We start from the raw sequence: 71379 nt of genomic DNA, 5'->3' as shown, positions 1-71379 counted from the left end.
GTCTCCCTCCCACCAGGTCTTGTCCCTGCTACCAGTGGCAGCCACACTCACTCGCGCCTCTTGGCGAATGTCCTCAGCCCTGCCGTGCGCTGAAGATGGTCAGGTGTGGGTAGACTCACTCATTTCTCAACTCATCCAGCCTTGGGCACCATTAGTACCTTTACCCGGATCACTGAGTTCAGCACTAACATGTGTCGAGGAGTGAGGCCGTGCAGGCTAACAGGTAAAAGTACCACCTTTGCCCCAAAGATACAGATGTCATGGTCCGAAGGGACACCTGCACCCCAGTGTTCATAGCAGCGATGTCCACAGTAGCCAAACTGGGGAAAGAGCTGAGACGTCCATCGACAGATGAATGGGTAAAACTGTGGTTTTAGATACAGTGGAATATCACTCAGCCACCAGAAGGGGTGAAATCTTACCGTTTACATCAAGATGGATGGAACTGGAGGCTGTTATGCTGAGTAAAATAAGTCAATTGGAGAAGGACAATTATCATCATGTGGTGTCACTCATATGTGGAATATAAGAAATAGTGCCAGAAACCATGAGGGAAGGAGGGGAAACAGAGCGGGGACAAACCACGAGAGACTCAGCTCTGGGAAATAAACGGAGGGTCCCTGGAGGAGAGGTGGGTGGGGGGATGGGGTAACTGGGTGACGGCCTTTAAGCAGGGCACGTGGTGAGATGAGTGCTGGGTATTATACTCTATGTTGGCAAATTGAATTTAAATGTTAAAAAAGGTAACCCCTTTGCAGGCATGCGGTCTGTGTTCGCCCCCAGGGAGCCGCGGGGAGTCACCCCTGGCTCTCGGCCCCGTTCTCTTAGCTAAGACTAGTACTTGCCTCTTAGGACTTCTGTTGGAATCCAGGCAAGTCTTACTGGTGAAGCACATGGTAGCGTGTCTGGCCTCTCATAAGGACTCTTTTTACTAACCTATCGCGGGTGCCAATTTTGGCTTTCAACACAGGACAGGAGGCAGGGATCATACTTCATGCTTCTTATCTCCCACAAGCAAAAGCAATAGGGTCCCTTATAGGGCCTCAGGGTTACCCCTGGATAGGATCCTTATGCAGTGCTGCTTCAAGCGGGGGCGCAGACTGGCGTCGTCACCATCACCTGGGAGTTTGTTGGAAATGGGAGTTCTGCTCCCACCCCCTGGATCAGAATCCTGGGACCTAGGGTCCAAGAATCTGTGTTTTTAAGGACTCCTCAGGTGATAATGCATGCCATGGCTTTAGGGACTGCCTTTGTTTGCATCCCATTGGGTATAGCCTCACTTCTTTTTTTTTTTTTTTTTTTTTTTTTTTAGCTTTCTTAAGGTATGGTCACAAAATTGTAAGATATTTCAAGCATACAGTGGGATGACTCATTACACCTGTGCATGGTAGAAGACTTGCCCTGATGGAGTTAATGAGCACATCCATTCCTTCACATATTTACTCTTTGTTTGGTTTTGGTTTTGGGGAGAAAATGTCAGTTCTACTCTCTTAGCACATTTCAGTTACGTGATACCGTGTCATCAACTATAGTCACCGTGTTGTACATTAGATCCTCAGACTTTAGTCCACTTTATTCCTGAAAATTTGTACCCTTTTGCCAATTTCTCCCAGTGTCCCCCAACCGTCACTGCCAGCCCCTGACAACAACCACCATCCAACTCTCTGTTCCTGTGAGTCTGGCTTCTTCTTTTTTTTTTTTTTCAGATTGCACATACACGCGATCCCAGGGGATGGCCTCCCTCGACAGGGGGTTATGCTCCCATGGTTTTCTCCCTCCGCTGAAGCTGGTCCACACAGATTCCTTCACTGTTCTATGAATATGTTACTCCTCCATTTAGCATATTTGTTCATAAGAAAGAAGATAGTAGGGTATTAGAGCAACTTTGCCCAAAGTGTATTTATCCAGCAAGTGGCATCTGTTGCCTGTCCCCAAGAGTAGGGCTGGAACGCTTCTGCCATCTTGGTATGGGGAGTCAAGCACTGATGGGCTTTGTCACACAGAGAAGAGTCAGAGCAAGATCAGCTTCAGCAGTGGGCACCAGGCCCCCAAGGCCAGTGGGTCTCCCAGTGGCTGATGCAGGGCAGTTAACCTACACACACCCCTCCCGAGCTGCAGAACAGAGCACCCTGGCCCCTCCCCCAGAGGACAGAGAGAGCAGTGCAGCTGGCCAGGTGCCATATTACACATGTGCTGAAGCACAGCAAGTGTCCCCAAAACAGGGACAGATATTCCCACGTGGGGGGATAAGCCCAGTGCAAGCTATAAGGATGTTTCATCTCCCAGAAGGAGGTCTTCCAGGCCCATTCTTAGTGGCTGAATTGGGGTTAGAAGTCTGCATGTGGGACAGTGTCTTATTGAACTTTCTGTTCCACAGAACTATTTACTCATCTAATAAATTTGGAAATTTCTCCAAAATGTATTAGATACACTTGCAAATTTTCCACACTTCTTTGGCCACCCTTACTGTGTTCTAGATTATCAATTTCCAGGAGAGGGAATATGATTTGCAGTGTTTCCTGAACTTCTTTTATCACACAATCTTAGTTTGAGGGGAAGAATCTTAGAGTTCTTGGAACATATTTTCTGAAATACTGTCTTATAGGAATAATTCTCCTGGTGGAAGATTCAGAGGATATGACAAGAATGAGTTATGTTTGAAAAGGTCCTTAAATTTCACTTTCAAGATACTTGGTTCTCAGGAGAGGCCATTATAGTATGATCAAATGTGAATGCATTTAACAATGCCTGTAAAATTGGAAATAAAGATGTTCACCTGAGTACTCTTGTCCTTTCCTTCCATTTTACCCAAGATAAATTTTAGTAGAATATAATGGCTTTGATCAATGTAGATTGCATTTTATGTCGCCCCCTTGAAAGCTTTTAAATAATATCACAAACCTCAATGCGCATATAATGTAAAAAAAAAAATAGACAGGAATTTGAGTTCTCTTAAGGAAAGTGGCTTAATATTTCTATTAATATTTCTGAATCTAGATGGGAAGAAGAGCAAGGGAGTCAGAACTGGGATTGACACCCGTGTCTGCGCCTCGTAGACTTAGCTACTGAGCGAGATGGTCTTTGGTTAAGTATCCAAGAGTCTTTCAGTGGGATTCTGTTTTGACTTTTCCCTTTGCAAGACCAAAAAAAAAAAAAAAATACACCACCAAAATACAGTTATTTTAAACACCTTAGCTAAATTATAATCTAGAGATTTTAAATTGTTCCTTTTTGGAATAGGATGCACTCATCTTTTGTTGATGAAAACATTTTGCATAGGCAATTTTCTTTGCTGTGGTGCTGAGTCATATACAGTGATCGCAATTGCAATTCAAAATGTTACCTTTGATTGTTTCCCCCAATGTGTTCATGCTAAGATTTTTTTTTCCTCAAAACTAATCGTCTGAAGCTAGAGAATATGGTCCTTTTTCTTTTTTTCTTTTAAAAAGGACACTAAGTGACCACAGGCATTTCTTGTGAATTTCCTAAGTAAAGGTAGAGGTCGTTATTATATAGCCACCAATTCTGAGTAATTCATTTAAAAGAAAATATTGTGGCCGTCATGACTCTCTACAATCTCCTATGGTGCTTATGGGGATTTGACATCGCAAACTTGGAGGTCATTTATCATTCTTAGCTTTTGTCCAACTGAAGATATATTTTCAATTATTAAATTCTGTTATGAGAAGGCAGCACAATGGACAAAGTCAAATTAGATTGAGAAACTAAAGATCATTTTAAGGAGTTCCCCTCTAGACTTCTAACGCCATAGCCAGCCTGTGTCCTGCTAACTCTTCATTACAAGGGGGTTCCTAGAATAGCCCTACTCTAGCACCGCTGCTATTCTGTGTCAGTTGGCTCCATATCTTCTCTTTCTCAATGATTTTAATCTCAACTGTGGTTTGACCACCTCATCTATCTGCTTCTACAGCCCCCAGCTTCCTCCTCGTGTCTAACCCTCCCAGCTCTGCCTTGCCTGGAACCCTTGCTTCCTATAGGTAGAAGGTAGATTTTTTTTTCTGTACCTTCTTTCACTTATTCACCAAACATTTGTCAAGCACCTGCTCTAGGCTGGATGCTCTTCATCAGTGAATGAAACAAAGATCCCTGCTGTTTTAGAGTTTGCATTCTATAAGGAAGACAGATAGTGAATATAATGAAAACTGAACCACATGCTATGTTAGAAGTGAGTAAGTGCTGTGCCCTTTTATGTACAGAAGGGTAAAGGAGACTGGGAGAAGCTTGGAGCAAGGAGGAGGGTAGTCGTAGTACTGAATAGAGTGCTCAGGGCACTTCTTTGAGAGTAGTCCTTTGATTAAAATTTGAAGGTGGTGAGGAATTTTTCTAAGATCTGTCTAGAGGAAGAGTGTTCTAGGTCATGGGCATGGCCAGTGTGGCTGCAGCAGAGAGAAAAAGGGAAAAAGTAGTCAGAGATAAGGTCAGAAGTATAATGGGTACCACATCATTGAGGGCCTCAGGCCATGTAAGGACGGTAGCTCTGACTGTGAGTAAAATTGCAGGGTTCTGAGCGGAAGAGCCATGATGTGATTTACGGTTTAGATGGTGGGCGTGCTGAGAATAGACTGTAGGTGTTCAGCGTTAGGAGCAGGGAAGCCTCAGGAAGGATGATAGTTATCTAAGTGAGAGATGCTGGTGGCACAGACAGGGTGGGAGGAATGGAGGTGGTGAGGACTGCCAAATTCTAGATATTTTTTCAAAGAGAGAGTGAGACTTCCTGATAGTCTAGTGTGGAATGTAATATATTTTGAGGAGCCTGGATGGTTCCAAGAAGTAAGAATAGAGTTGTCATCAACTTAGGTAGGCATGATGAGTAGGATGGATTTTAAGAGAGGATAAGGAGTTCAGTTCTGAGTGACAAAACTGTTAGACAAACAGACATCTTGAGTAAGCAGTTGGGTATATGAGTCCGGAGCTTGGGAGAGACATCTAGGCTGGACATGTAGATTTGGATGTGGTAAACCGACAGATGGTACTGGTCTTAGTCTATTAATTAAGTTGCTGTAACAAAAATACCATAAACGAGATAGATTATAAACAACAGACATTTATTTCTCAGTTCTAGAGAACTGGAGGTCCAGATCAAGATACCAGCGGATTGGGTGTCTGGGGGAAAATCCTCCTCCTGGGTCTGACGGGCATCTTCTCTTTGAATCTTCACATGGCAGGAAGGGGCAAGGATACTCTTTGGAGTCTCTTTTATAAGAGCACTAATCACACCCATGAGCAGTCTCCTCCCAAAGGCCCTGCCTACTAAGCACCACCTTGGGGGATTAGGATTCAGCATATGCATCTGGGGAGACACAAACATTCAGACCATAGCAGAACTTACAGGTGTGACACTAGTGATCTCACCAACAGGGGGTAGTGAGTGTGGAGAGAGAGGAGAGCCAGAGCTGAGCACAGAGCCAGACCAGCACTAGAAGGTGGAGAAGGCTGGAGGAGGGAGAAATGTCTATTGGAAAGGAGCTGACCTGGAGTTAGGAAGGAAGTCAGGAGTGTGTGGGATCTGGGAAGCCAAATGAAGACAGTGTGTCAAGGAGGAGAAGTGATCACAAATAAACTGCAAGAGAATTGACCACTGGGTTTGGCCATGTGGACATCTTGACAAAGAACCATTTTGACTTGATTGGGCGGGGTTATGTACGAATAGGAGAGCAATTGGAGACACCTTATAACACATTTCGTCTGTGATGCATCTTATAATCAGTGATGTTTCACAGTTGCTGCCGGCCGGGCAGTAGTCATGCCGTGGTGGTAACTGCTGCCTGCACACGACCATGGCCACGGGTGTCCTGCATGTCAGTGTCACACGTGCATCAGTGATACTGTAGATGTTGAGTTAGCCACCATTTAAAATGCCTTCTTTGTTGCCATCTGAAAATCTTCCCTTAACACATTCTAGTATAAAAAAAAAAAAAAAGTGGGAGTTGAAGAACAGGTGTTGGTGACTTGGAAGAAAATCCTGGAAACACGTGTGTGAGTCTCCTGTAGAGTCTTCATCTGGTAACACTGAAACCTTATCTGCCAGACAACACTGTGCCTATAGTGAACAATATGGCATTGTGCACTTAAAAAAATCTATTGGCGGTAGACCTCATATTAAGCGTTCTTACTACAATAAAAATAAGTTGGTAAGTAAATAAATAAATAAAATTCAAAGACATAATTTTTGACAGGATTGAAGTCTAGGTTGCATGGAAGTTCTCAGTGATGAGAATAAATTAGGTCATTGTAATGGGCATTTTTTTAGTGGTCATAAATAGGAACGTGCCTTATAAGGTATAGAGTCTTAGGTAATACGAAGTATGGTGTATGAACTAGCTTGTATGTTTACAAAAATGTTACAATTTTATAATATGTGGACTCCTTTCATCAGCACACACATACTGAAAAATCATTGCTCAGTTGCATCTGCAAATTTCTGTTTACCTGGTATCCAATAAATTATGTTCTCTAAGGAGAGTCATTATCTCAGTAATGTTAGTGGGGACTAGCTGATTTAGCTGAAAGATTTACAAAAATCATATGTGTAAATTATTCCACTTATGGTAGCAGTAATTTATTCTAAACAAATTGGATCCATGGCCATCTGTTTTAGCTGCTAGGAGAGGAGAAGCCTGCTCCTCTCTATCTCCACAAACTTATGTTCAAGTCACAAATGGAGAACTATGCAAATTAGACAGTACATTCTGTTTGAAGTGAAGAAAAGTGTCCGTAGACACTGAGGCACTTCAGGCTCGGCATTCCTGCCGCTTCTAAGGGTTAGAGTGATTCTAACCCAGGGCCAGAGAGCTTGGGAGTTTTCATCTTGGACAAGAATTTGGAAATAACCAAGGATCAAAGAAAGACATGGCCACAGCCTTGGGCTTGACCCCATTCTTCCATTCTTATCCCATCCCTGCCTTCTTTCCCCCGTATCTCTGTCCCCCGTACCTAGAAGTCTTTAATGTCACATCAGTAAAGCCCACTGGGGCAGGAGCACAACCATTTCTGTCTTGAAATCTCATCATGAATTCTCTTTCAGACAGCTCTTGGATTTAAATCCGAACGTCACCTGGGTATGACTGGGCCCCATGGGAAGTTCCTGCTCTTATTTCTTGCCCAGTGTCAGGGAAGAACCCCACTTCGTAGAGGGTGAGAGAGAGTAACAAGGGTCCTAGGAGATAAATAAGCAATCAAGCAGGTCGGCTTGAGGCAGCTCCATCCGTGCTGGAAGTAGGTCATAGCACTCAATTGATCAGAGCTTGACAGTTTATCCCCACAGCACAGCAAGACTAGGAGCTTCAGATGGACCAGGAGCACCAGTCCTGCATCTCTGAGTCCCATGGGGTGATGGGATAGACCCAGATGGCCAATGTGCACACAGTAGATGGTGCCACAGTTGAAGTACCTAGGACCAGGGCCCAGCACCTTTTATAAAGCACTATACAGCTGCCTCAAGCCGACCTATTTGATTGCTTATTTGTCTCCTAGGAGTCTTGTTACTCTGTCACCCTCTACGAAGTGGGGTTCTTCCCTGACACTGGGCAAGATATAAGAGCAGGAACTTCCCACGGGGCCCAGTCATACCCAGGTGACGTTCAGATTTAAATCCAAGAGCTGTCTGAAAGAGAATTCATGATGAGATTTCAAGACAGAAATGGTTGTGCTCCTGCCCCAGTGGGCTTCACTGATGTGACATTAAAGACTTCTAGGCATGAGGGACAGAGATACGGGGGAAAGAAGCCAGGGATGGGATGAGAATGGAAGAATGGGGTCAAGCCCAAGGCAGTGGCCATGTCTTTCTTTGATCCTTGGTTATTTCCAAATTCTTGTCCAAGAATTCCAGTTCTCTCCCTTCGGCCTGACTGCCTCATCAGGGAGGAAGCAGTCATACATGTTACAGGTGCCTTAGCCTACTTAGTGCCTAGGTGACTAGCTCCAGAAATAGCTCAGGATCTGAGGACAGTGAGGCCTTGCAGATCTATATACTCAACAAGGATGTACAGGATGCTTAGGGTCCGTGGCAGACTGTCCCTCCAAGAAATCCACCCCTTGGCCCTAGAAGTCCTTGTTTGAACTCAGACAGTCACCTGAGAATGCCACCTGTCAGCAACTCCAATTAGGTGCATTGGCAGGGACTGCGACAATCTTTATCGCATGCAACACTTGATTATTTTGATAATATCAACCAGATTTTGGTCATTTGGATGAGGCCAGTTGGCAGTATTGACCTTAGCTATGCCCCTTATATCCTGGACATATCCAACTGAGCAAGTTTCACAGTGGACTGTGGGCCTTATTTTAGATGACCATTTAGCTGTTTATCTTAGGATGTATATGGACTGTCTCATCTGAGTAATGGTATTGATATCATCAGAACAGGAAATTTTGGTGACCATGTGCTACCTCCTCGTGCAGGCAGGGTGAGGTCTGAGGCCAGCCTGTTGCCCAGTGTGACCTGTCATCCATTAGGAATTTAGACCACCTGTTGAACTTCTAGGGCTTCTGCTGTCTCATTGGTTAAAGTAGCACAAGTCAAGGGTAAGCTCCATGCATTTTCTAGGATGTGGACTCTGAGGACAGGGAATAATGCTTGTACTACATTACGGAAGTAGGGGGGCTTTGTATCCCTTTTTTGCCCAGGGACCCAACAAGGAGAACATGGTGTCAATGCCAATAATTATAGGGGTCAAATGCCAAAAATAGATGGGCCAAGAAGCAACTCTCATTTCTAATGAAAGGACCTTCCATTCCCACTTTCTTAATATGCAATTTTATGGGTACAGGTCACCTATGCGGGATTTATCCTTAAAAGTAATCGGATTACCGCTGTATTATATTTGTTAAGCCATGTGGATAGCGCCAATAGTATTTGCCTGCTCAATAATCATACATGACTTTACCCAAGACCACTTGGGAATCAGAGAAAGCATATGGATTTGTGTGAGTTAGAATTAAATGAGTTTTGGGTGTTTTTAGATGTGTAAATTAGGGAGTGGTCAGGTTTGAGAATGGCTCATGGTGCATCGGGCATGGCAAAATAATTCAGAACTGGCCATGTCCCCATGCGTTTTTCTGTTTCTGTAGCAAGTAGACAGCAATGACAGATCCAGCAGTGGGTCACACCACCAGCCACTGCTGCATTATCAGACAGACCATGTGGTTGTTTGTCAGGTGGCATGCTGAATGGAGGGGACAGGATAAGCATTAATTATGTCCTCCTCCCTGCACCTCCTGCGGGCTCAGATGACCCTCTCCAGATGCTTGTGGCTCTTCTTCCTTCACAGCTAACTGGTCTGCTCACCCAATCTTGTAGCCACACCCTCTTACTTTGTGCAGCCATAAGAGGACATCTGTCAGCCTTCCTGGTGCTGGAGTCAAAGGACAAAAAAGAAAAGGAGTGGTCAGGACTGTCAGGGTGGGATCACAGATATGGAGATTCCAGTCTCCTTGTTCCTCCTCTCCTCTGCCCTTTCAAAGGGGACGTTCCCTGGCAGGGGACAGCCACCTCTAATGCTCACACAGCCTGGCTAAGAAGTATCATTCATACCGTTGATAATGAGATCGGTCCATTAATATTTATGAGTTGAGTCTTTAAAAAGTCCATTCAGGCTCTTGGTGATGATTGGAGAATGTCCATCACATGCCATGACATCAGTCATGGGTCTGGGTCTTTTTTTTTTTCCTTTTGGCCACAAACTATATGCCACTGTCTGGTTACACCTGTCTGGATAACCACAGACACGGGCCAGCTTAGACTCATGTGCTACAACTGTGTGGTTACAGTGTGCTACTGTCACAGAAATAGCAATTCTGCGATGGAGTTAAGTGTCAGTGCATATTGGATCCTGCCATGAGGTGGTAACAGAAAACCTATTTGTCTTTCTATTTGACAAGAAGGGGTAGGGTCCCTTTTGAATATATGTCCTAGCTCACTTGTAGGAAGTCACATCAACTGCTGTCAGGTAGGACAATCCTGGTAAGCCTAATGTGGCCTCCTTAGCATAGAGATGGAGGTCCATCCTTTGAGCCCATTGGGTTATGGCAGCAGGATTGAGAGGCCCAGTCCAGAGATGAATCCAGAGAGCAAAACTGGCCACCTGGGCTCTGCAGTTCTGCTCAGCTCCATTGTTCTCAATAGTATCTTCTGGATATTGATCCTTCCCGTGGTGAGATAGATGATGTCTCCATAGGTCATATAAACGTGTCATGGTATGATGGCAATGGCCTTGAGGTCCCACAGAGAGGTGTCTTTAATATTCCAGGCCATCATCACACTAGTATCTAACAGCCACAGTCCAACAATCCATGAAAACAGAAAATGCTGATCCCCAGGAGCATTGTCTAAGCAAGGGTAAAGGCTTTTAATTTGGGCCCTTGTACTGACTAACCAGTCATTCATCCGGACTTGTCCTCGAGATGGGATGCCTGATGCCACCCCGTGGACACCACTGTCTTTTAATTTGGGTAAAGCCTACATGAGCACACTCAGTGGCTGTCTGGAAGTGAGTCCCCTAGATAGCCAAACATGCTCCAGTCAGTGATCGGGGGGGAGGAACAGTTGGCCTCTAAAGCTGAGGTCACAAACTTTTATATAAAGAGGACCTACGGATAGGACTAGACTTGCTTTTCACTTGCGTATATCGTTTCCATTCAACGAGAGGAGACTTTTTGCCTTTTCAACCTGGTTGTTAGCCTCTGAATGGACCCAGACCAAGGGAGGAATGCCTGGGTGCATGACTACCTGGTGGAACTCTGTAAGGAACTACTTAGGTGCCCGCTAGCAGCTCAGTAGCTGTTCCTCAAAAGGACTTAGTGGGTAGGTGGCTACATTGGAGAGGCTGAGGGTGCATCTCAGAGTGCACCTGTACATGGTGGCTGCTCCCTTTGCTAGAGGCTCCAGTCATAGCTACCAGAGGTCCTTGGTGTGCAGGCCCCAGGGCTGTGATTGCTCAGACTGTGGAACTGCCTGCTACTAGGTTCTCAGCTAAATTTGGTAGATTTTCTTGTCGGGTTGTTCATAGGACTCAACAAAATGCTTACATGAGGCACATTTTGTCTCCAGTACTCAAATTATCCAATTACGTGCTGGGCTTCCTTTCTGTTAGCAGAGTATATTTTCCTTCATGGTTTTGGGGATCGACTTTTGTGCCTTACTTCCACTGTTTTCAAGAATCTGACTTGGGCTTTCTTTTTTTTTTTTTTTTAAATCTTATCAGGTTAGTGAGCCATGCATGGGGTCTTGTGTGAGTTAGTATTTGCTGCAAAACTACTACCATTTTTTTTTTCTTTTTGAGACCTATGAACTTGATGCCTTTGGGTTTAGTGGAACTAAATCTCTGGCTGTGTGTCTTTGCCAATCCACTGGTGGCATATAGCAGGGGGAAATATGGGTATGTTGTAGCAGCACAATGCATGTGTATCAGGGTCCCAGCTAAGTAAGGATTTTGATCTTCTGGTGTCAACAGGATCAAGAAAAAAGCATTAGCACTATTCGAGAAGGCATATTAGGTGCTATCTATTTGTGCATTTGATTCCGTTACAGTCACAATGGCTGGAACAGCTGGGGCTGTAGGAGTAGCCACTTAATTCAGTGGGCAGTAATCCACTGTAATCTTCTGGTCTCATTAGTTTTCTCGCTGGCTACACGGGCTATTGGATTGAGATATTGAATGTCTCAATACCTGCTGACATTAATCAGGCTGTGATTTCCTGGTCTCCTGAAGCTCTATATTGCTCTTGTTGTATAGACGGGAAGGCAGCCGAGTTGGCGGTCTGTTACGTCCTCTTCCTCCTATCATTTCTCAGCAAGTGGTATTTCTCAACTAGCAAACTCACCTTTGCACTTTATGAGCACGATGGTTAAACATGTAAAACATCCGCACCAGAGGTGCCTGGGTGGCTCCGTGGGTTAAGCATCTGTCTTCAGCTCAGTTCATGATCTTAGGGCCCTGGGTTCAAGCCCCGCATTGGGTTCCCTGCTCAGCGGGGAGCTTGCTTATCCCTCTGCCTCCCACCCCAGCTCTCTCTCTCCTCCACCTCTAAACAAACAAACAAACAAACAAACAAACAAATAAAAATCAATCTTCTTTGAGAAAACCATCCACCCCATTTACACATGTGGGAGTGCGTTATAGGGTTGTGAAAGACCTGCCAGATGGTTAAAGTTCCTTTCCTTCTCTATTTTTAACCATTTCCAAGTCTGTTCAATTAAGTGAATGGACCTTGTTCATTGAAAGAATCTGGTAAGCTAGTCATTTCAGCCCTTGTAGGCAAAGAAACCTCATCCTGTGCTCCAATAAAGGTGATTCTGCTTGGTGGTGGGCGGGGGGCGGGGGGGGGTGGAGAAACCTCACCACTATCCCAGTATCCCTTCATTGACGCTTAAGTTCTCTGTTCCCCCGGGGACAGGGAGGGCTTTGCCATATGCCACCTTCTTCTTAAAGGTCCTCAAATCAAGACGTGGAGTCAGACAGCAGACGAGGTGAAGGACTGCTCTGCCTTAAGGTAGCATCCTGACTGCTCAGCTCCTATAGTAGCAAGAGACTGGTATTCATGGAGGGACGTTCAGTTTCAACCAGGTAGCAAGCTTCCTGCCTGGGAGCCCCCATTGCTAGATGCATGGGCTGGATTTCTTCTGCTTGTTGATCCCTTCACTGAGAACCCCTGGATGGACAGTGTAGCTCATACCTTATGACAGGAGGAGCCCTGCTTTTATTACCAACCTTTTTGTTCCCCTTGGGTTGCAGAGACTTTGCTCATATAAGAAGGTCTCTTTCTGTCTTGGGCTTTTTTTTTTTTTTCTCCTAAATTATCACAGCCTCCTGCTCGGGCTGGTTGGCCCTAATGACCCACTTAGTGGAATTCTCCACATTTTGGGGGAGGAGGAGGCGTATCTTGAACATTTATCAATCTTCACTGTGTTCTCTGTTATTCTATCCATTATGTGGTGTCCAGGGTGTTTCACGGGGTGTTATTGGTCTCAAGGAAATCTCCCAGGTTAGCCATAGTGTGATTATTGGAATTGACATGTTGCAAGTGTTACATGATGCTGTCCCAACTGAATAGCCTCAATATTGGCTTGGAGCATGGAGTCAAATGTAGACAGCCTTATTGCTTTCTTTTGCCCCCGAGAACATAATTTTTTGTCCCTTCTCATCACACAGAGGCACCAGCTGTGCCTCTGACAGCTCCCCAGCCTCTTGACCAAAGAAGCCCTGGATTCCTCTTCTCTCGCTCGGACTACGATGTGCATCCCTCACCCTGTGTGAGGGCCTACTGCCCTCCAGGGATGGTGCTCGCTGAGGTTAACAAAGCACACTCGTGCTTCCCTCCCTGACGGGACTCGGATGCCTTCCTGGTTCCTGATCCCATAGGACAGCGGGCAAACAGTTATGACACCACTTTCATGGTTTGCTTCAACCCTTCTTGTTGCTCAGATTCTATCCATCGTCCCTAATGATTGTCATTAACAGGTGGCACATGGGTGGGCAATCATTTGGACAAGAGCGTTTACTAACAGCTTCCTCAAAACTTTGGAACTGTCCTTTGTTTTTGTTTTTGTTTTTGTTTTTGTTTTTTGTTGTTGTTGTTGTTTTGCCTTTTCTCATCCAAAAGCATAATTGCCTTTATTGCTCACTCGGCCAGTTTGTCACATAAGAACTTCAGCCTTGTAGAACAGGGGTTGGCAAATCTCGGCCCACAGGCTAAATTCTGCTCACCGCCTTTTTAAGTTCGGCCCCCAAGCTAAGAATGGTCTTCCCCATTTTAAAGGTTGAAAAAAAATCAGAAAGAGGAGTACTATTTTATGACACATGAAAATGGCGTGAAACACCAACCTCAGCGTGCATGGACACATCTTGGAACACAGCCGTGCCCGTTGGTTGACACGGCGTCTGTGGCAGCTTTAGTGCTGAATGGCAACAACAACAAAAACAAGAACAATAACAAACTTGAAGAACTAAAAAAATAAAAATAAAAAAAAAGGCTGCAGGTTAGCTTGCCATTGCTCCAGCGGGGCCAGTCATGGAGAAGGAGCCTAGTTGTGTTGGAACAGGACAGGTTGTGCTCCCAGGGTAGCAAACAGCAGGGACCTCAGCTTGGGAGGGTGGGTTCCACAGGCCTGGACCGTTCTTAACGATGCTTATTCTGCCGTTTAGCTCCCTTGTGTGTACAAACATCTTTTTCTTCCCCCTTAGGTAGGTAGTAAAATGCATGCATCTTGGATGTAGTTACATAATGAACCTTGCTCTCTTTCTGTATTTTCCGTCTTATGAAAATGATAATCAAAATTGTATCTATATTTCCATTTGAAAACCGTGTTTGGAGACGGTGTCAAAGCCAGACGTTAGCCCTCTCAGGGTGTTAGAAGTTGTTTGGAAGAAAGACTTCAAGGCTCCTTTGAATCCCGGGAGGCCCAGCACTTTGATCGTACCTCCTGGGCTCAGCCTACACTTTGCTGATGCGGCTCGCTCGCACCATGCCCGCTTCACCTCCACCTGCGCGCGTGGGCCGCCCCTTCAGGACTCAGAGCTGGGTCACCACCTCTCTGGGGCTCTCCGGGCTCTCACCCCGCTCAGGTGGGCTCACCTGTCCATTGTTTCTCTAGCATTCTGCACACTTTTGCTCACTTTTGCTACAGCACCTCCCCCCCTTCGCTGGAACGATCTGCGTGGGCATCTGCAGGGTTTGTGCCCAGAGAAATCAGCATCTCTTCCAGCAGAGACCAGGCACTTGGGGTGCTTGTTGGGCTGCGTGAAACCCCACATTCTTGGTCCCCAGAGCAGCTCTCGGGAGGGTCAGCGCATGGTGTATATCTACTGAGTGAACGAATGACGATTTCCCTGCCCAGGCTTGTAGGTACATACATTTTTTTTTTCCTGTGGGTTTTTTAAAATGAATGTTTTGATGGGTTTTCAATCTATAAAAATTTGGTCCAAGAAGGAACAAACTTAGATATAGTCAGTAACATATTAAACTTAGAATCCTTATAAATATAACTTCAAATGTATAAATACATCTGTTGATAAGTAGCATTCTATACAGCCAGGAAGTGATGACAGTGTGATATGAGGATAGAGTTCTTTATTTACACATGAAATGTATATCTTATGAGAAATTAGGCATTTTAAAGGTTTATAAACTTATGATGGATGTTGCAGATTTTTTGCTTCCCTTTTTTCCCTTTTATTAAAATGAATTTTTTTTTCTTTTGCAATACTTTGTGTGTGTGCGTGCATGGGATAAAAGAGAAGGATTTTATTGTATTTTTTAATTTAATTTTTAAAAAATTTTATTTATTTATTTGAGAGAGAGAGAGAGACAGAGAGACAGAGATAGCCACAGAGAGCAGGAGCAGGGAGGGCAGAGGGAGAAGCAGACTCCCCTCTAGGCAGGGAGTGCACGCAGGGCCCCATCCCAGCACCGTGGGATCATGACCCCAGCGGAAGACAGATGCTTAACCTGCTGAGCCACCCAGGCGCCCCTAAGGAGAAGAATTTTAAAATAAAAAAAATGAGCTTGAGTGGCCTCGTGGGAAATACTTTGGGAGAAGCACAGAGGAGTTGCTGAGAGAAGACTTGTGTCTGAGACGTGGTGTAGCCGCTGGTAGCTGACCAATATAGAAGAGACCCCCGGTTACTCCGGACTCAGTTTCTCCAGCTGGGAGGTAGGGCAGGGACTACTCGTAACAATAATATTTCATAAGCTATTTTTCATGCATAAGCAGAGATGACACGTGTACGACAGCTTATCAGTTATAGTAATGGAATTATAGCCAATTCCGCTCTTACGCTTGTTTTGAAAAATGCAGACTTTTTCCAATGCAGTTGCAACATTTGGATCCAATCTGAGCAAAATGCAATTTCAAATTGGCTTAGGAACGGTTTCACCCGCAGGACACGCAGCGCGACTGGCCGGCACCGTCGCGGCGTAGGACACGCGGGACACGCACCTCGGATGCTCCCGGCCGCTTCCAGGTGACAGCCCGTCGTGAGCCCCGCAGTCCCCACCTGCGTGGGCCCTGTCACACCTGGGGCTCCGGAGACCCGCCTCCCCGAGCAAACGCCAGGAGCCTGTTGTGGCACCGACGTATCTTGAACCATCGGGTGTTGCGCTGCCATTTTCATGGAGATTTCCCTCTTAAAAATGTGTCACCGACGAAGCGTTGGACCCTCGTCCTACTGCCCAGCTTGCTCTGCAACCGCGGGGTTCTCCTGTGCGGTTTTGCCTATTTCAGGAGCACTTGGGTTGTGTCAGAGCCCAACGGACTGCATTTGGAACACTACGCAGTGACACACGACCAGACGGGCCACCTGCTTCCCTGAGGTCGCCGTTAGCTCCCACGTGGCCTGCATGATACCGAAGTCGCCCGTGGTTGTATGATTAATGAATAGGGGGTGGAGGCTAAGCGGGAGGGTTCTGGGGAAAATGCACGGCCCCAGGGCCGAGTCTTCGGGCTCTCCCTGCCTCCACGACCTACTGCCTTTGTCACACGCATCCCGTGGCGCGTCGCAGCTCCACTCCTGGCTTCCACTCATTCTCCATATTTAGATTTTTCTTTTACTGTGACTTTTTCACTTTATGTATCCCCCTCCCAGTGTGTGTGTGTGTGTGTGTGTGTGTGTGTGTGTGGAGTTGCTGGGACAAAGTCCTTGGGAATCAGCAGAGAGATCCCAGTGACTTAGTGGCCTTACGCAGGTATCTCCTCCTCTGTTAACAGGGTATCAGGGTGGCTCAGTGGTTTAGTGCCACCTGCAGCCCAGGGCCTGATCCCAGATGCCGGGATCGAGTCCCACGTCGGGCTCCCTGCATGGAGCCTGCTTTTCCCTCTGCTTGTGTCTCTGCCTCTCTCTCTCTTGTGTGTCTCATGAACAGATAGATGAAATCTTTAAAAAAAATTAAAAAAAAATAAAAGGCAGTAACGACATGGCCAATGGAGGTGCTCAGGGGCACCATCATGGATAATCAAGCCCTCTCGGCCTTATCGGCCCTGCTTGAGCGCCCAGCCACATCTTTACGTCCCCCCAGGTGCCCTCCTCTGTGATTTCAGTGTTCACGCTTCACACTGACTTTTTTTTTTTTAAGATTTTATTTATTTATTTGTGAGAGAGAGAGAAAGAGAGAGAAGAGGAGCATGTACAGAGGGAGAGGGAGAGTCCCCGCTGAGCAGGGAGCCCCACGTGGGGCTCGATCCCAGGATCCCGAGATCATGACCTGAGCTGAAGGCAGACGCCCAGCCGACTGAGCCGCCCAGGCGCCCTCCCCCCAACCCCACACACTAATTTTTAATGCCGTTTCTTGCTTTTCCATCCCTCCTGCAGTTAATTGTGAATGAGTCTGCGTTTGCTGAAACTCGCACCTGTGGCATTGACTCCACCACATTCACGAAGCATCACGACATACTGGGTGCCCTGGACTTGGGGACGGATCAAACCGCTCCCTCCCTGGATGCTGTGTCTGGGGAGGGAGGCAGGAGGGCCTGTGGTTGCAGCGTAGTGTGTACATGATCCCCGCGGAGTGTGCATGGAGAGAGCGCTGACACGCACAGCGGAGGGCGACATCTGAAGGACGGTGGGGACGGTGGGTCGCTATGTCTTCCTAGAGGCCGCGGTTCTGGGGCTTCATTTAGAGGCTTGAGGAAGGTTTTGCCAGAACCTAAAAGCAGGGAAATCACTTTGCTTTTTCAGGTCCAAGAAGTTTATCTCATAAGACAGATCATTCCGCCTCTGAAATGCTCTACTCCATAGAAATCCTTCCTTTAAAAAAAAAAAAATTATTTGTTCATGAGAGACCCAGAGAGAGGCAGAGACACAGGCAGAGGGAGAAGCAGGCCCCCTGCAGGGAGCCCGATGTGGGATTCGATCTCCGGACCCCAGGGTCACACCCTGAGCCAAAGGCAGATGCTTAATCACTGAGCCACCCAGTGGCCCCGAAATTTCTTCCCTTTAAGGAGCCCCAATCCCACTCTTGTCTTGTAGTGTGTGGGGGCGTCACACAGGACCCTCCAGCTCGTGGGGGCAGAGGTAAAGGTCACGGCGGGCGTATCTGCAGAGCTCCCCATCCTTCACAGCGTCATCTGCTCCTTCTGCTCTCTCCTCACTGTGCCCTCACGCCTCTCGTCTGGCTCAGCTTTGTCAAAGGCCCAGTCACATTACCCCCCCGAGAATGGAGGATGATACCCTCGTGTGCTCTGTGGCCGGGAGCCCCTGGATGCCCCAGCCCTTGCCTGGCCCCATTGCATCTAACCTGAAATGACTTGGGTTTTTTGGCTTTTTTTTTTTTTTTTTCTGATGGGAGAGTGGATAGTTCTCGTACATTGTTATGCCATCACCCAGACCACGGTGCATTAGTCATTATGATAAGTAACCAGCTACCCTGGTCTATCCTAAGATCCCAGATTCACTAAATCAGATGACACAGCGATTTCTCTGTTGTTAGATTTGTATTTACCTCTATCTATTTCATCCCCACCCCCCACCCCCCATCAACCCACATGTGAGGAGCTTTGTGAGCACTGATGGAGCCCACCGGCGTATGGGGGCTACCCCCTAGCTTGGGTTTTCCACAATGAGATAGTGGCAAATCGGGGGTCGGACTGGGAAGGAAAATGGCATCAGGAGGCTTGCCACTTGAGGTGGTCATCAGAATTTGACTCCGTCCGTGGACACTGGGGAGTTAGGACTACCTGACCAGCCTCGGACTTCCTGATTCCTCTCCCATTTATCCCAATACTTTCTGTTTTACACAGAACGATGTCATGGGAGGCTTGGTCAAACGTTCCTGGAATCCAGCTGTGTTATGCTGATGAAATCCTCTTGATCCATTTGTTCTGGTACAAAGAGGAGAGGATTAATTTTGGCTTCACTTGTTTTTAGTACAAGCATGTTGGTTCCTACCGATCATTGTAACCTCGTGCGAGGTTATGGCCAACCGTCCATTTAGCAATCAGTCATCTCTTTAGTATCATCCATATAATACGCTGTACTAGCGTGTTGCCAGGACTGGAACCTGTATTGCTCGATGTAGTTGCCAGAATTTTCTTTTCTCATTTTAGACGATTCAGGGATTGCTAATTTCCAGGCTGATTACATCCTTTTGTTTCATTTGATTCACAGAGACTCAACTGAGATTTTTTAAAGAAGATCTTATAAGGAAAAAAAAAAATCTCAAAAATCTAAAAACAAAACAAAACAAAACAAAAAACCCAAACCACTGTATTTTGAAATGCTTCATAATGTAGAGGAATCGCCCTCCATACCATTAACCAGTAATGACACCGAATATCAGAATAGGTCCTGGTTCATGATCTTGCGTTCTTGGACGACGCTACTGCCCTTTGCTTCACCCCTTGCTCTGTTTTCCTGCCGCCTCTGATTTTCAGTTCTGAGAGCTTGTTCTACGGTCGACCCCGCCCCCCCCGTCTTGTGCCTTCCGTCCACCGACCGTAGAACCCCGAACCCCGAGAGAATGTCACGCACTTTCTCCGCAGCTGGTGGAAGCCTCCGTGTAGGTCCTGCCCGTGGAAGTACCCTTGTCTCACTCCCGAGTCTAACCTAGTCCTGATTTTATGAGCCTGTACGTAGAAGCATTTGACTGTAAATTAAAGACTAGCATGGAAGGTTAGGGGAGTCGTTTGTGAAGCTGCATCTTGCAATGGTAGGCAAATATTTGTTTCAGTAAAAAAAAAGCTGAGTGAGCCAAAAAAGAAGGTGATAGCCCCTTTAAAGTAAATCCATCTTTACGAGGTAATAGCCGTACGATCTGAGACATTGCTGACCGCCGAATATACTTTCAGGACGTGTTAGTTAGTACATGTTTGTGGAATGAACCAGTAAGCTAGATTTCCATTTTTTTGGGATGTTTGTATATGCGTGTGCGTGTGTGTATACATTTGTGTATACACAGACTCTGCATCTTAAAATCCTTCCGGGGGGGGGGGGGGCGTGCTTGCCATAATTCTCTTTTCTTCTTCTAAAGTTCACCGGAATGTTAAGCCACACAAGAGGGATTTGATTATCTTATGAGAGCATGGAATTTAAAGAAAATTGGGCAAATAGGATCACTATACATCCAGCTGTTCAATTGATTTCATGTTCATCTCAGAATGTAATTGAATTTGAAGCTCCAGAAGAAGTAAATGGAGACTAACAATAACCGAGCACGTTACTTTTGTTCCTAATACCATGATTGAAATGCGCTCTACATCAAGATAGATAGAAACGTGGCAATACCAGTTATTTATGTAAAGCCCCTTTGTGTAAAGACCTCAATTCACCATACACACGGTGCACGTGATCCTACGGTGACCAAATAAATAACTTGCTTCGCTGGAGGAGGTGCCACGTCGGAGGTGAAATGATCTGATCAACCTGAGTCGCTTGGAAGGCAGCGGGCCCCGATCCAGAGGATTTACGTCCCAATTACCCTTTGTCAGTGGTACGTCCAGAGTGGAAGAGAGTGTGGCTTTGGCAGGCGGGTCTTTAAGATCTCAAAGGAAAGCATTTTCCTCCTGTTGGAGATCCAGTCTTTCTTCCTACAGGAAACCTGGAAAGGTTACCAGGGCTTTTATGCACATTTCGGAGAATTTGCAAGCTGCCTTGGAAGAAAGGCCACTGTACTCACCTTCCACCCTGTGAGCAAGAGTAGAATGAAGATGTTGCCTGTTTTCTTTCTATGTTTCTGTTTGGGGATCTTCAAAGCTCTCTTCTGCTGCCTTTGCCACATCCTAATCCCTTTGCATCTCTACAGGTCAAGTCATAAATCCTTCCCGTTTCAATAATGAAGGATCCCTGAGTGAAGGGATCTCATGGCAAATGTATATAATAAATGTGAAATTACAGCTTAGCTGGTGCTGTATATTCTATATGATAACATTATGTGGAACACTATTGTATATTTTGTGTTTTTATGTTGTATATTATTCATAATGTAAGTAATATTTCTTATCCCTAGCTTTTATTTAGCCAAGTCTCTTATTTAAATAATGGGAACAAAAAAAAAAAATAAAATAAATAAATAAATAATGGGAACACAGCTGCATTAGCGAGACCTCACACTCTCAGCTCATTTTAATACAGCTCAGTCAGCGGCTACCAGTGAGCTCTGATGATATCAAGGCTTCGTCTGGCCTGCGTGCTGAAGATAAACAGATGAGAAGACATACTCCTGCCCTCAAGAAACTGTCAGCCTTATGATCGTCCTGTTGCTTGGACACCTCTAGACCTCTTTACAGTATGGCTTTTGGTACATAATCAGAACCTCATACCCCAGTTTGGGTGCCCATTATCTGCTCCCATGGGACCTTGCACCAACCTCTTTCACTATGCTTGTAGTTACTAAGACAATTGGTTTAGCATCTGTGCCTACCATTGGAAGATCAAACACTCCTATGTGACACTTCTCTGGACCTACAGCCGTGTCTTAGGGTCTCCAGAGAAGCAGAAGCAATAGGGTACATATAGATACACAGGAGAAGACTGACTATGGGAAATTGGCTCACACAGTAATGGAGGCTCCTGGGTCTCGTGGTCTGTCATCTCCAAGCTGGAGAACCAGGAAAGCCAGTGGTATATTTAATTCAGTCTGAATCTGAAGGCCTGGAAATCCAGGGCTGGTGGTGTAGGTCCCAGTCTGAGTCCAAAGGCACGAGAACCAGGGGCTCCAATGTCCCAGGCCAGGAGAACATGATGTTCCAGCCCAAGCAGAGAGAGCAAAGTAGCCTTTCCTCTGCCTTTTTGTTCTATTCAGGCCCTGAAGGGATTGGATAATGCCCATCCTGGGGGTGGAGGGGAGCCCTGTGCCTACTGTACTCAAATGCAAATCCCTTCCAGAAACAGTCTCACAAACACACCTAGAAATAATGTTTTACCAGCATCCCAGCATCCCTTAGCCCAGTCAGCTTGACAGTAAAAGTAACCATCCCAAGCCCCTGTTCTAGTGCCTGAAAATATTTGGTGGTCGATATATTTGTGCTGACTTGAGCAAAATTGCAGCTCTTTCTGTTTGAAAAAGATGACCTTGGAGCTTACTACTAGAAATATTTTGCCACCAAGTCCTTCTGCCCTCCATCTAGCCTGGCTCATTGCCTTTAAGAGAGAGATTGTTTACCTTTGTGACTAATGGTGACTCAGCCACAGCAGTCTCCAAATAGGAGGGCTATCGGTGCCACATCGGGCAAGTACCTGACATTACGTCTACCTGACATTACGTCTCCTTATGAGAAGGCCTTTTTCAACTCATGCAGAAATAAAAACAGTGGAATTCCATTATAGAATATTCTTTTTCATTTCCTTCACCGCTTGCCCTCTCCTTCCAGCCTTGATGGAGAAGCACCTTGAGTCGAGGAAGATCAAATGTGCTGTACGTGCCCGGGGCACCATGTGACAGGGAGCACTGCGTGTATTTACCCATCTGAAATGCTGCTTGAGCTCCGTCGGAGGGCTAAAGCTAAGTTTTAAGTGAATAAGAAGAAATACGTTCTTAACCACCAGATCAGGGTGACCTCTAAATTAGCCATATTACAGGTTATTACCTTCCTACTGTGTTGGAGGCTTAGGGTATAATTAGCTCATGCATTTTGCACAACAGCAAGTGAAGGCTGAGCTGTGTCTTTGAGCTCCAGGAAGCCACTGTGTTCCCTTACTTTTGTTTGACTGGCTGAAAATTTAGTACTGATGAGATGAGGGCGTAAGGACATGAAAAGGGGGGGGGGGAGGATATCACTTTATTTTCTCCATTAATTGTTCAGATGGAACAGGATGCTCTAGAGTTGGCTTCACTGTTCACCATCTCTACTTAAAGAAGACTGAAGCTCTCCTTTCTTTCTTTCTTTTCTTTTTTTTCTTTTCTTTTTTCTTTTCCTTCCTTCCTTCCTTGCTTCCCTCCTTTTCTTTCTTTCTTTCTTTTCTTTCTTTCTTTCTTTCTTTCTTTCTTTCTTTCTTTCTTTCTTTCTTTCTTTCTTTCTTTCTTCTTTCTTTCTTTCTTTCTTTCTTTTCTTTCTTTCTTTCTTTCTTCTTTCTTTTTTTCTCTTTCTTTCTTTCTTTCTTTCTTTCTTTCTTTCTTTCTTTCTCTCTCTCTCTTTTCTTGAGAGAGAGAGAGAGAGCATGACAGAGAGAGCGCGGGCAGGCACTTGCAGGGGGTGAGGGGCAGAAGGAGATGGAAAGAGAGAATCCCAAGCAGATTCCCGATGGGGGGCTCGATCTCACGACCCTGAGATCATGACCTGAGCTGAAACCAAGAGTCAGATGCTCAACCCACTGAGCCACTCAGGTGCCTCAGCCAAGAGTCAGATGCTCAACTGACTGAGCCACTCAGGCGCCCCAGGAAGACTGAAGCTTGTAACTTCACAGGCTTAAAAGTGAACCTAATGAAAGATCTACATTAGCACACACATCGATGAGGATGTACCGTGCTTGCTTTTTGCCTTGCCGTGTGGGGAGATGAGAGCCTAAGACGTGACCTCTGCCCTCAGCGAATCTCGGGGATCAGCAGTCCTGTCTCACTTTCCCTCTTACGTTTCAGCAACTTGGGTGGGATTCCTGTACCTGTGGAAGAACACAGGCTGAGAGGGGCTTCCTCTAGGTTAACTCCGAGCTTCTACTACTCACAAATGGCTGTAAGAGGCAGCGTGTCCTACTTACTCCCAGATGGAGGTGCTCACTACCATTTACACCAAATCTTGGATCAACCTTATTTTTTGACAAGTGTCTTGAGACACAGTGGACAGTGTTAGGGCAACTCACCCACAGGGAATTTACTCATTGTGTCCTTACCGACCTGGCCTGCTTCCTGGGGGGGACTGTAGGAAGAGGGGGCTGCTTACCATGAGTTCCTCTGTGTAGTTGAGGCAGACATCTTGGGTCTGGAGCCTTTGGGTGGTTCCTTGATGGAAGTCAGGGCTTTGTACACTCAGGCTGAAGAAGGAACTTCCTGCTGTTTGCTGGGTCACTTACCCCATCTGCTTTTCTACTTCCAAAACTTCCTCTCTGATGCCTTCTGTTCTTTTTCACCTTTAAATAATACCTTTAGAGGATTTGGTGGGGGGGTGGGGGGTTGAGGGAGATTAGAGCCGATTTCACAAATTCAAGCTACCAGTAGAGTAAGCCTGTCTAGGGAGGGAGTAGATTGGGGGGGAGGAGTGTAAGAGAGAGAAGAGAAGGGGAGAGAAAGTGTGTTTAGAAAACCCTGCCGCCTAGTTCTACTTTTGAAACTAATTTAAATGTGTTGGGTTGATTCCACATTCCAAGGATACAATTTTCCTGTGCTATGGAAATCACACCTACTGGTTATCATGATGAGGCCTGATGAGACTGGCTGTCAAGGAGGAATTGTCCGGGCACCACAGGCACTTGGGATGGTTCTCTGCCCTTCCCCCCGCCCAAGCCCTCCCCCTTCATGGCCCCCGGCACTCCCACTGCTCTGTTTCTCTCTTCTCACCTTCTTACCTCCCCTCCCTCGGGTACTGCCTCACCCTTCAAATGCTCTCATTGGTAAAGATGCAATCAGCTATGTAGGGTCATCTGACCTGGAGAATACTCTTGACATTTTATCTTTGTGTGGCCACCCCACATTCAGGGTATCTCCAGGGCCCAGCTTGTATTTTATTACCTACTTTTGGCTACTCCCCTCTGGTTTCAGCAGTTTCAACAAAGCTAGAGAGAACACGCAGGTCAAGTGACTTTGCTGCCCAGAATGAGGATCAACTCAGTTATTTAGTAAATATCTACTATGTGCAGAAAGGTGCTAGATATGCAAGGAGATAAGGGGCCAAATCACCCTTGAGAAGGTCCCTGGGGTTGGCAGAGGGGGGCGGATCACCAACCGTGTGGTAGTGTGTGGGGCAAGAAGTCCACTTGTTCACCTCACTTCCTGGCAGGATGGGGGGAATGGTCATTTCTCGCTGGGGTGCGGGCAGGAAGGCCTCAGGGAGCTTACTGCTGGGGTGGGAAGTGAAGAAGGCATTCTAGACAATGAAGAAAAAAGACATCAATGAAACATCCACTTGGAGGAGACTGCTGAATTCAGAAGACTATGGCTTGAGCATTATCTTCAGATTGGGAATTTAGGGGCTCATTATAAAGAGCACTGAGTGTTGACAGCAATAGCAGAGGGGACCTCCTTCTGGTCTGTTTTCTGTGGATCCAGGGCTTATGCACACAGTAGACATCACACGTGTTTGTGAATGAATGAATGAACCAATGAATGAAAAGGAACCAACAGATGATGGATGAATGGATGGATGGGTAAGCTACATTTGAAAAAACAAAACAAAACCTGTTTAATTCTGGCTCTTTTGGATTCGGTTGGTAGTTTTGAAAGTAGAATGCTTACTCCTTAGTGCTGACTGAGATGAACAATTCATTTTATAAAAGCTTCTACCAAGTGAGACTTTTAATTACTGACAAGCCGACCTGGCTCTGAGTTGGAAATGTAGCTGGAGAAAGGCTTTCAAGCTCTGTTATTAACTCCTCAGGGCATCTGGCTGTTAACCTTCCTGAATATTTCAGCAGTTCAGTGCCAGGGATTATCATGAGGGCCTTGGTGGAGACGGTGTTCCCCAGGCTCAGGGGCCTCTGGTCACGTTCCTGCGAGATCATCTCCTAGATTGCTGCTTCCTGACCAGGGACGATGTGTGACACCACCCCCCGGGCCCTGCCAGGAGTCCTCATTTCATGGCCCTTTGCCGGGCTGATGGCTTGACTGGCTTCCCAGCTCCCCCCTTGAGGATTCAGCACCCCGGTGTTGCCCTGGCATCTGGCAGAGGTTCAGGGGAAATTGCTCAGATGTGGGATGTGAATCAAATGTGCAGGAGGGGAAAGGGGATGGGATTATATGGTGAATACATAGAGCATCTTTGCGGCTCTGTGATTCCACATGCTTGCACTCTCTCTGACAGCCGAGTAGCTGTCCGTGGGTGTGATCTGAATGCTAGTGTTTCTTCGAATGACCAAACGTTGCCTAGCTGTATAGAAGTGTGAGTTCAATATATACTCACATAGTTCCTATTCTTGATGTTTCTGGCTGGAGCCTGTTTTATCACTTAAAGAAAGCTAGAGGGAAGAAGTAGAAAGGTGTGTGTGTGTGTGTGTGTGTGTGTGTGCTGCAAAACCATGTTGATTTAATCTCCAGAAGATAGGACACAGGAAGCTATTTTTCCCCCGATGTTTGTAAGTTTTAACAAGATCGAAGTGTTTTAAAATTTGCCTTTGATGATTATACTACATCGCTCATTTTGCTATGCTGGTGTTGGTTTTCTATTAGATTTCGGAGCTTGTTGGCCTATAAAGCATGGGAAGTTAAAAACATTGTGAATATAGCACTTTGGTCAGTAGGAAATGGGGTCAGGTTATTTTTATAGATTTGTTTGCAATCTGGAAAATTTCTCTGAAAATGTGGCTCATAAGAATTTTTTAAAAATTTGTGAAGCCGATACTACTTTTAGTAGCTGAATTACAAAATATATTAAATGCTGACTTTCTGAATCAGCTTTAAGAGCTCATCAATATTTTTAAGGCCCTTGTAAATAACAAAGGTGTTCTTTTTCCTCAGTAAAAACCAAGGAATATTCTTTGCTGGAAATTGTTGGGTACAAATAGTAAAATATAGCTTTACATACGTAAAAAGGCTTTCAGACAGGGAACTCATCTAAGCATTCGATTGCATATTTTGTTATAAAATAGAGACTCATACTGTTGCTTTTCCCTTTGTTTTAAAAGTGTCTAAATCATCAGGGAAGATTCTTTAATAAAGAGCCAACTTATGTGTTTTATTAAAATTCTCATCAGTTCTGTAGAGACAAGTCAGGAAAATTGGAGAATTTGGTTCGGATGCCAGTTGCAGTAGTTTGGAAGCAATGACTTTGTATAGACCAGTCATAGATAATGTTAAAAAAAAATTGTAGGTTCGGATTTGAATTTTGTCAAAAATTCCAGAGTGTGAATGGCCAGCTGCCATTTTCTGGGGTTCTTGGAACATTTAGATGTTCCTTCTGTCCATTGCCATGACCTCGTATTAGGGGCCTCGCTTCTTAGCTTCTGCAGAAACCACTCCCTACCCCCGCCCCAGTGATGTTCCCACTGCCCCTGTGTCCTCTGCCTGGTCCCGTGATACTGTTTCTGACTACTTAGGGCAAAATACTATGATAAACATACCCCACTTATCCCCAGCTTCCCTTGGAAAAGAATCTACCAACAACAATAAAGTGTCAATGTTTGGGCACCTTGGGGGCATGGGGGCTACATATAGATTTGCTTGAGCAGCAGGAATATGAGTGGTTCCTCTTTCAGCTGCGTTGTACATGGTGCTTGAGGTCTACACCCAAACCCTAATGGGCTGGTTGGCACTGTCAACACTGTGGCCTTCAACAAACAGTTCAATGAGCTGTTTCCATCAGGAGCTAAGCTAGCAATGATTTAATATTAAAATACAAAAAAAATGACAGGGACTGAAAACCACACAAGCTCAGAAGGCTCAGTCTCTCTCCTGGTGGTTCCTCCACCTGGTGAATCGCCTCTTCTTTCCACCTACTTAAATTCTGTCCATTTTTCTCGAGTTAAATCTGCTTTGAGAGAACTTAATCTCGGTGATTCTCATTCATTTTATCCACCCTTTTCCATCTTTGAGAACTTAAAAGAAAATGTAGAGAATAATATATTTTGCCAATTCTTTAGAAATGTGGCATACCTCCCCTAACTGTGTGGGAAGATCCTGACAGACAGTTATCTACTTAATCTTTGCCTTATTCCTCTTATCTCCTGTTCTAGCTCTCAGACATACAGCTAGTCCCGGCACATGATCAAATCAATGACTGTTAGTGTTTTAGACAGATTGGGAAAGTTTGAAAATCGGATTTTATAATTGCTAGGTGCTTTCATTTGTGACACTTGTAAATGAACGTCCTTGTGTGGCTCTCTGTGTCTTAGAACTTGAGGAATGCTGAGTTTGCGTGGAAGGGGCACCCATCTCTGATGGGTGCATAGACAAACACGTTCGAAGTCCAAATGGAATTTTCAATAATTTTAAATCTTAACTCAGTCTCTTGAAAATGGCAAAAAAGTGCTTGATTCATAAATAAAAGACAGAAGATTAAAATCTTTTCTTGCCTGTTGCCACAACCCCCTCAGCATGGCCAGCCAGATGCCTTCGTCTCTCTCTTCCTCTCCCAAAACTCCTGAAAACCTGCTCAGACTCAGCCCAAAGCAAGCTTTCTATTTCTTGGCCTTTCCATCTGTTTTCCTCGAGAGATGTTTTGCCTTTCTTGTATAATTCAAGGCAGCTCGATTTGAAAAGACTCAAGAATGGAGCTGCAGGGACGGAAGGCTCTCCGTTGAGTGCGTGTAGCATGCTGGATGTCGAGCGTGACCAAGGGGGGAATGATGGGGGACATGGGAGCAAAGAGGCTGTGGAAACTCATTTTAATTTTCCCTGTCATGCTTATTTTCCTGCATTAACTACCCTCCTAGTAAAGTGATTGGTACTTGTAAATATTCAGTGAATGACCAGAGAGATATGATGTTTTATAAATGAACTTCTCTTTGAAGTGCTTGAACTCAAAATGAAATCGGGAGTTGTTTTGGACACTGTACCATTTCAGATTTCACAAAATAGAAACATTACTGAAACTTCCCCACCACCCCCACCCTCATCTTCTCCTAGCTTCAAAAGGAATGTCTTTGGGTAGAATCTAGTCATGAAGAATTAATATCTAAATGAAAAAAAAAGGGGGCAAATGTTATAAATGATTAAAAAGAGATCTTTAAAAGGAAGACCCATTTTAAAATTCTCTCTTCTCTCCTTTATCCGTGTCAGAATAGCGTATCATCTTCATTCAGAATCAGCAAAGTGTTTATTGAGTGCCTACTAGGTCCCAGGCTCTGTGCGCTTCAACTGGGTGTGAATGTGACACAACGCAGACTCCCTGTCCTCTTCGAGCTTGTAGATTCAAAGTGTGTGTGTATGTTTTGAGTGGTAGGGAAGGATATAGCAATAATGACAAAAACACTTACGTGAATACTCATGGTGACAAGTACTGGGAATGAAAAGTGTATGTACTCACGTGGGAAGCAAAAGGCATCTCTGAAGAGAATAAGGGTCCAGTGAGCAGGACCAGGAAGGGAACATCCAGCAAGTTGGAGGCCGTGTTGCCCTGTGGCTGGAGGCTTGTACCTCGTGCAGGAGAGTGGGGGTGAGGCCCTGAGGGCCCTGAGGGACAGGCAGGGCTCAGGTCACATTGGGCCCTGGGCCCAATTAAGAATTTCTTGCGTACTGTTGCTGGGAATGTAAATTGGTGCAGCGGCTGGGGAAAACAGTATGGAGATTCCTTAAAAAATTAAAAATAGAATGAACATATGATCCAGCAATCACACCTCTGGGTATGTATCCAAAGGAAATGAAATCAGGATCTTGGAGAGCTATCTGCACTGCCATGTGCGTTGCAGCAATATTCACAATAGCCAAGATATGGAAACAACCCAAGGGTCCATCAGCTGTAGTTGTATGTATGCACACAATCTCTCTCTCACACACACAGTGGAGTATTATTCAGCCATAAAAAATGAAGAAAAAGGCCACTCATTTTGTAGAAGGTGGAGATGCTGGCAACAGGGAAGACCAGATCAATAGGCTTATTAGAAGGATGAACTAAGGTATGTACCATGATTATGATTGTAATCTGATCAGTTAATAAATGACTGCTTTCAAATGGAAAAGAAGTAAAAATTAAAAAAAATAAAATAAAATTCTGTCATTTGTGAAGACCTAGATGAGCCTGGAGGACATTATGTCAAGTGAAATAAGCCAGACACATAAAAAAAAAAAAATCATACTGCATGATATCACAACTTATACACGAAATCTAAAAAAAGTCAAACTCTTAGAAGCAGAGAATAGAATCGTGATTTCCAGGGGATGGAAGGTGCAGGAAACGGGGAGATGTTGGTCTAAGTATACCCGTTTTCAGTTAGAAGGCACGTTCTGGAGATGTAAGGCATAATGCCTGTAGTTGATACTGAATTGGATATTGGAGATTGCTGGGAGAGGAGGTCTTAAATATTCTCACCACACACACGAGAAAGGCAGCCACGCAAGATGATGGGTGGGTTAATTAACTTGGTTGTGGTGATCATTTCGCTGTGCATACGTATATTAAATTATCACATTGTCCACCTTTAAAAAACTCACGTCGTGAAACCTAACTATATACAAGTCTTAATTGTTAATCAGATCTCAATAAAACTGGTCAGGGAGGGAAGGAAAATTAATAAAATAAGGGTAAAAAATAATATGGGAGAATAGAATTTTGGCTATAGTTAAAAAAAAAAAGAATTTCGGAGCTTATCTCAAAGGCGTGGAAAGCCTCAGGATATAAGCACCTTGCCCGACAGTCTGGGTAGTGGGATCTTGGCTCACAGGCCGGGAGGTGGAACACCTGGGTCCTGCCCTTAGTCCTGCCCCACCTATATGAAGGGGCTCTGCAGTACTCATTAGCACTTGGGTGGGCCTCTTCGTCTTACACTAATGCATACTCATTTATAAAGTTGGGGCAATAATAAGTGCCTGATACTGAAACACTACAGGGTGTAATTGTAAAATAACAGAAATCTATGAAACCAGGGTTTGCTTTACACTTACCGTTTGGTAGCCAGGGGGTGGAGTTCACACACGCTCGCTGGGCCTGCGTAAGGGCTATGGTGACGGGAGGCCCTCGGTGAGAACAAACACAGCCTCTCACTGAACAGGCAGAAGGGTGCAATGTTTTCTCACATGTTGTAAAGGGAAACAGCCCTTTTTATTTATGGGTGGTGCTTCCTGAAGAGAGAAGGCAAAATCAAATTTAGTTTATTTTTCCGCATCTAACGTCCGTTCCCTTAACGTAGCCTGTGTTGGCTAAACAAGTTCCGAGCAGGGGCAAATGTCTCCATTTGGGTAGATTTGGGCTGAAAATTGCTTGCTGTTTCAAAATCCATCTCCCAGACTTGTGAGGAGCGTTGGGGTGTGGTTGTTGGGACAATGAAGCCCAAGTCCTCTGAGAGGCAGAGGGGCCAAGCTGCGCTTCTCTGGCCGCTAAGGCTTCAGGCGACCCTTCCGAAGTTACCCTTTGCCAAGACATACGTCCAGGTACCTGCAGAAACTACATTTCAGAAGAATTCGAAATCTTAAATGCTGCGTGTGCGCTAGACAACTAATGGCTGGCCAGTGGCTGGTAGGATCCAAGGGTGACACACTCGTTCACGGGGAGTTGGTTCAGGAGGGAGTGGACCGTTGTCACTGCACCATGCCCGCTCCTGTGGGTGGACCCCATGGGCCATTTGCCTCCACTGTGTGGCGGCAAGGGGACCTTTGTGATTCTCCACACGAGTCACCGAGGGCAATGACACGGATCAGTGTTGGCCAAAGTCAACGTGCACAGTGTTAGAGTAAGTTAAAAGTCAAAAATGACCTGTTAAACGTGTGAGCATGAAATCCATCATTATGGTAACGGCGACAGGAACACTTTATTGAAGGCGCAGGGCTAGTGTCCTTCACAAGCATCGATTCCTGCAATCCTCATAATCACCTACAGATCGTCGCTGTTCCATTTATAGATGAAGACGCTCGGGCTTGGAGCGTCCCAGAGTCACTCAGGGAGTGAGTGTCAGGAGGATGGAGGTTCCAAAGTCAGACTCTGCAGACCGCCCCCCTTCACCGCCCCCCCTAGAGATGGTAATGATACTTACTCCTTACTACAGACTTGGGATGGGAGGTGCTTTTGCCACTTTGCAGCCAAAGAAAATGACATTTGGGGAGGTTAAGTGGCTTGCGCCAAAACCACGGTTTGAGACATAAGAAGATACGTAATAGGGCAAATGAGTGCAACTGACTGAATGGGAGTGTTGCGGATTCCCCTTCAAACCTGGACTGTCCTCCACAACTCTAGGGGTTCCAGGCTGGACCATCTCCGTGCCTCTCCCGCCGTCCCCATTTCAAGCACAGCGTCTGTCCTTGCTCTTGGGCGCTGGCGGGCTTTGCGTGGCGATATTGCACAAGAGTGATTGGTCCCAGTTTGAGTCCCCCTTGACTATCTTGGTGGCTGCTGCTGCTTTAAGATAACGCCCTGCTACGCCTCCACCCCGTTCTGGGGCTCTTATGCAAACAATCCTCAATTATTAAATTTCATTGAAGTGTGCCACAAATCACTCCTTATTTTACAATATTCTACATCTTTAGATGTAGCACAGAATTGAGTAAAGATTTCTTCAAAAACCAGAACATAAAACATTGCATTGCTTATTTGACAGCAATTTATTTTGAAGGCCTCGTCTGTATTCATGGGGAGAAAAAAAGCAGCTATGATAAAACCATAAAGCAAAATGCTCTGAAAGGTTACATGACGCTGGGCCGTTTAAGTTGCTTTCATCTGTTGCCTAAGAAACTGGATTATATAACTTCAAACATGCAATTCAAAGACATAACCTCTAAATTGCATTCTTAATATTTAGTACATTTTCCTTTTGGTGACAATAAACTAATTTGATACAATAAATCTGCGTTTCAAATAACACAGTTTTCTTCTTTTCTTTTTCTTTCTTTCTTTCTTTCTTTCTTTCTTTCTTTCTTTCTTTCTTTCTTTCTTTCTTTCTTTCTTTCTTTTCTCCTTCCTTCCTTCCTTCCTTCCTTCCTTCCTTCCTTCCTTCCTTCCTTCCTTCCTTCCTTCCTTCCTTCCTTCCTTTTTCTTCTTTTTTTTTCCCCCCAGGCTCCAACCCATGTGCAGAATGGTCCCAGACTCCCTGCCACCCACATGCTTAATGAGTGGCCTTACTCAGCTCACTTAACTGTGTGTGGCTTCTGTAAAGGAGGCCTAGCAACATCCACCTCACAGAACGGCCATGAAGTTAGACAACAAGTGTTTGTCACATACATAAGGGCGATTCTGGGCACGAGACAGCTGTGTAAGTATTTGATTTTTTAAAAGGCTGTTTTTTTTTTTTTTGTTTGTTTGTTTGTTTGTTTTTTTGGCGTGTGTGTCATTGACCTGCAGCTCATCCTTGACAGAGCCAATACAATCTACACTTTGCATGGAAATTGGTTTTCTTTTGAGAGAGGCCAACCCAATGAGACCAGAGGTAGAACGGCCAGGTGGTGACCCCTGCCTACCTGGGTAGATTGGCTCCTGGGAACAGGACGCATCGCCTGTTCTTTCTTTTGCTAAGAGTAGACCCTGAGGAAGTAGACTTCATTATGACAAATCAAATGCAGGTGACACTTCACTCATCTTGAGTCTTCTAAAGTCGCAGGCCCACATTTGGGGGGGGCGGGAATGCATGTACGTGTCCCTGGAGCAGGATATGAGCAGTGACCGCAGATTGTAAAAGTGACCCGGGGAAGGGGGACAGTGGGGTTCAGGAGCAGGAAGAGCGTCCATTACCAAAGCTGCGAAGGTGACAGAGAGCAGCGTCCCTGCGCCATGGAGCACCCACAACATGATTCCTCCAGATGCGCTACCAGATTTTTCTTCCTTTCATTCTTTTCTCTTTTTCATCCTCATTGTCAAGATCCCTGGACCCTTCATCTCTGAAGGTCATTCTATCACTGATTTCTTCCTGGGCTCTGCTGTTGAGTTTCATGCTCTTCTACTTTATTCTCCTTTATTTGCTCCTTTGGGAAAAGAGTTGTGCCACCTTCGAGGATTCTTCTCCCCTGAACGGAGCTACCATTTGATCCATCATGAGGCCAGCAGTGTAGGTTGTGCAATAAAGTTTGGATTGAAGACACCTAGCATACAAGGAGCGTTCCCTGGAAAGACATGCGAAGGGGGGGGGGGGGGCTGAAACCAAGCGGTTGCATGGCAGGATATATTGGGAGTCAGTAAGTGAGACTGTGAATGGAAGAAGTTTTTGAGATCAGTTTTGTGGGTCCTTCTGTGGCTCCCAGTGGCCTCATCCTCCCAGACAGGTCCTGGGCTCTTCTATCAGGCCCTAGGCATGTCTACCAGCCGGGTCACCCTTGGTGACAAATCAGTCATCCTCCCGTCTGACTGGAGTCCCTTCTTTCCCTGTAAATACCTGTCACTTGCTCAGCTTGTGTCCTTGTCTACACAGAGATGTGGGTTGCTTGGGAGATGCAGAGACCTGGAGTCCTTCAAGGGGTGCGGGGGATGCATCTGGGCGTCTCGAGTGTCTTCATGTGAGGTGCTAGGACAGGTTTGGAAGGAGGCAAAGGGTGGAGGCTCTATCCTCGGTCTGTGTTAAAGATAGAGCATGTTAAGAACCGAAATGCCATGTGTGTTTTCTGGAGAGAAGCTCCAGCAGGGGTGAGTGGCAGGTGCAGCTAACGTGCCGGTCACTGTTCTCATCTGTCCCCGACCGCTGAGGGACATTGCAGGAAAGCAGAAGGAACACGGGGCCAGAGTGCAGCTCTGATCCTCCCTGAGCCACGTGTCTCCAGGGCACCATGCCCTTTCGGGGTTCACATGGCCTAAACGACAAGCGTATATTTTCAAGAATATTCTCTGCTCCCCAATTTGATTCCGCTAGGAAATAGAAACCAGTAGCCCAGCACCCAGCAACTAGGGCCATTCCGTCGATTTTCCCTGGATATTGCACTGAGTTATAATTGGAATGAAAGAGATGGGAAGTAACTATTAACTCTCTTATGGGGCCCATATCCTTAAATTTGTGCAGACTTCAGGAAAATAAAGCTCTCCTCTTTTCATGGGTGTGGTAGGAGTCCATCAAGTGGTTTATCATGCTTGTAGATTTTAAAATAATTTAGAAAGACCTCATAATTGCTTACTAAATATTTATGGATGAACTATTATTTCTATTTTTTTTTTGTCTGGGAGGTACAAGACAGATGACCGACTTAGGTCAGAGAGAGCTGGGTGTCTTATCCATTACACTACCTTGGCCATTGGACAATTATGCGTCAATCCAGTGGTTTCCAGGAATGCAATATTCTCAGAATGAAAAATCCATACATTGTCAAATTACACCATCTAGTACTTTTAATAGACTAGGAATTCCAGGAAAGTATAGTTAACTTTCATTTTTAATATATGGGAATGAGAGAAAAAGGAAGGCATTCAAATAAACCTTTATCTCCTGTGTCCTATAGTAGTTCTCTGAGTGAGGTGTGTGTGTGTGTGTGTGTGTGTGTGTGTGTGTGTAGAGAGAGAGGTAGATATAACTTAAAATCACATTTAATTAAGTTAATTAAATTGCATTTAATTAATTGGTTAATTAAATCATTTTCTTTTTAACTTACACATTGAGGCATTCTGGCTGTTGGCATCCTCTTTGGAGTCCAGGCAGACCTAGGGCTTGGGCTGGGTTATGGTCCTTGGGCCTGGCCTGGATTCAGCTGGACACTTATCACAGGTGACTACGAATTACGTAATACCAGACACACGTGAGAGAAATAGTGAAAGTGTCAGAAAGGGTGAGGAGAAAAGAGACAAGCTGGAAACAGGATACAGGCTAGGGTGAGGTGAAGGGCTTCAGGGCACTGTGTCAGGGACCCACCTCACTGGGTGCTGGCCGCAGGGGTCAGGTCCCACTTAAAGTCAGAGACTTTCTCCAGCAATGTGATCGACAGGCCTAGGACCTTTTGCCACAAAACCAAGCACGTGAAATGTCCAGCTCAGCATTTCCCCACCCTTTCCCTTCTCAGCATATTGACGAATCACGTTTGAGGGCTGTATGGGCTGTGTGTTTGGGGTCTGGCCACAACAACACGGAATTCACCCCTCAGTCTGCCTTGTAGTAACTGATGGCTTTGCCCTTTGCCTTTTGAGCCTTCCTCTGGACTAAACGAGGAGACCCCTTCGTTCACTTTTCAGATGAGTGACTTTAGATCCGAAATGTGAAATGCAAAGTTCGAGCCCTTGTGGGAAATAAGGCATGTTGCTCATCTGGCTTTACGTGAGGTCAAAGATTCTGAAGAAATATGGACACGTCCCAAAGTCCTTGACCAGGAGTAGCCCTGGAGAGTTCCTGGTCTCATCAAAGATGACAGGAGCATTCGCAGACAACTGAGAGCCTATTGTTGCCTTGACCCAAACGTGTGACTGCCTGAGTCACTCTGGTCGAAAGGGGAATCTGTTTATTAACTATACGCAAATAAGACAATTGTGATTGCTTTGGAGAGATTTAACACACATATTTGAATGAGCAGCGCCGGGGCCTTGGGAGCACAAAGGTTGGGCTGAAAATCTTGGTTGCTTGTGTTTGCTCCATGTCATGTGTGTTCGCATCTTTGAGTCCCTCACAGGGCTCAGACCAGTTCCCCCTTCCCGTTAGTGTGAAATAAATACTAATTAACAACAATAATTTGATCTTAGACAAAAGAGTTTAAAAGAGAACAATGAAGGTATGGAGCTATTTTCTTCAGAGAAAGTACTTAGAGCCTATATTAATATAGTTGAAGAGACTTTGCAGTTCCTTAATTAAATTCATTAATTCTTTTCATATTTATAGTTAAGAAACATTGAGTTAATGCTGACCTACGCTTAAATGTGTGCAAACCGAATGTTCTTGTGCACCTTGGATGAGTCAAATAGCATTAATGTTTATTGTGGACACTCCTGCCTGTCTTCTCCTTTCATAATAATCTGTAATTTCTGATTGGGGAATCGGTGAGATTTCAGAGAAGTGGATTCCACCCCCCAATTTAAGGAATGAAACATAGGACTGCAGCTGAATGCATTGGCATATTCTGACTCCTTGGCCATGTGTTAGTTGGAGTGGGATGTGACTAAAACCCTTATAATTAGAATAAATCTCAGGGTGAGTATTAGTCAGTGTTCTCCAGAGAAACAGAACTGATGGGATTTATATATATATATATATATATATATATATATATATATATATATATATATAATTATTATGAGGGGTTAGGTGACAGGATTATAGAGGCTGACAAGTCTATTGTCTGCCATCTGCAAGCTGGAACCTTGGGAAAAACAATGGAACTGGGGTCCAAATTCGAAGGTCCGAGGACCAGAGGACCTGAAGGTGCAAGTCCCAGTGCAGGGACCGGAGAAGAAAAAATGAGAAATTGCAGGTCAATCAGTGAGGCAGGAAACAGGGCAAATTCCTCATCCTTCCGCCTTTTGTTCTGTTCAGGTCCTCCGTGGACGGGAGGAGGCCCACCCACACTGGGGGCGGGGACGATCTACTTTACTGAATCCACCAATTCAAAAGCTAATAACTTCCAGAAACATCCTTCCAGATACATCAACAAATAATGTTGAATCTGGGTGGCCCATGGCCACTTGGGTCAACCATGTATTTAACCATCACAGAACATTTCCTGAGACACCTGGAGAGATGATGCTTTCCTTGGGTGGATGGGAATAAATGAGGAAGCAAGAAACCCTGGGAAATTCTGGAAGGCACCTTGAGACCATCAGGGGCCCCGGGTGACACCGGGGAAGGCAGAGCAGAGAGGCCCCGGAGGGCCCTGCTCAGCTGCTCTGGGGCTGACTTGCTCTGTACACATCATCGTGCGGGTCGCAGGCTCCCCTGTTGCTCAGTATCCTTTGGGTAGGAGCTTCTGGAATTGGCCACGGACTGACTCCTCAGGGAAATGGAGTGCCTGTGGTCACGCCGCCCTGGGAGATGGTGGTTCACCCTGACAGGTCACCCCCAGAGCTCCCCAGAGCTGCAGCACGTTCCCGGCTGCTGAATGGGTGTTTCCTTCCATTGGACTTGGCTGGGTTGGAGGGATATTGTGCTTTTCACAAAACAGGAACGTGCCCTCTGCCTTGTACTCTTTATGAGCTGTTCTGTTTGGCTGCAAAGCAGATGGGCGGGTTGAAGAGAATCAGGAGGGTCCAGCTGCATCGTGGGACGCTGGCCTGCAGACACTGGGGGCTCAGCTTCCACCCGCAGCCCCAGGTCAGCCTTGTCAGACCTTCTAGGTAAACCTAGACTATCCCTTAGCCTCTTCTAGGAGGATTAGCCGCTTTCCCAGGGTCTCACGCTGTGGTTTTTCAGAAACACAATATCCCCGAAGGCCTGGCTGAGTTTTATCAACAAACAAGAACATCTATATAATCGCAAATTTTGTCAAGTTGTTTGTGAGCTTTTATCTGACAATAATTTACTCTGAGTGGGCTCCCTGGTCCGAATTATTAGGTTTATCACCGCTCATGTGCAGACTTAGTGCGGCTTCACATCATCAGACGATCCAGATCAACCAAGCTGTCCCACTGCTGGAGTCCTCACTCTCACGAGGTCTCCTCTTGACCCATGTCACCAGGTGTCATGTGTTCCCCTCGCTCTCTTCTCAACCCTCTGCTGCGGGGGCCTCTGCACCAAGAGTCTTCCCCTTGAAGGTGATGAGGGATGGGAGCAGAAGAATGTTCATCGTTAGCCTGGAAGGCAGATCTCCAGCCCGCATGCTCCGATGAGGATCAAATACCCGCTAGGGGCTATGCCCTTACAGGGGCTCCTGACTGCCTGTGTATCTCACTCATAGTTCATATTGAACTGAATGATAAGCACTAGAGAAATCTTTTTTAAAAAAGATTTTATTTATTTATTTGACAGAGAGAGAGTGTGTGTGTGCACAATCAGGGAGCACGGCAGAGGGTGAGGGAGAAGCAGACTCTAGCCAGCAGGGAGCTCGACATGGGGCTCGATCCCAGGACTCCGAGGTAATGACCTGAGCTCAAGGCAGATGCTTCACCAACTGAGCCAACCAGGTGCCCCCGGACCAGGGAAATCTTGGGAAAGTAGTTTTATGGGTAGAAATTCGAAGAAGACATTTATGATGTAATAGTCCCAGCATGTCCCCTCCCCCTGAGCACTAAGCATATGACCACCGGCTTCATACAGCGAAAAAGCAGCTCTTTATGTCCAGGCTCCTGTCCCCAGGCTACCAAAATAAGCCAAGTTGTATGGCAAAGTGTCTCAAGAATTCTTTCCTGACCTTTGCACCCAACAATCCTGCAACAGAAGTTTCCTTTGCAGGATGCAAAACCATGTGTGCCAACTGATGCCTGCAGGAGTAAAGGAGAAGAGCCAGGATTTTTGCAGATGAGAAAGCAGCTTGAGGAAAATGAGACGTTGCACACTTGGTTGTGGTTGAAAGCACAGTGTCTGGGTCATGCCTCGGCCAGTCTCCTGGCTCACCTCCGTGAGTGTGAAGCTAATGTCTCCCAGCCTGGGAGACATTCAGTCATTTGTAAAAAGGAGATGATTGGGACTCTCTCCTCAGAGGGCGGCTGTGAGAGCACACAGGGAGGTGCTGTGGGTCTCGGGTCTGGCCTACAGCAAGGTCTCAGAAAATATCACTCACGCTATAATTGACAAAATATTGGAACTCGGATTCTCTGGTTCCTAGTCTAGTAGTATTTTTACCACAGCTCGTTTGAAAACCTCAGGCTTTTTCATAGTACTTAAAACTACCCATGGGGCACCTAAGTGGCTCAGTTGGCGGGGCATGCGACTCTTGATTTCAGCTCAGGTCATGGTCCTGAGATGGACCCTGTGTCCTGCTCCATGCTCAGCATGGAGTCTGCTTGAGATTCTTCTCTCTATGCTCATGTACTCGCTCTCTCAAAATCAAATCAAATCTTAAAAAAAGCAAAAAACAAAAAACAAACCTACCTAAATAAGACACCTAGACAAAGTACAGTAGGAAAGTCACATCCCCAATGAACCATGATCTACTTTCAACAGTTGACTCCTCTGTAACAGTACCAGACCCTATCCTGTATGCTCCACCTGGTTAGAATCTATGTGTTTTCAAGATTAGACTTTGGAATTGTTTCCCCCCGCCCCAAGGGGCCTCTGTGAACACATGCCCTGTGCTCACCACCTGCTTCCCCCAACACAGACCCACTTCACATTTCCTGCAGATTTTTATACATGTCTTTCCTGAGCTCCCACGGATGCCCACCTGGGTGCCATTGGATGGGTGGTCTCACCTCATCATCCCCAGGCCTGACTGAAAGAGGTCACAGTGAAGGGACTTGGGGACAGTGCCATGGGTTCCAAGGTTAATCCTTTTCTATTGAACATCTATGACTTTTTGAAATATGACCTTAATGAAAATGCTTTTCTACCCTTTGAACTATTTGGTGTGACCTGATTTTTCTTATATCAGCAAAATAGACCAAGCTCCAAGTAGAGCATAGAAGCCTCAGAAGTCAGGACAACACCCAGCAGCAGATCAGTGAGGGCTCGTTGGCTGGACTCGCAGAAGCTCTGTGTCCCGTCGTGGCACACAAAGGGAGGAAGACATCTTCATTGCCAAAGACTCAGAAATGTGGGGTTAGGGGAAACCATTCTTTTCTGTGCCCCCGAAGTCACTGGTATCCATAACTTACCCCCCAAATGCTCTGTCTTAGCTCAGGCTGCTGTAACAAAACACCATAGACTGGGGGGCTTGAATAACAGGCATTTCTTTCCTGCCCGTGTTGGAGGCTGGAAGGCTGAGATCTGGGAGTTACGTGGTCAGGTTGTGCTGAGGCTTCCTCCTGGGGTTGCAGGTGACTGTCTTCCCACTTTGTCCTCACACAGTCTTTCCTTGATGTGTGTGTACGGACAGAGGAGAGAGAGAGAGACATCTCTCTTTCCCTTTTCCTACAAGGGCATTAATTCCATCACGAGGACTCCACCTCATGACCTTATCCACACCTTGTCACCTCCTAAATGCCCCATCTCCAAATACCTTTAGGTATACAAACCTTTAGGCCATAATGACTCTTCAAGGATGCATATACCCCGAACTTTCCTGAGGACCAGCAGTATTCTTTGGAAAAACAAAACAGTGAATATGCAGGGTGCTGGAAAACTGCTGCTTCATTTGTCCCCTGGTGGGATCTTGCAAGGTGATGGCCACAGATGTGAGCTGGGAAGAGTTTTAACCACTTCAGTGAAAAGAGGGGTTGATCTTTATAAATGACATCTTTTCTAACTTCCAAACTGATACAGATGTCACCTTTTATTTATTTTTTAACCAAAGTGCAGGGTAGGTACATGACTGCTTTTGTATTAATCTCTTTTGGCTGAGGGTACTTTTATTGTTCATTTGAGAAATGATGGTTCATTTTTGTGTGAGTGCTTCATAGCTTCATAAGGTAGCACTTGAAAGGCCTCTGTGGCCTTCATCCCTTGGCCTCCACCTGCTGCTATGATGTGGGAAGATCCAGTGTGATTAGGAAAAGAGAGAAACTCAGTCTCCAGGAATCCTAGTCTTGCACCATGTTAATGGCTCCTGGTTCTTGGTGGTGAGTTGTCGAAACCAGCATTTTTATAATCTGCTCTGTACAAGCCAATAAGCAGAAAGAGGACCCTAATTAAAAGCAGCATGCACATGTCGCATGGCTAATTCCGATTTGTTGTGGTGATTTAATTAGAAACCACTAGAAATTTGTCTGTGCTCTGATGTTGGAGCCCGCAGGATGCTGGCCCTGGTAAGCATGGCCTGATGGTAGAGATTTGGCATTTGAAAAGAGAGAGGATCATTCTGAGGAACTCCAGCCTTGCTGCTTCATGACAGATGAGAACGTCCTTGGAAACAGGGCCTTTTGAAAGAATATGTTAATTCTTGGAGAGCACATTTTGAATACCCGTGTGCATCACAGTAGGAGATAACCTGCAGGAATTATAGGTCAGACCCTGTGGATCCTTCAGAGTGGGGCCTGTGTCTTAGCCCTTTCTAGTTTTATGGCCCCTAGCAGACTCCCAAACTCATGGTAGGTCGTCAATAAATGCTTGTTTGTTTGTTTTTCAATAGTTTTTTAAATTGAGGTAAAATACCAGAATGTAAAATTTACACTTTTAACCATTTTTAAGTGTATAGTTCGGTGGCACTGGGGATGTCACATTGCTGTGCAGCCATCCACCGTCCACCTCCAGAAGTTTCTATCTTCAACGGAGACACTGTGGTCATCACATAATAACTCCCCATTTCCCCCTGCTGCAGCTCCTAGAGACCCCCATTTTGTTATCTGTCTCTTGGAATTTGACTACTCAAGGCACCTCATTTGAGCATGAATTTAACAATATTTGCCCTTATGTGGCTGGCTTGTTTCACCCAGGATAGTGTCCTTAGGGTTCATCCATGTTCTATCATGTGTCAGAATGTCTTTTCTTTTTAAGGCTGAACACTATTTCATTGTGTGTTGTGATGATTACTTTTATGGGCTAAGGGATGACCAGAGAGTCGGTTAAACATTATTTCTGGATGTGTCTGTGACGGTGTTTCTAGGGGCGCTCAGCATTTGAATCGGGCTGGCTCACGGTGGTCACTGTCACCAATGTGAGTGGGCATTGTCTGATCATTGAGGGCCTGGAGAGGACAAAAAGAAAAGAAGAGGGAATTGACTTTCTGCTTGACCTGACTCATCCATCTCCTCCTGCCCTCAGACATCCGCTTTCCTGGTTCTTGAGCCTTTGGACTTGGACCAAATTACACCACCAACTTCCCTGGACTGCCAGCTTGCAGATGGTGGATCATGGCACCTGTTGGCTTCCAGAATCTGGTGGGCCGATTCCTATACTGACTCTCCTCCTCTGTATCTCTCTCTATGCTATCTTGGTTATGCTTCTCTGGAGAACTCCAACAAATCTGTCCAACAAATTTTGTTTATCCATTCATCCATCTGTGGGCAACATGGGTTGCTTCCACCCTTGGTCTACTGTGAATAACGCCTCAGTGAACATGAGCGTACCCATATTGCAGTGCCTGCTTTCAATTCTTTGTGAGATATATATATTTACTATTCTTTAGACTGGCCCTGGTAGTCCATTTGGAGTGAGAAGAGGTGTAAGAGCTGAAGTATTTCTTCTGGATTGAGCCCCATAGTACCCGTGTGGATTGACCTGCCGGTACTCCACCCGTCCCCCTGCACACCTGTGCCATGGGAGTCCACCGTCCAAGCTTGGGCTGGTCTAGCCCCATCTGGAATGCTTCTCTTCTGTATCTCTGTCCAGTTCTGACACCCTTCAAAGCCACTTTGTGCCAATCCCCACAAGGCCTCCTTGACTGGAGCAGAATGCATGCATCTGTCTCCCAGGTAGAGGTAAGACCAACCGGGGAGCTTCCTGACAGTCAGCCAAGTGTGATTCAGCAAAATCACAACCTCCTCGAGGGCTATGCCATGTCTTCGGCTGAATCCCAATGTCTCAGATCTCTGTGCCTGAGTCATTGGGGGTCAGAGAACAATCCAGGGCCCATGAGCTTGAGTATATTCCCCGGGAATGTTGGCAGCCTGGAGCTGGAGCCAGACCATGAGCTGGACCTAAGAAGCAGAGCTTAGGATCTAGAGGCAAGAACATTAGGAGGAGGCAAGTAAGTGCGGGCGCTGGAGATTAGAGCTGCGCTCCCTGCGTGCTCCCTCTATGTCACGGAACACCAATTTTAACATGTGAGAAAGGCAGCTCATAAATGGAAACAATAAAAAAGCCCTTGGTCCCAGAGGGTTGTTGATGCAGCGTTGTGGATGCAATGCCTGGAAGGGGAGACAACATTCACAGCCACGTTTCCTTGGCCCCACAACCTATCTTCTCCGTTGTGTACCTACTGCTTCTCCCTTTCTCCTAAGAGAACTGCTTCCTCTTTCCCTCGATCAGTTGCCTCCACCTCCCCCTCTTCTCCCATTGCCTTTCTTCCTGTGCATCACTGACTTCATTCTACTCAGAAGTCATGGGGTTCCGGATTCTGGTTCTGAAGTAGGGGGCTCTGTGATCCTGACCGTCTGCTAGACTCAGTTTTTATGTGTAGAAACATAGGGTCTGTTATGGACTGAGTCGTATCCCCCTAAATTCCCATGTTGAAGCTCCAAGCCCCACTGTGGTTATGCTTGGAGATGGGGCCTTGAGGTAGATGATTGAGGTCGAATGATCATTGGGATGGGCCCTAATGCAGTATGAGTGTGGCCTCGTAAGAAGACGGAGAGACACCAGGGATGTAGGCACACACAGCATGTGAAGACCCAGCAGGAAGGTGTCTGTCTGCAGCCACGGAGAGACTCCTCAGGGGAAACCAGCTCTGCCGACACCTTGATCTTGGACTTCCAGCCTCCAGGACCGTGAGAGAGAAACTTCTGGTGTTGACGCCCCTCCGTCTGCGGCAGCTGGTTATGGCAGCTCGAGCAAACTAACCAGGGTCAGCCTAGGGTGCGGCTAGGACGTTTGCTCCCATCAGCAGGGATTTTGTTTGTTCACTGGTATTTCCACCATCTAGAGGGGCAGCAGGAAATGGAAATCTATGTTGGGTCGGTTGAATGATTCTTAAAAATGTCTGTGTGGTCCTTTATATAAATAAGCTCCTGGGTGGAACCCTAATATAAACAACAACAACAGACGAAACCCTAGCTGTTCTAGGTCAGGGATTGGGAACGCCACCCACCCAGCCTCCTTCTGTGCCTGAGGCTCTTCCTCAAGACGTGAGCGGGGGGTGGGGTGGGGAGGGGGGTTCCACGTGTCACCAGAAGGTTCTTGTTCTCATCATGAGAAAGAATTCAAGGACAGAAGAGTGCAGTGGGTCTCACATCTCACAGCCTCGCTTTATTAAAGCAAAACTATACTCTGAAGATGGGAAGCAGGCGGGGAAGGCAGCTGTGCCAGGAGGGTCGGGAGGGTCTTTTTCTTGCTCGCATGGCTTATGGGACGTAGCTAGGGCGGTCTCTTCTGAGGTCGCTCCCGGTCATCCAAGTATCGCCTCCTACAGGATGGGACAAGGAGTTTTTAAGGCCTTTGGGGTCCTTACTGGAAGTGCCATGGCAAGCACGCCCTGCCTGGGGGGTCAAGGCAGCAGTGTTGGGGAGCTCGCCGGGGCAGAGCAAGGTCGTCTCCTACCCCACAGCAGTTACTGCTGCAGCCGGTTGCAAGTGTGGGGCCGGATGCACCTGCAGCGTGCCCGACGTGGTGCTTCCCGGACGTCCTCCCTGCCTGTCTTTCTTTTTTTATTATTTTTATTATTTTTTTTAATTTATTTATGATAGTCACAGAGAGAGAGAGAGAGGCAGAGACACAGGCAGAGGGAGAAGCAGGCTCCATGCACCGGGAGCCCGACGTGGGATTCGATCCCGGGTCTCCAGGATCGCGCCCTGGGCCAAAGGCAGGCGCCAAACCGCTGCGCCACCCAGGGGTCCCCCTGCCTGTCTTTCTAACGCGGGGACGGCTCATCTGTGAGGCTCCCCCCAGCCCTGACACCTTGTTAGGTCATTGAGCCAATGCCAGGGCTCCGGGGGGTCGGGGGGAGGCTCCAGCTGGGGCAGTCCCTCGACCAGCTGAAGCAAAGGCACCCTGAGAAGCTGCACGGCCCGTGCTAGGCGGCTGTCGGGTCTCTTGGGTCCCTCGGAGAGGTGACCTGCCTGACATCTCTGTCGTCTAACCTCGAGTTAAACCGTCTCTACAACCGATAATGGATGGTAGTCTTATTTCCTTTGAGTTGGTAGTTTCCGTTGTGGCTTTGGCCTACCTGCTCCCCCCGCACCCCCTACACAAATTACCTGGTCGAGTAAGAATTGCCGGCGACGCCATCCGCAGTTACTGATCTGCTTTCACGCTGTAGCGCCGGCTCCTGCCACGCGTGCCGCTTCCCCCTGTTTGTACCCCCTCCTGCGCCCGACGCTGCTAACAAAGGCGCTGCGTTTGGAGCACAGGCTCGTCTAAAATAGAGACATTACATGTTGTTGGAGGGAGACCCGGCGGCGGCAGTGCCGTGCAAGAGCCAGCAGCCGGCCCCCTTGGAAAGTGTCCTGGACGGGGAGGACCTTCCTCGTGCATGTGTCGCCTTTGCCAAAAGTGAGCTTATGTTTTTGTTGTGGGAAGTTTAGGGAGAGTTGTTGGGTCAGCCTCTCTCATCAGGAAACCCAAAGGGGGGAAATAAAAAGGTTGTGGCCTCCGGGGAGAAAGGGACGTCCCTTTCTCCCCGGACGGGGACACAATACAGAGCCCCACGTTCCTGTTGCTGTCAGAGGGGAGAAGCGGGTTATTAGAATAATAATCATAGTGACGATAATGATAGTAGGAAGACATACACGTGGGGCATGTGTTCCACAAAACAGCATCACCTGAAGTTAGACATGGAGAGAATAAGAGATCCGGGCGCCCACGGAGGGGTGGGGAGGAAGATGGTCAGGAAGCGGCTGGGACGCGCTACAGGTTAGACCTTGGGGGAGGTGGAGATGACACGCACGTTGGTGCCTACGAGCCGCACCCGCCCTCCGGCGCTGTGTCCCGCACGTGGTTGCTTCTGGGGCCCCATCCGTGAGGGCGCCGACCCCCCGTCCTGCGCCGTCCGCCAGCCTGTTCGCTGCCACGGGCCTGTGCCTCCTGCCTCCACCGGCCTCCCCTTGCGGGCCTCCCTGGCACATTCCTGCAGCCCTGCGCTGTCACAGGCGGTGGTGGTGGTGGCCGCGCCTCCCGTGTGGGCGCGTGTGCTCATGTGTTCTCACTTAATCTCAGGAACATTTAAGGATTTCGAGCCCGTGCTTCTGCAGGGCGCCGTGGGGTCCTCACTGGAAGTGCCATGGCAAGCACCCCCTGCCCGGGGGCCAAGGCAGCAGAGTCGGGGAGCTTGCCGGGAGCCAGGTCGTCTCCTACCCCGTAGCAGTTAGGGCTGCAGCCGGGTTGCACGGGTGGGGCCGGATGCACCTGCATCCCGTGGACGGTGTCTCCCCACTAGGTGGGAAGCCCGGCCCCGGCGACGATGCCTGACTGTCCCCCCTTCCCCGCCCCGTACGCAGTAGACAGTCGAAGCGACGTCCTCCAGGACGGGCGGTCCACCATCCTTCCAGGTGAGCCTAAGTAGCCCCGCGAGACGGATGCGTCCCCCGGGGGGCAGGAGCAGCTGGAAGCCCGGGAGCCTCGCATTTCTAGATCACTAGTTAAAGAAAAGGAGGATGCAGAACGAGGAACCACGTGGGTAGGAACTTTCAATTTGGGGAAAAGAGAAAAAAAACAAAAAAAAAGAAAAGACACCAATTAATTTCATCTCCTTAGTGATCGTCCGAATAAGGTGACGCAGCTCCGGGGCTGCCTGCTGCCTGGCCGGCGTGTCACTGCGGGTCCCGGGGGGGGAGGGGTGGCTCCGTCCAGGGGCGCTGTGCTCGCGCGTCCAGCAGCGGCCCCGCTTCCTGCTGTGGTGACAGCCCCTCCTAGGGCCCCGGGCACCTGCCGCCTCGGATTCCACGTTGGTGTGGACCGGGGTGTGCAGGCAGGTGACCTGCCCCAGCTTCGGGCTTCGAGACCTTGGGCCCTGATGGTACCGGGACTCCGCCCTCCAGCTCACGGCAGAAGCTTGCCCCCCTCCCGCGTCTAGCTTTTTGGGGCCCTCCACGGTGACCGATTGCTCAGGCTTCCGGCCTCGGCTGTCCCCTCACAAGGTGCGCGTCTGCCAATTTCTTCTCTTGGGGGACCATTTGGTGCCTCCAGAAGCTTCTCGTTCCCCTCGTGACTCAGCGTCAGCGCTGCCAGCCGCCTCGGACAGGGACACGCTCATCCCTGGAAGGACGGGAGGTCCCCAGAGACTGGAGCGGGGTGACGTGGACACTGGGCCGGTCCATGGTGGCAGGGGTGCCTCGGTGGACCCAGCCTGGTGGTGATGGGGCCCGACGGGCTGGCTCCGACCTGGGAGACGCTAGCAACTGTGACACAAGCAGAGGCTACGAGGGAGCCCGGCCCCCGCTCCCGCCCGGTGGGCACAGGCCTGATAGGAGGAAGTCGGGCCCGACAGACTGGTGGCAGGGGTCACAGGGCCTTGCATCGTGTGTCGTGGAGGAGAGTGCGGTCAGGGACCACCTGAGCCCGGCCCCGCGGCACCGGCCCCGCGCACTGCGAACCCCAGGCCTGGGGACAGTCCGTCGTCGGCGTCACTGAGCTTGGGGGCCGCTGCTGCAGAGAGGACCTGCAGGAGCAGGCTGGCGGGTGGTGAGCAGACTCTGGGGGGAGCCTCAGGAGAGCGAGACCTCCTGCGGGGGAAAGAAGCCCTTTTTGCATTTCTGGTGGCTCCTCCTGGCGAGACTCCTCAGAGCAAGGAGTAGCCCCGTGTCCAGAGAGCCCGGGCGACACCCTCGGAAGGTGGGGGGGGTGGTGGGGGGGTGCTGGGCCGGGCCCTGCGCTGCGGGTCAGCGCGCAGCCAACGATGGCAGCAGTGCCAGCTCACGGCGGTCGGGCCCCCACGGGGAGCACGTGGCCCCGACCAGAACCCTGCCTGTAGGTGCCGGGGAGGTGAACCTGCCAATTCCAAGGACTGTCCACCCAGCCCGAGACACGTGTTGGTGAAGGCGCCCAACAGGCCGGGTGGGAGGCACTGGGTGCTCTGAGCAGCTGCGGCACAGGCCCTTTCTAGAGAGAAAGGGAAGCTTCATGGGGCGGTGGGGTGGGGGGCGGGGGAGGAGCCCAGACCCTGGGGAATGGCACATTCCGGGCCCACGCGGGGGAGTGGAGCGGCCGCCCTGGAAGGGATGCTGTGCCCCGACAGCACGGGCCTGGCTGGCCGACTGGTCACGGCTCCGTGGGCCACGGACGGACTCCCGGCCCTGCCAGGTTTAAAGGGCACTGGCCGTGGTCGCTATGAGCAAATGACTTTTCTTTCTTCTTTTTAAAAGATTTTATTTATTTATTCACAAGAGACACAGAGAGAGAGAGAGAGAGGCAGAGACCCAGGCAGAGGGAGAAGCAGGCTCCATGCAGGGAGCCTGATGCAGGACTCGATCCCGGGACCCCAGGGTCCTGTCCTGGGCTAAAGGCAGCTGCTCCACCGCTGAGCCCCCCGGGCATCCCGAGCAAATGACTTTTCTTAGGTCACAAGTTTCTGGGAGGCCAGCGGCTGTGGCCGGAGCCCTTCCCTGGCCCTGGGGCCCGCGGCAGATAACCCGGCCACGACTTCCCGCCCGCTCCTGTGATTGGACGAGGCTTGGGGGGTCGTGGCTGGAGGCTGGCAGGTTCTGCACGGCGGAGGCCCTTGCAGCTGGAGGGGGGCCTGCTGGAGTCTCGCACTTGTGCTCTGGCCCCGAGCTCGACCCCGGGCCCAAGCCCCGCGCCCGCTGCCCCCCGCCCCCCCGCCGCCCCAGCCAGCCACTCGCCCACTGAGCCATCAGAGGAAGCGATGCACAGAGTTGGTAAACGTGTGCCAAGGGGGACTTGCTGTCTGGACACACAGACCTCACAGGACGAGGTGGAGAGGCCGTCCTGCGGGAAACGCCAGTGGGGAAGAGCAGAGGTGCTGAGCCAGCAGCCCGTCCCGGCGCCCCGCCTCTGAGGGGGGCCACGGTGGGGCCCCGAGTGTCTCGGCGAAGCCCTGGAGGTGTGGCCAGTGGGGGGACCACAGGCCAGGCCAGCAGAGCCAGGAGCCGTGCACGCCCTGGGGTTGTTACGCAGCAACGGTTAGTGAAGATAGAGACTCTCCAGGGGTGCAAACCCCACATCTTCGATGTTAGTGTCCCTCCTCCCACGGAGGCCGCCGGTGGCAGAGGCCCGGCAAGGGGCCGCCTCCCATCTGCATTTTGTAGAAGACACAGACACCCCAGGGCCCCTGGGGGCTCCTACAACTGTAAAAACAAAAACAGGAAGAGAACGGATGCTAAGCCCTGTTTTATTCCGGAGGGTAAGCTGTTTCCAGCCTTGGGTGCATAAGGAAATTGAAAATTAAAAACATATAATTGGTGATTCAGCTTTGCTTTTTTTTGTTTGACAGTCCCCAGAACGTGTGTTACGTTTTGGAATTTTTTTTTTAATTTTATGTATATATTGAGACACAGAGAGGGAGAGAGAGGCAGAGACACAGGCAGAGGGAGAAGCAGGCTCCCTGCAGGGAGCCCGACGTGGGACTCGATCCCGGGTCTCCAGGATCATGCCCTGGGCTGCAGGCGGCGCTAAACTGCTGCGCCACTGGGGCTGCCCTGTTTTGGAATTATTTGTATAAATGCAAATGATTGCAATAATGTGCAATGATTATCGCAGATAATTAGCATAAGGGCTAAACCTAGGAGAAATATTTAACACTCGGAATCTTCTGATTCGGGAAATTTACTAAGTCAGTGTCTCTGTCTCAGCACACACGTACACGAAGGTAAGTACGCACCGGCTATGTCCGTGCGCGTGAGCAATAAATACTCTCAAGCATAGAAATGTGTTACAGGAGGAGAAAATTCTCTGAGATACGGACTGGAATGCAAGTTCAAGGTAGAAAACCAACTCCGTTTCCAACCGTTAATTAAATAAGAGATTAAAAAAATTAAATAAGAGATTATTCATGCGTCAGATTTGTTTTGCTTTTTACATTCCCCCGGTCATGTATAAAAGGGACACATGCCTTCCTTTCTTAATGTCCATATTTACAATAATACAGCAGAATTTGTATTAACGTGTTATTCTTCTGAAACGAAACTCCGGTAAACAAATTTCCTTTATTTTACTTTTTTTTGGGGGGTAAACAAATTTCACACATCAAATAAAGTATGTGCGAGATGGGGGACGTCCTGTGATTTTCTAAATTATTTTGTGGAGTCCGTATAAAGGGGGGGTTTGAAGACTACTGCTCTGTAATTTCAGCAGGGTTAATTTCCTGTGGGCCAAACTTCGTGAAATTTCCTCTAATAATGTAAAATATAACGAAGAGTAGTGAACTCTTAGAAATGTGTATAAATGAGGGATAGAACAACTGGGTTTTGAATATGAGAGGGGGCTCAGAATCGTTTTGGGGTTGGGACGCCCAGGTGGCTCAGTGGTTGAACATCTGCCCTCATGATCCCAGGGTCCTGGGATCGAGTCCCGCATCGGGCTCCTATCTCTGCTTCTCTCTCTCTCTCTCTGTGCCTCTCATGAAAAAAATAAATTAAATCTTTAAAAAAGAATTCTTTAAAAAAATTAAAAAAAGAATTATTTTGGGGTTGAATGCTCACGTGTCTGAGGCTTTATTTAGTCTTTGGTTCAGGTTCATAACGTGGTTAAGGATGAGGATAGACCACGTTTCTCACTTGCGATTGCCTGCTTGAAAATTCATACCTGAACGTCTGCATATCCCCTGCAAATCAACAGGAAGCGTCCTGAGTATTATATCTCATTGCTGCCTTCCTGTCATTTTTTTTTTTGTTTTTTCTTAGTCCAGACTTCCCGGCTTATTTGCTTTGAGCGTCTTGAGTTCATCTTTGCGGGGTTGAACGTAGCTCCATAAGTCACCTTAAATTGAACTTAGAACAAGGAGTGGTAAAAATAAATAAGCAGAATCGTTACTGAGAGGCAGCCCAGGGGCGTTCATCATCATTACGTGGGCTGAATACGTGGATTCGATGCGAGGTTCGTGAGGCTCAAGCTCCGAGGACCCTCGCCTAGCTGGGCCGGGGCCAGGGCTCTATACCGAATCTCGTATTTGTGGTTTCCTATTCTGACTTGAAGATGACTCACCCTCCCAAGGCCTAAGCTCCAGGCTCCATGGACTTTGCCTCTGCTCCGAGGCCGTGGCATAATGACTTTCAGGAGCAGCAGGAATGACAGGTGAGGACCGCTTGGGCCTATGATAGGCACCTGCCGAGGGTCCCTCAGCCCCAAGCGCGGGGTCGGCGCGTAGAGTCTCCGAAGGGTAGAACCAGACCACACTGCGCTGCTGACCCCAGAGCTCGCTCCCTTTATTTCAGAGAGCAGGGAACTCCGGTTGGGTATGTAATGCATGCTTTTTCTATTTCTTGATTTTTGTGAAGATTTTTTTAATGAGTGTTAATTATCTACTGGTTATCCTGAAAAAGTGCCACAATATATGAATGATACGCGTAAAAATGAATGTTGAGCGGAATAGAGACTACTCGGGAATTCGTTGAGTGTTTGACACGATGATCCCTTTCCAGTTGGGACCTTGGGTGATTCTAAACGGTGGCTTGGAGAGATGTGCCAGGCAAGCCGAGAGGCCCTTCCTGAGGCCGATCTTGCCGGAACAGGGAAGACATTTGCTCTGGTTGGTTGTGAGCTCCTCTGAGAGATGTGGCCCAACGGGAAAACCTGAGTTTTGTTTTTCTTAAAAAAAAAAAAAAAAAAAAAGATTTTATTTATTTATTCATGAGAGACACAGAGAGAGGCAGAGACACAGGCAGAGGGAGAAGCAGGCTCCATGCAGAGAGCCCGATGCGAGACTCGATCCCGGGACCCTGGAGTCACGCCCCGAGGCGAAGGCAGATGCTCAACCACCGAGCACCCAGATTCCCCCTGAAATAGTTTTTAATTGTTCATCACTCCAAGGCGGGGAGGAGTGGATTGGCTGTCGGGTGTGATGCCCGTTTCCTCCTGTCGCTGCGGGACGGAGGAGAATCTGGACAACGTAATGAGACGTCCCGGCCTGCGTTAAAGCGCACGGTGTGAAGTGTGTTAGCACCGATACCGAGCATGACCCCTTGCACCTGCCGACGTGTGTCGCTTGTCCGCGTAGAGTGGTGGCTTCGGACTTGCCCAACTATGTTATTTATGCTATTTGGGAAAAGAAAGCTCCGTGCCCTTTGCGTTGAAGCTGGGTGTCCTGGTTGCCGTGATTGACGCTTTCTCTGGGTGGCGCAGGGACGTGAAACCCGCTGGCTTCCCCTGCCCCTGTGCTTCGGGGCCTTTGCAGGGTCTCTGCGGCCTCCTCTCTGGTCTCCCCGGGTCTCCGTGCAGATTTACCTTCCATGGAGCTGCCCGGGGTGGAGCCATGGGCCGTCCGTGGCTCACCCGTACCTGCTTGCCCCCACGTGGGTGCTGTTCCCTGTGAGCTGCGGCCCCGTCACGGTTTATGTCTTCAGGCTTCGAATGCTGGTGCTGAACGGCCTCCGCCCCCAGTGCTCCCTCCGCTTCCGTCTGTCGCTCACTCTAGTCACAGTGTAGACTCCTCTCTTCGGAGGTTTTACTGAACGTCTCCTTGAACCATCGGCTCCAACGAGGCGCCCCTCCTTTGCGTTGAGCCCAGGATGTCTGTGTCCTGTGCGTGGGGAAGTGCGGCGGCCCTCGGAGGAAGCCAGAGTGAGGCTGGGAAGGAGGAGTTTACTATTCCTTTACTATTCTCACGTGTCCCAGAAAAGGGGCCACGGGTGGGGGGCACCTGGGGGAGCAGCAGGATGGTCGGAAGGCAGAGGGGGGCGGGAGCGAGGGAAAGGACGATGCTGGACCCTTTCCTGGGGTTTGCATGGGAAAGGCAGGGCGGGTCAATACGTGAGGACTGGGACTTGGGATCGTTTTGGATGCCTGATGAGCAGGGCAGAGGGTGGCTCCTGCTGGGTGTTTGGGGCCGGGCAGACGAGCTCTGGCTCCAGGACGGGTGCGGTGCATGTGGAAGGACTTCAGCTCTCGCCTTAGGCTTGCCTTCCCATCCCGGCCCCTCTGCCTCCAGGGATGCCGTGTTGACCCTGCACCTTCCGCCCTTCACACTGCCCTCCCCTGGGCGCTCTCCTCCACCGGCCTCCGCCACTGGGCCTCCCGTCACCGTCGGTGACAACACTGACCCTCATGCTGCCAACGTGGCCAATAGCCGTGGTGGGCTCCGTGTGCACTCGCACCTTTCTGGGCCTCCAACGCTCCTAGCCCCACACCGTGAGCGGGGCGCTGTCGTTACCCTGCGTCTTGTAGGTGACGACTCTAGAGCCGTGTCTGGAGTGTGCCCTCCTCCCACCTGCACCCCAAGGGCTCCTTAGTCTGTGGACACCTCGTCTCTGATCCCTTTACCTGGCCGGGTTACATCGTGTGCAATAATACACGGTCGGCGTCAAGACAGTTCGGTTTTATTTGACCCCGGGCATGAAAGTTGGGTTTTGTGGTTGTTGGTTTTTTGTTTTGATGTAGGAACTAGATGTTCAATAGTCCTCAATTTTGGACCCGACCCAGGTAAGCTTGTCCGGGACGCATGTGGGGACTTGTAGCATCTTGTGAAGTGGTTTTTCGTTCCCAGTGTTGATGCCTGTGCATGTCTGGGTCTCTTCCCCGTCCGTTCCCTGACTGATAAATACACACAAATACGAAGCACAGGCTTCCCCGCCAGGCGCAGGGCTCTTGGGGCTGGGCTCACGCAGCTCTCCCATCAGAAGGTCTCCTTGGGCTCAGCTTCTGCTGAACAGCTGCTCCCATTTTTTTCCTATGTATATATTTTATATATATATATTTTATATATTATATATGTATATATTTTATATATATTTTATAAATAAAATATATATTTTATATATTATATATGTATATATTTTATATATATTTTATAAATAAAATATATATTTTATATATACATATATATTTAGGATATATAATATATAATATATATAATATAATATATATATAACATATATATATTAATCTTGTCTCCTTGGCCATTTCCCTGGACAGCCCTTCTGATTATTGTCAATATTTCTAGAAGTTTCTCCCATTCTCTCCACCTTTGTAAATCCTAACTCACCCATCCACATAGGCATTCCCAGCCCTCTGCCCCGCCATGGTACCCACAGAGAGTTGCCAGTAGGGCTGGGTGCTGCGTGCTGTGCTGGGTGAAGGTGCCATTCCTGCCTAGGAGGTGCTCATGGAGGATCAACACCAGATGCTACCCCACCGGGGTAGCTGTAGAGGTGGAGTAGGTGGCGATGGCGAACATGACCAGGCATTAAACGTGTGCTAAGTGCATCGTTAGCTTGACCTCTGGATGTTACAGGTGAGGAGACCGTGGCACCCAGAGGTGAGGTCACTCACCAAAGACCATGAGGCTGGCCAGTGGCAGGGCGGCCTCTGAATTCGGAGGGTCGCGTTTCTGAAGCCCCACTTGTAAGTGGTCACGACCTGGGGAGCCTTCCTGGATGCTGACCGAGCTGCACTGCAGTGACCCAGTGTCAACGGGAGGTGCCGCCAACAGCAGGTGTCCCTTGAAGTGTCACCACCACCAATCTGCGTCCCCCTGTGGCTCACTTACCGTGCTTGTGCTTAGGTGGGAAAGTTCTTTTTTTTTTAATATTTTATTTATTTATTCATGAGAGACACAGAGAGAGAGAAAGAGGCAGAGACACAGTCAGAGGGAGAAGCAGGCTCCATGCAGGGAACCTGACGTGGGACTCGATCCCAGGTCTCCAGGATCACACCCTGGGTGGAAGGCAGGCGCTAAACCACTGAGCCACCTAGGGATCCCATTAGGTGGGAAATTTCTTTAAGTTAACGGTTCTGCCCCTTTATGACCCATAAGTGAAAAACCGTGTGTTGAAATCTCTGGTAATAAGAAGCATGGGGATTGTGCGACAAGGAACGCAAATGTTTTCGAAAGTTTTGGGAAATGAACGCATGTTGCAGTTTGAAAGGTATCAGTTGAAATGATATCGAGTTGCAATGACTTTGTTTTTTAAGATTTTTAAAAATTTTATTCATTCTTGGGCAGCCCGGGTGGCTCAGCGGTTTAGTGCCACCTTCAACCCAGGGCCTGATCCTGGAGACCCGGGATCGAGTCCCATGTCGGGCTCCCAGCATGGAGCCTGCTTCTCCCTCTGCCTGTGTCTCTGCCTCTTTGCCTCCATCTCTCATGAATGAATGAATGAATGAATGAATGAATAAATAAATAAATAAATAAATAAATAAATAAATAAATAAAATCTAAAAAGAAAAAGCAATACAGCAATACTGGCTACAAGTAAAAGGTATCTCCGCCTCCAGGGGTGACTCGGGCTGCTGGAGCCCCCACTGTTCTGGGCTCCTGGGGGAGCTTGTTCAGCAGAAAGAATGGGTTTGCAGGACAGAGCAACCAAGGGAGGAATGTTGGGGAGGCGGGTTGGCCGCAGCGCACGGCCAAGAGCAGGTGAGAACTCAAGCTGACCCACGGCCCCCGTGGCCCCCACCGTGGGAGCATCATGGCCTTTCCAGACTGCACACAGTTCTGTCCCCTGAGTCGCTGAGTGAAGACCCCCCCCCCGTCTCTGTGAAAAGAAACCACCCCCTTTTCTTTTGTGTCCCATGACTGCAGTCACCAATGGATGATTCCGGAAACACCTGTTGCCGTGTTGCCCTGTGGAAGGCCGTGGGAGGGAGGCCGGGGCCTGGGGTGATGCAACCACACCACACAGCCGTGGGAGGGGGAGTGGAGAGGCCCCTTCCTTGGGTCTTAGTGATGTTTCCTCAAAGCACAGTGTTGTGCAAAGGAAACCAAGCACACAAAAACGTTGGTGCCCCTCCCAGTGGAACCGACGCTTCTTGAGTGCATCCATCCCCTTGGCCGGGGAGGGAGCCCAGCTTCCCTTCTCCAGTTGCCACAGGACCTTAGATGAATGGTCATAGCTTTTAGATGCACCCAATCCTGGGATTTTGCTTATTTAAATAGACTTTTTTTTTTTTTTTTTTTTTAGGACAGAGTTTATCCTTGCCCTTCTGGCCTGACCTCTCGCTTGCTTGGATTCTGGTCCCCTGAGCCGATCTGCTAAAGCTCCTCTTCGCTGCTGGGCGTGGGGAGAGAATGGAGATGAAGACGCACAGGCCCGAGCTGCTGGGTGCGCACTTTCCAGTAGGTGCCTTCCAGGCACCCGACGGTTGTCACCAAGTGCAGAGGTGCTGAGGACAGCCAAACACACAGCCTTCACTTACACAGCCAAACACCCTTCTTCAAAATAAAGAACAAATCACTCTGTTGCCGAGGCACAGGGGCCCGTCAGTACCCTCACTCACCAGGGCCCATAAAACGGAGCTGGGTGCAATGCTGTGCCTCGTGTGTGCACGAAGGAGCAGAGGTCCTGCTCGTGGACAAGGCAGGCTCACACTGGGTGCTGGGAGGCTGTGGAGAAGGATTTACCCACCACCCCCTTCTGCCTTCTGCTTTTTGGCATTCATTGTCTATACCAGACGAGCCTGCACCCCTGGCATAGCGCCTGTCCTTGGACAGTGACACACGGCTTTTCTCCGCAGGCCACTGCCTCCCGTCCGGTCGTGTCTGAGCTACAGCTTCATCAAATACGTTTTTGAGGCCGGAAGAAAATGTACAAATATGAACTGACTACTCGGTCCAGATAGTTCAGACACAGGCATGTTTGCTGTCCGCGAAAACCTCCAAGGGTGAGTATTGTTTGGTCCGTTTTCCCAGGTGAGGAAACAGGATGCCACATAAGTCATGTAACTTGGTGGAGAGTTTGAAATGCCTTTGATGCCAGAGTCACCAGTTTATCAGCTCTTTTCTTTCTTTCTTTCTTTCTTTTTTTTTTTTTTTTTTGCCATTGGATAAATATTTACGGAGGTTTTGGTAGGTGGACTCCCGGCCTAGTGGGAGAAACAAATAAGAAGTCTCTGCTCGCAGTTATAAGGGGGTTTCAAGGAGGGAGCCCGTGATAAGTAAAGTTGAAATTGGCCTCTGGAGAGGGAGGTGGGAGGTAGAAGGGAAAGAGCTCTGCTGGAGGTAACACGGGGTCGTGGCTGTAGAGGACCAGCCGTGGGTTCCCAGGTGGGGACGTAGATGGGCGGCTGGGACAGTGGTGGGCCTTGTGCGCTGACCAGAGTGTTCAGAGTGTCGAGATGCAGAGAGCTTTATGCTCAACCCTGGGACCTTGAAGAAGTCACCAAGGAGTATCCTTGTCTGGTCCTGCCCCATTATGACTTAGTGCGATGCCCTTGGGGCCCTAAGAGCCCTCTGTTAGCGTGACAAGAAGACAGTGATTGGATTCGCTTAGGAATGTCAGCAGAAGGTCCACAGAGAGGCTTACATTTTTTTGAATTTCAATTTTCTTAACGTACAGTGTATTGTTAGTTGCAGGGGCAGAGCTCAGTGCTTCATCTGTTGCGTATGAACCCGGGGCTCATCCCATCACCTTCCCTCCTTCATGCCCATTGCCCAGTCACCCCGTCTGCTCACCCACCTCTCCTCCAGCAACCGAGAGGTCGTATCGTTGAGCTGGGTCTGGAAGAGGTAAGGAATTATTCCAACAGAGCACAGAGGAGGGCAGTGGAGGAGAGAAACAGAACAACAAAAATGCATGATGAATGTGTGTGTGTGTGTGTGTGTGTGTGTGTGCACGTCGGGCGGGGGGCGAAGTATCTGGTACTTTCCTTTGACCGTATATTGCAATGCTTTCTGGGGTTCTGTGCAGTTCCCAAAGCAGACTTTGATATTTAAAGCCATCTCAAAATGCTAAAAGAACCCTACTATAATGATCAAAATTTCTGACCCCCCTAAGTGGCAGGAGATGTCGATGAGGGATTTTTTTTAGTGTGCTTCCAATAATGCGGCGTGAGCAGCTCTCCGCGAAGCTCCAGTGCGTGGCTCAGCCTGCTGGTTTCTGGAACAAACAAAGGGCAGAAATGCGTTCCTGTTAACGCTGGCATCGGGGGGTGCGGAGTATCAGGCAGTGATGTGGATGGGCTAAATGGGAACAAACTGAAAGGGAATGAGTCATAGGCCATCTCAGCTGAGCAGCTCTACTGCACGTAACCGCACTTTAAAAAAGAAATTTGAAGCCGTTATTTTCAACGTGGCTACTTAATCTGCTCGAGATGGTTGGACTGCAGCTGCCATTAGGGTGAGGAGTTTGTGTTCTTGGGGGAAGAGCGACTTCAGGTTCTGCTTCTGGTTCCATATTTCCGCAGTCGTGTGTACACACCACAGACCTCCGTTTGTTAGAGTCAGGCTTTCTCACTGACAGGGCTAATGGCCATGCTCCAGAAGCTCGTTCTTCCCGGTTAGGTAGCGACCGTCCAAAGCATCTCCTCTATCATGAAATATGAGGGCAGTAAAACCAATCCTTAGGAGGTCCCGTTACGGCCGTATTTATAGATGGTCGTTGTTCGCTCGGAGGAGAGCGGCGCACGGGGACCCTGGCTTAGGAGAGGAGCAGCATGTCCACAGAGCCCTCCTCAAGATTCCAGAGGAATAAAATGTATGATTAGAGTGTCCTTTGCAGAAGATCCCAGGAACATAATAATTCAGTGCGTTTGAACCAAGCCAAATGAAATAACTGGAACACTGTGGAGCTGCCTGAAAATTAGTGTATCTAGCCCAATCAATCAATCAATCAATGAAACTTAAAGTCCTCATCTCCAGCCTGCAGAGCATCAGGTGCTGTGAGGATCTATAGGTATAAATAGTGTGAAAGTTATCTCTGAACTGCAGTGGGAACTAGTGAATAAAAACATGTTTGTCCCCTCTCTGATTTGTTGATTTTTCAGTACGATCCGTCACAAAGATATAACAGATCACACTTTAAGGCTTATCTATATCAAAAGTACATTTGTGCTGAAAAAATTCAAGTTATAGAGCATTCATAAACGGATGCCTCCTTTATTTTAGCATTTCTGCAAGAATGATGAGGTGGTAAGGATGTACTAGGTTATTGGGAAAAAAATACCTTGGGGGCACCTGAGTGGTTCAGTTGGTCATGGTTTCAGGGTTGTGAGATTGAGCCCTACACTGGGCTCTGCACTTGGTGAGGAGGCTACTTGAGATTTTCCCTCTCCCTCTACCCCCTCCTGCTCTCCCCCCGCCAAATAAATAAATCTTAAAAAAATACACATTCTTATAAACCTGTATAACACTGGAGTTAAATTCCAGTGTAGTTGGAACCTTTGCAGCTGGAGGACCTATGTAGATTCCTCAATAATTTCCAGTATTCATCATTTCCTATGTGCCCCATAGGGAACCAGGTATTGGGCTGTGTGTGTGTATGTGTGTGTGTGTGTGTGGACACAGTCTGAGTCTCAGTGATTCCAAGTCAGCTCAGTAATTAAACCATAATTATCCTGTCTTTCTCCATGAAAACTGCTATGGGTATTTGTGTCTTCCAGCAGTTAGCATCCAGGACCATCAGCATCTCTCACCTTTTTAATTTGAAGATAATAATATTGGGGGTGGAAAGCTCATACATATAACAACAAAGTACAGATAGATGTGATAAAATGTATACAAGAGAAAAAAGTATGATAAAAGCAGGACTGAGGAGTACTTTGGGTGGAGACACAGAGAATGGGCCAGTGGTGGGAAACATATGGCAAGATGAAGGGTTTTACCAATGTCCTAGCTTTGATTTTTGGATAGTGGATTTATAAATTATTTATTAAAAATAATTACTCAGTTACATACAGGTATGAATACACGCAGACACACATGCACAGAAGTGGGGCGTAGAGACACTAATGATGGAGTGGGTTATCAGGGAAGGAGTATGACTAAGTGAACTCTGTACACCCAAGGTCCAAGAGAAAAAAAAATAACACAAGAAAAGGACATCTTCCTGAGGACTCAGAAGCTTTGATTTTCCCCAAAAGGCAAATAAGCAAAACTGAGACTAAGAGAATGAAAACTTATGATAATGAAGGGTAATCCAACTTATGGAATATTGGTCCATAGAAAGACAGCCAATATGACTTTTCAGATACCACAAAGGCACCAACCATGGAAGAAATAACTGACAAAATGGAGTCTGTGAAAATGCAAAATCTCCTGTTCTGTAAAAGGCAATGTCAGGAGAGTAGAAAGCAAACCACAGATTTGGGGAAAATATTTGCAAAACATACATCTGATAAAGGACTATCTCCAGAACATACAAAGAACTCTTACAACTCCACGATAAGAAAATGAATAACCAGGGCAGCCCCGGTGGCGCAGTGGTTTAGCGCCGCCTGCAGCCCAGGGCGTGATCTGGAGACCCTGGATCGAGTCCCACGTCAGGCTCTCTGCATGGAGCCTGCTTCTCCCTCTGCCTGTGTCTCTGCCTCTCTCTCTCTCTCTCTCTCTGCATCTCTATGAATAAATAAATAAAATCTTAAAAAAAAAAAGAAAATGAATAACCAGGTTAAAAAATGGGACGGTGACCTGAACACACACTTCATCAAAAAAGACAGACAGATGGCAAACAAGCACATGTAAAGATGCTCCCCAGCATATGTCATCAGGGGAACGCAAATTGAAACAGCTGTGAGATGCCACCACACACGTATTAGAGTGGCCCAAGCCCAGGACACCGACAACTCCACGTGCAGGTGCGGATGTGGAGTGACAAGAACTCTCACTAAGTGACGTTGAGAACGCAAAGTGGTGCAGACACCTTGAGGACAATTTAGCAGTTTCTTATGAAACTAAACACATTCTTACCATATAAATCCAGCAATCACACCTGTTGGTATTTTCCCAAATGAGTTGAAAACGTCTGTCCACACACACACAGTGTACAGATGTTTATGGCAGCGTTCATCATAATTGCCAAAACTTGAAACTAACCTGGATTCAGTAGCTGAATGGATGAATAAACTATGATACGTCCAGACAACAATGGAACATTCTTAAGTGAAAAAAAAAAAAAAGAAAGAAAAAGAAAAAAAAGCTATCAAGCCACAAAAAGAGGAAACTTGAATGTGTATTATTAAGTGAAAGAAACCAATCCAGCAAGACTACATACTGTGTAATTCCAACTATGGGACATTATGGAAAAGACAAAAATATGGAAACAGTAAAGCCATCAGTGGTTGGGGGAGGAAGGGATGCATAAGTGGGAGCAGAGAGTATTTTTAGGTCAGTGAGACTACTCTGGACGATACTGTATGGTGGGTACAGGTTGTTCTACTTTTGTCCAGACCCGCAGAACGTCCAACGCCAGCAGTGACCCTAACGGGAACTGTGGGCTCTGAGTGCTAATGACGTTTGAGTGTAGCAGCATCCGTGCTATCGCCGTACATATGTGGGTAGTGGGGGAGACTGTATGTATGTGGGAGCTGGGTGCATACCGTTACTTCTGCACTGTTCACCCAGTTTTGTTGTGAACCTAAAACACCTCTAAAAAATAGTTTATTCATTAAAAAAAAAAAGAGGAGGAACCAAGGAAAATAGAAAAGAAGCAATAAAGACATATTGAAGATAGCACCCCTAGGTTGCAAAGACCTGGGTTGCATTGTAAGAGTGGAAAACAAATATTTATCCACAAAAATAAATAGTGGTGATGCGGAATAATAGACAGATGTGTAGAATATATTTGCATGATTCTCTAGATAGTTCTGAGAAGAGCTTGCAAGGCCAGGCCTCGGGACACCTGGACTCTCTTCCATCTCTGCTGCCAGCATATGGTACACCCCGTAAAAGCTGGCGTGTCCGGGCATCAGGAATTAAATTAGATGCTTCCTAACCACAGTCCAAATTGCAGCATTGCTGTTTAAAACTTTTCCAGCAGAGAAGGCACCACTGAATACCTAAGTAAGTCCAAGGATGCAGCTGTATTGTGTTTTAGAAGGCCAAGGAGAGAAATACTGCCTAAATATTGTCTAAATAAAAATGCTTGAAGAACCGCAGCATCATTATAGGTGCTGGAGATCAATATTAAAATTCTCCATTTTCTCCTGATATATTAACTTATGCATCTTGTTTTTCTTTTGGGAAGGAAAAAAAAAAAAACGAGGTAGCATTGATATTTTAATCATTTCAATTGGCTGTTCCCTGCAATTAAAAGCGATCAAAAAATAACTCTCGGAAGATATATATTTTTTTAATTTCCCGCAAACAAATAAGAAATGAGAGAAATGTGTACAAATATCATCGTATATGTTTTCAAGTGAATTACAGTCTTGAAGCAGTCACGGCAAGTTGTTGCGATGCCGTCAACATAATAGCTTAGATGCGATCCAACAAAAACTGTAAGAGTTGTACTTCATGATGTCCAGCCAAAGTTTTTATTCATTCAAATTTTTGCTGGTGCATTAGGGCTGTTTGTCTTTTTTTTTTTTTTTTTCCTTTCTGCTGAAGAAATGCTCTCCTGGTTGAAGGTCTAAGTAATGAAGCTTTAGTCTTGTTTCAAACCTTTGCCCTTTAGAGAACGGGCTGGTCTCCTGCCAGTGCCTGCCTGTCGAGCGTTACTCATGTTCCAAGTCTGTCTCTGGCTTCACTTTTCCCACTGAGAGTTTTAAGAAGTCTCCCAATTTTGGCCAAATGTGGCACTTTGGTAGCACATGATTCCGTTTACTGTGTTTCCATAATTTTGTATGTGAGAATCTCCTCTGCAACATTCTCGAGGGCTGTGACCTTATACTTTCATTCATAAGAAAGAAATATCTATACGATCTGCTATTTGCAGACATGACATCTGTGATTTGGGATCCCCGCAATGGACCGTAGCATCCATAAAACAACACATGGAACGTAGTCGTGTTTTTTTTTTCTGAGATTCAAATTCCAGGCAAAAGCACAGCATGTGATTGACACTCATCAAGTCTCCGACTCGTGAAGGAGCAGAGCCAACTATCTCTCAGCTCAACACTGCTCCTGTTCTGTCTGGCATGTGATAAAGTGATAAAAAATGTTTCTTTGTGGGAAATTGTAGTAGGATGTATATACTTTTGGGATGTCAGGGGCCTAGCGTGTAATGCTAATCGATGATGCGCAACTCTCCTGGCTTCCACTTAGCAGAACATTTGTAAAAACTGCCCATAAAAAACTCCCAGGCCACAGAGTCAGGTCACTGATATCTTTGTTTCCAGGGAACCAATCCTTTATCTGGACATCCAAAAGTTACACAGGCCTCTCAAGAGCTTTTATTTTTTCATTTTACTTTTAGTTGTTACTGTGCGTGTATGTGTGTGGTGAAGAGTTTCTCAAATTTTTTAATCTCAGGACTCCTCAACCCTCCTCCCAGGTATGATTATATTTTCCACATTTCATGTTTTATTTTTTGAAGACTTGTTTATTGGAGAGAGAGAGGGAGAGAGACTGCGTACCAGTGGGGTGGAGGAGCAGAGGGAGAGGGAGAGAGAGTCCCCAAGCAGACACTGTGCTGAGTGCAGAGCCTGATGCAGGGCTGGATCCCAGGACCCTGGGACCATGACCCGAGCTGAAATCAAGAGTCAGATGCCCGACCTACAGAGCCACTCATGCACCTCCATATTTTATAATTCTTTTTAAAGATTTTACTTATTTATTCATGAGAGACACGGGCAGAGGGAGAAGCAGGCTCCCGTCAGGGAGCCTGACGTGGAACTCGATCTCAGGTCTCCAGGATCCCACCCTGGGCCGAAGGTGGCGCTAAATCCCTGAGCCCCCCCACCCCCGGGGCTGCCTGTGCCTCCATATTTTAAATTAAAACACTATCTTAGAGTATTTATTTTGAGTTCATTTGATGATCACAAATGATAAACCCATTACTTGCTAATATAAATAATACATTTTCATAAAAAAGTGTATTTTCCAAAGCAACAAACACTTGGGTGAGAAGAGCGACAGTGTTTTACATTTTTGCAAGTGTCTTCAAGGTCTAGCATAAGAGAAGGCAGCTGGATCCGCATATTGCTCCTCCACTGAATCTTTGACATGTTTCAGTTGAAGGATATGAAGAAAATTGTTCCTCATGCAGCCAGATGGCTCGAAGATGGAGGGTATTTCAGTGGCCTTGCCGAATACTTGTGGCTGCCCTCCGGTAACTACACCCGAGCTGAGCCACTGCTAGTTGTTCAAAGGTCAGTTGCAATGTAGAGACTGTGCATCGATGAACGTTTCCTGGTCTGTGACATTAAAGCCCATTGGCCATTCTTTCCTTTGATTGGATCTTGTACCCTGGTATGGTTTTATTTTATTTTTTTAAACGATTTATATATTTATTTTAGAGAGAGAGAGAAGGCTAGCAGAGAGAGAGGCAGAGAGAGGGGGAGCAAAGCAGACTCCCCGATGAGCCCTGAGCCTAGCTTGGCGCTCGGTCCCACGACACTGCAATCATGACCTGAGCCAAGGGCCAGAGTCAGATGCCTCACCTACTGAGCCATCCCAGTGCTGCTACCCTGGTGGGGTTTTTTTTTTTAAGATTTTATTTATTTATTCATTAGAGAGAGAGAGAGAGAGAGAGACCAAGACACAGGCAGAGGGAGAAGTAGGCTCCATGCCAGGAGCCCGAAGTGGGACTTGATCCCGGGACTCTAGGACTGCGCTTGGGGCCAAAGGCAGGTGCCAAACTGCTGAGCCACCAAGGGATCCCCCCGGTGGGATTTTATACCATCACGCATGATGCATTTAGAAAACAAATATGGCTTTGCTGAGCTATACATATCTCACGGATGTCGACACATCCCATCGCATGGTCTCCAAAGGCACATTTATTCACGTCATCACCCACCTTAGCAGCACGTTATCACCAGGCCACCAGGTCCCCAGTGGTGGAGGCAGGCTCCCCAGCATTCTCATTTTCCTGCTGGAATGCAACCTTGATGGTTCTTCTCGTGTTGGACAGTGTGTCTGCTGAGTGCTGAAGGGTGAATCGCCTGTCAGTTATTCCTTCAAATAAAAGTGGTGTCCAAGAGACAGCAGCTGTTTGGGCTCACCCTCAACTGCATGGCCAACCTGGGTGCTCAGGAAGTGCCCAGCAGACTCTGCGCAGCCTCCTGTTTGGCCGTGCTCAAGGATAGAAAGGTGCACACTCAGCACAGACTGAACCAGATTCCTGCCGAGGGAGTGTATATGAATTATCCGGAACTGCTTCAGCAGGGATCTTACAGTAGGGATGACTCCTTTCCCCGCAAGTGCACGCAGCTAAGGGATCTGTGACCTGGAGGGCTGTCAGCACCACTGCTTTGTTGCTGGAAAGTCTCCCACACCTGGACTCACCACTGCTCCTGCACCAACAGCGCAGGGGCCCACCCAGTGAGGAGGCACATGCTGTCTTAGCATCAGTATGATGACGCGGGAGGGTGGGCAGGGCTCCTGCAGGAGCCCCCAGGGCTGCCGAGTGTGCAGGGAGGGCTCTGGACCCCAGGATTGAGTGCACACTCTGTGCACGATTTGTGCCTGGGAACAGTTCCCCTGCCGTGTCCCTCCCACCACGGTGCACACTGGCAGTTCCAGAAAGGAACTTCCCGCTACGCGCCCATCACTGCTGGGGTTTTGTCCCCTGCCATGCGGGGACATGCGGGCGGGGGAGCAGGTGCTGCATCGAAGGCTGTGGCTGGGCTGAGGGGGTTTGGGTCCTGGCCTCCCTCTGCTCAGCGCAGCCTATGGACTAGACTTCGTGTGTATGCATCACCTCCTGGTGTCCTGTGGGGCTGCTCCAGGCCTGGGAGGAACACCTGCCCTCTGCTTGCCCGGAGGTGCCCTCTGCTAACTGGCATCTCACCACTGGGTCTCCAGCGAGGGCTTTACTTTCCCGATTCCACTTCCTCTTTTGACCACTGGCATGAAAGGTGTTCGTCCTTCTGCAGTGGCTCTTTGGCTACTTTTTCTGATGCCATGTGGCCCCGACCTGCCACCCCGGCCAGGTGAGGAGTGCCTCCGTGTTTCTGGCCATGACCCCAGACTTTCTCTGTCTGACCAGGGTGACCCTGCAGGGACACTGTCTCCCTGTCTAGATTGTAATTTTTCTGAGGGCAGGCACTTTGAAACAACAGCTGACCCTGAGTAACATGTATGGATTAAAAAAATCATACACTGAACGAAAGGAACAAAATCTGAAGCTGTGTGAGATCCTGCATACGTGGCATTGGAAAAAGTCAATGCAAAAATGTCCCCCTATGTGAGAATAGGGTCTTTTATGGGGTCTACAATTTGGTGATGATCCTGGTCACTGCGTAGACTTGATGCTCAGGGTTCCTGTTTAAAAACCAAAAAAAGCTGGACAAATATTTTTTAGGAGACTCAAATATAATCAAGGCCTAAGGATCAGCTGGAGAAGGGTAAGAAGGGGTGGGGTGAGAAGGGGTGAGTTAGAAATGGTAATTGTAGACAAGACTGAATCAAGTCACATGATCTTAGCCAAAAGGCTGAGAAGCGATGGGACTAAGCCAAGTCGAAAGCAGTTAATAATGTAAATTTTCCAATTTTTTTTTTAATTTCCTGCTGACACAAGGACCCATCCCCACTCAAGTTATAGTATGCTCTCTCACATGCCAGTTAAAGTAGCACACACATTTACGAAGCCCAAGCTACCAGAAATAAGGGAGGAATGGATAGAAACCCAAACGTTGTACAAGATTCTAATGCAGAAATTATCAGCATTTGAAAGGCCAATTTGTTAAACAGGCAAATGGAGAAAATAGAATTCTTGAACCCCGTCTAAGATTTTAATTATCAGCCTGTACTTGTTTATAGTGAACTTTGTATGTGAATTAAAAAAAAACCAAAACATTAAACTGGGCAGCCAGGTGGCTCAGTGGTTTAGCACCACCTTCAGCCCAGGGCCTGGTCCTGGAGTCCCAGGATTGAGTCCGAAGTCGGGCTCCCTGCAGGGAGCCTGCTTCCCCCTCTGCCTGTGTCTCTGCCTCTCTCTCTGTGTCTTTCAGGAGTAAATAAATAAAATCTTTAAAAAAAAAAAAAAAGAAAAAGAGATGGCTTTTAGGTGTCTCGTAACCTGTTGGTTCTCCATCATGCCCCCCCTTTCCTTGTGACTCCTCTGTTGAGGGACTTGCCTCATTGGGCTGGTGGATGTCCCCACAGGTTGGATCTTGCTGCTTTCACACTCAGAGCACAACTCGCGTGCATCCGTGACCTGTGTTTTGTGCAGGCAGGTGGTAGAGTCCAGAGGTTTGATCTGATTCCCGTGCCAAGCCCTTGGCTGGACTGTAGGGGTAGGTCTGACATCCGTTTCTTAGGAAGCACATCATGTGTGTTCCCCTGCTCTTTGGATGTCAGTTCGGGGCCTGGACCCGTAATTCACTGAAGGCTGCAGGTGCTGGTATAAGTCTGTCACTTGGTCTCGTTTCCTAGCTGGGATGTACTTGTAAGGAAATGTTTCCGCTCACTGACCAGGTGGGTACTAAGTGGTGTATCTTCATGAATTACAATTCAGTGTGGAGAACGAAATAAATACTCGACTCTTTCCCATTGCTTATCTAGTTTCACAATGATGAATTGGCTTCTTGTCACCCACAGGTGATAAATTATTATCATTTTTCAATAGTACCATAGACTCATGTTTCTATATGTATTCAGGAGGTTTTCACCCAAGGCGGTCGTTACATACATGGGAACAGACTATCCATCCTTCAGCCAATGGGAGCCTCTCCTGGGTGTGTTCTGAGCACCCTGAGCACCCTGGACAGGATCCTGGTTGTGTCTGCTAGCTTCCTTGCTTTCTGCATACTTCCAGACACACCAGGCTCATCTGGAACATGTCCTGCCCCCCCCCCCCCCCCCAGAAGTGGAATCAGCCAGCTGTTTTAAGACTATGTTGGGTTTTGTTTAGTTTGAACTGGGAAATGGGCACTTTAAGGCCATGATCTGGGTACTAGGATTGCTCCTGTCTGCGGGTAGGATCGTTGGTTTTAGGCCTTTTTATTTTATCTTTTATAGATTTTATTTACTTATTCATGAGAGATACAGAGAGAGAGAGAGAGAGAGAGAGAGAGAGAGAGATGCAGAGACACAGACAGAGGGAGAAGCAGGCTCCATGCAGTGAGCCCGACGTGGGACTTGATCCCAGGTCTCCAGGATCACACCCTGGGCTGAAGGCGGCGCTAAATCGCTTAGCCACTGGGGCTGCCCAGGTTTTAGACCTTTTTAGAGGACAGAGGTGGAACTAAATGAAAAGCTACAGCACCTCAGAAGTTTCTGCAGACAACTTACAATTCAAATTCGGGACAATGGTGTTTGTGTTTGACCACTCACTCCCCCCCACCCCCCGCATCTCCTTTCTTCTGCATGGAGAATGTTGGTTTTCAAGGATGCGGGGCAGATATCAGAAAACTTTTTTTTTTAAGGGCCAGATTGTGAATATTTTAAGCAAGCGGCCCATACCGTCTCTGTTACAACTAGTCAGCTCTGTTGTGGGAAAGCAGCCCTAGACAAAATGTAAGTGCAAAGGCAGAGCTGTGTTCCAATAAAACTTTATTTGTAAGAAGAGACAAGTGGCCCATGCACCATAGTTTGCCAACATCTGATTTAGGAAAAATATGAGAATGCTGCGTATCACTTGCTTTTTCTCACTTTCCAGATAGGTCTCAGAATATGGATACTGATACAAGTGCCATGAATTATGACTTCCTGAAAATAAAGATCTTTAAGTTAAACTATCCATAACCGTCCATTTTTCACACACTTGTCTTGTGTCTGTTTGGTCAGATCACGGTCGTTTCTCCTTTTTTGGTTCTCATTTAATCTTGTTCCTTCAAGTAACTGTATATTTATCTAACCACCAGAGTTGATGTCCACATCGCTCAAGTCATTCTCTTCTTCTGTCTGGAACTTGTTTTCTAGTAGATTCTTTAGGAAGTTTTCATGGGAGTAACAATCCCTGAATTATTCAAGTAGATGTTGTACTTTGCTGGGTATAAAATTTAGGGCTCTCATTTTCTTTCCTGGCAATCTTAACTATTTTATTCCTCTCCTCAAGCTAAAGAATTGGTGTGGAAAAATCTGATGATAGTTTAATTTTATTTTCCTCATGTGTTAAGCACCCTCTTTGCCTCAACATCCAGTGGATTTTCTTCTTTTTTATTAAATAAAGTACTTTCCGTAGTAAATGTCTTGGTGTTGATCATACTGGGTTGGAATTTACAGGCACTCTACTCTTTCAATACATGGTTTCAAATATTTTTTTATTTCAGAAAAGTGCCTTTGAACAGTACTTCGTGTTATGTTCCCTTTCTTTGTCTTCTTTAGGGACCACTTTTAAACACACATTGTATCTTTACTACCTGTCTTCAGTGCTTTCCACCTTTTCTTGAAACATTTTTTTTAATCTTTTTCATTTTGTGTTAAAATCAAAGCCTTTTGCTGGCCTATTCCTCTGAAGGTGTCGCTTGTTGTGCTTGTTTTTTCTTGTGTTCTTGCTTGTTTTATCTTCATTTCTAAAATGCCTTTTTCCTCTAGTTTTCTTTTCTCAAGTTCTGGCGTCATCTCATTTATGAGTGTTTCTACTTCTGATTCATATTGTTTCTTTCATGTCTTATATCTTTGTATTAATTTTTGAATGGTTTTCAACTAGTATTTCACAATTTTATTTATTTTTAGTATGACTTCTGGCATATTTTCACTGTAAAGGTGTATTTTTCTGTTCCTTATTCTCTTTTTCCTCAATGTCACTTTTTTTGTCATTTTTGATAGATTTCTGTTACTTTTCTATTGTGTGTGTATGTGTGTGTGTGAAATTCCTTTTTCTTTGAGGAAAGAGCTTCGTTCAGAAAGCTTGTGTAACTTTGAAGAGGTCGTTCTCCTGTTTTTCTTTTTTTTTCTGTCACCCCACCTTGCCGTGCTTAAAAAATATGGCAGTGTGCCTGCTGAGATTCCCTGGCTCTTTCTCTCCCCCTTTTGCCTCTTTCCTTAATCTGTGTTTTCTGTGTCCCCCTCAGTCCTGGTTCCATGTTCAGCTGTTTCTCCCCGGGGTGGAGGCAGCCTCAGTTTTAGGAGGACCCTGGAGTTACACTAGTCCAGACTTTTACTCTTCACCGTGGGCTCATCACAGCCATGCAGGACCCTCCCTACTTCCATCTGCTGCTTTCCATCTGGAACTCCCTGATCCCCCATGACTACCTGTTGACTGGGGGGGGTGGGGGTGGGATGTGCTCCTATTCTGAGGGCTTTGCTTTACTGCTCTCCTCTCCCATACACATGCTGATAACATGCATGTTTCATGGCTACAGATCATCTCCCCCACCCCGATGTCTTCTAGAGTTGGTAGAGGGGCCTTATCATCCAGTTTCATGTCATCCTTGCACAGGGACCATGCTAATCTTCTCTGTATCCTTCTAATTTTTGTATATGTGCTGACGAAGCGAGCGCCTTATCATCCTGTTTCATTGTAAACATTGATCATGGGCTTTGGCTTTGATAGCTAATTGTTCTGTCAGTTTTTATGTGTGAATTTGAGAAGAACAAAAAATTAGGTTGTCATCACCACCTTCATCTTTTAATTAAATTTTTCTTCCATAAGCAAATATAGTAAGTGATCATTTGCTAAAATGTAAAGCCAGCAATTGACCTAGAGCCCTGGGACAAAACTGTAAAAGGTACTAAAACAAAATGCCTCTCTAAAAAGTCTCAGGACCAGATCATTTTAATGTTAAATTTTGTTTAAAATATTTAGGATGGGGCGCCTGGGTGGCTCAGTCAGTTAAGCATCCAACTCTTGATTTTGGCTCAGGCCTTGATCTTAGGGTCATGAGATCGAGCCCCACGATGGGCTCTACGCTGAGTGTGGAGTCTGCTTGTGATTCTCCCTCTCCCTCTCCCTCTCCCACACCCTGCACCACTCTTTCTCTAGGAAAACAAATAAATTTAAAAAACTAAAATTTTTTAGGTCAGTCAATTCTATGAAGTGTGAGCTTACAGGAAAATAAAAAGCTAGAAATTGCTTCCTTCATCTTATTTAGAAAACATATGTGGTTTATTTTGCTTATAAAGGATATAGTCTTGGGGCTCCAGGGTGGCTCTGGGGTTGAGTGTCTGCTTTAGGCTCAGGACATGATCCTGGGGTCCTGGGATCAAACCCCACATTGGGCTCCCTGCTCAGTGGGGAGCCTGCTTGTCCTTCTCCCTCTGCCATTCCCCCTACTTGTGCTCATGGCTCTATCTCTCTGTCAGATGATAGATAGATCA

General features: G+C 47.3%; 3 long non-coding RNA genes and 1 other non-coding gene across 4 annotated transcripts; 1 reads left to right on the top strand and 3 right to left on the bottom strand.

Annotated features, from left to right (window-relative positions):
• Positions 1-17115: 17115 nt before the first annotated feature.
• LOC140605433 (uncharacterized) lies at positions 17116-24336 on the bottom strand. The gene is made up of 3 exons (XR_012008094.1): positions 23825-24336; positions 23410-23546; positions 17116-17658 (listed from the first exon to the last, which is right to left on the bottom strand). It is a non-coding gene; the product is annotated as an uncharacterized lncRNA (long non-coding RNA).
• Positions 24337-24424: 88 nt separating this feature from the next.
• Positions 24425-31253, bottom strand: LOC140605432 (uncharacterized). Its single transcript, XR_012008093.1, has 3 exons — positions 31121-31253; positions 30631-30807; positions 24425-24964 (listed from the first exon to the last, which is right to left on the bottom strand). It is a non-coding gene; the product is annotated as an uncharacterized lncRNA (long non-coding RNA).
• Positions 31254-31415: 162 nt separating this feature from the next.
• On the top strand, positions 31416-57865 carry LOC140605431 (uncharacterized). The gene is made up of 5 exons (XR_012008092.1): positions 31416-31701; positions 32732-32927; positions 56261-56459; positions 56814-56960; positions 57646-57865. It is a non-coding gene; the product is annotated as an uncharacterized lncRNA (long non-coding RNA).
• Positions 57866-70456: 12591 nt separating this feature from the next.
• On the bottom strand, positions 70457-70563 carry LOC140605563 (U6 spliceosomal RNA). The gene has a single exon (XR_012008204.1). It is a non-coding gene; the product is annotated as a U6 spliceosomal RNA (small nuclear RNA).
• Between the last annotated feature and the right edge of the window lie 816 nt (positions 70564-71379).

This window comes from Canis lupus, chromosome 15 (assembly GCF_048164855.1).
Source record: "Canis lupus baileyi chromosome 15, mCanLup2.hap1, whole genome shotgun sequence".
NCBI classification, from domain to species: domain Eukaryota; kingdom Metazoa; phylum Chordata; class Mammalia; order Carnivora; family Canidae; genus Canis; species Canis lupus.
The sequence above is the reverse complement of the archived record's forward strand: the minus strand, read 5'-3'. Positions and strand labels throughout refer to the sequence as shown.